This window comes from Astyanax mexicanus, chromosome 3, assembly GCF_023375975.1.
Source record: "Astyanax mexicanus isolate ESR-SI-001 chromosome 3, AstMex3_surface, whole genome shotgun sequence".
Classification (NCBI taxonomy): Eukaryota; Metazoa; Chordata; class Actinopteri; order Characiformes; family Acestrorhamphidae; genus Astyanax; species Astyanax mexicanus.
Window position 1 is genome coordinate 38245368 of NC_064410.1, and position 66037 is coordinate 38311404.

Sequence of the window (66037 nt, forward strand, 5' to 3'; positions counted from 1 at the left end):
AGTACATTTTCAAGAGCATAAGGAAGAACTACTGAGAAGAACCAAGACCCAATTTAAACATTCTTTAAAAGAATGAGGAAGAACCAGTGAGAGAAACAAAGGGTCATAAGAAAAACTTGCTAATAGCATGGACAAGAAATATTGAGTAGAACCAAGCCTCAAATTCAAAAGACAAAATGTATAAGAGCATGAAGAAAAAACTTCTGAGTAACATCTGAGTAAAACTTCAACTCAAATTAAGTACATTTTCAAGAGCATGAGGAAGAACTTCTGAGAAGAACCAAGACTTAGAGAGAAACTTTCTAGGAGCAACAAAGACTCAAACTTAAAAAGAAAAAACTCTTTAAGAGTAGAGTAAAGAACCACCTATTAAAAACAAAACTCAAGTTGAATCTATATTTAAGCGCAAGACAAGAAGAAGAAGTGAGAGAACCCAATGGTGAAGGTCTAGTGAGCAGAACCAAGACTCAAACTCAAAGGAGAATTTATCTATAAGAAAATATGAGAAAGAACCACTCAGTTAAACCACAACTCAAATATAATATTTTTTTAAGCATGAGAAAGAACCAAGACTCAATGAGAATCTCTTTTAGACAGTAAGAAATAATCAGTGATTAGTACCAAAACTCTCTAAGAGTACAAAGAAGCAACTGAAAGAACTAGTGAACAACACCTAAACTCAAATGGATAACTCTCTAAGAACATGAGAATGAACCACTGAGGAGAACCACAACTCAACTTGAATATTATTGAAGATCATGTGAGAGAAACCAATGAAACCAAGGGAACACTTTATAATTGAATGAAAAAGGAACACTAAAGGGAATCAAGGCTTCTTCTTTAAAGGAAAAAAATAAGAGCACAATGAAATTCTACTAACTAAAACTAAGTACATATTTAAGAGCATAAGGAACAACTACTAACAAGATATAAAGAAAGACATAAATAAAAATATGAAAAAGAACTCTCTAAGAACTTGAGGAAATACATTTTGAGAAAAACCAAGACTTGTAAAGAAAAGGTTCATAAAAAGGTCAAAATGGCAAGTATTTTATAAGGGAATGGTTCTATGTACAACTGTGAAAACATACAGAACCATTTAAATACATTTGAACTTGTTTGTTGTGTGGTTAAATGGTTTATGGTTCATTGATAAAACTTCTATATTGTTACTGACACACAAAATGCAAGCTTTATATGAGCAGTAGTAAAAAACCTTGGCAACTTTCAATGGAAGTCAATGAAAAAATATACAATACTTATACCATTAATGAAGTGTTTTTGGATCATTTCTTTTGGTCCATTCATCATAAAGTTTGGACACAAAATATACAACCAACTCCTGACAACAAAGATTTCTTCACAAAATTTATAAAAATGTAAAAAAAAAAAATAAATAGTGGTATTTTAAACAGGGATTTTTTTTGTCAGACAACAATTATATGCTTCCTTATACACTTTTAAAAATGTTTCTACACAGCACCAAAAGGGGTTTCTGCCACTGCTTTGAGCCAAAGAACCCTTTTTCACTACTTTACGGAACCCTTGTACTATTTCAGTGTATCTCTTCTCAAAACGGCCCCTGAAACGCTCACATTTTTGATAACGCTCTCTAATTTCCACATGACTCAATGCCTTAAGTCTGCTTTATTCATTTGAATTGCTCTCTAATAATAAGCATCTCCACTTCGTAATTGATCTGCCGTTTTGTGACAATGGCGCGATGATGCGGAAAGCGCTCAGGTAGCTCGTGGGCTGTAACTAAGCGCCTGCTCTCAACATGAATGCCATTTTTGGTGTGCCAAAGCTAATAGAGGGTGCTACAGTAGTGTTAAAATCAAACCTCCCTCGGTACACTCCCCTGCACCCTGCACACACACATAAGGCCTGGCTACAAACGCACACACTCCTTTGTTCTTCCGTTTGAAAAAGAAAAAATGCAGTGAGAAAAAGGGGAAATATTTATAAGGGCCCGGAAAGAGTATGTGTGTGTGTGTGTGCGCGTGTGTATGTGTCGGCGGGTATATAGGCCTATGTGAATGTGTGTGTGTATGTGTGTGTGTGCGCACTCTACGGCTTGTCCCTGAAGATCGCCACAGAGATGGGGGTGATTAGAGGAAATAAAAACAGCAGCAGCGGCCTCATTAGCATAATGATTTCCCCTCACGCTCCGATGAGCCACAGAGAAAGAGAGAGAGAGATACTGAGAGGAAGAGAGAGGGAGACTGAAAGAGAGAAAGCGAGAGAGAGAGAGAGAGAGAGAGAGAGACTGAGAGAAAAAGAGAGAGAGAGAGAGAGAGAGAGAGAGAGAGAGAGAGAGAGAGACTCCCAGGGCTCCTTAAGCATTTGAAGCATGTTAATAATCATTAAGGGTCTAAGAGTGGAGAGGAGGGGGAGCATGTGTGAGCCTATGTGTGTGTGTGTGTGTGTGTGTGTGTGTGTTAAAGGGCTGAGTGACTGGTTCACCTGGGCAGGGCCAAATTAACCTCTCATCTCCTCCTGCCTCCCCACTGCCACACTGCCTCCATAAGGGACCTATTAGAGAAGGCTTTGAAACGGAAAAGTGCCTGCACTCCCTCTGCTTTTGGCTCTGTCCATCAAGTCCAGGCTACTGCTTTTAATATAGAGCTCTCTCTCTCTCTCTCCCCTCTCTCTTTGGAGATGCTAATGGCCTATCCTGGGAGATTAGATAAAACAGTGCAGAAATCAGCTCATTAGCAGACACAGATGCCGCGGAGGATGGAGTGGCATATCAACACAGTGGCTCTCTCTCTTTTCTCTCCAACCAGCCGTTCAGCTCACCGCCCGCCTTTTACTTACCATAACACACACAAGGCACCCTCACTGGGCCATGCTGTTTGAATTACAGGCCGCTACGTGACAGGACGACGCCCGCCGACGTATAGAGAGGATGCAGGCCTGAAGAGGAGTCAGTCAGTGCACAGCCATAGGTTAATGGGAGCCATTGAAAATTATAAATACACTGCAATAGATGATAAAACATAGGTTTATGAACTTGTGTGTACATGGATGTGATAGATAGATAGATAGATAGATAGATAGATAGATAGATAGATAGATAGATAGATAGATAGATAGATAGATAGATAGATAGATAGATAGATAGATAGATAGATAGATCATATTCATTTAGATTTTTTTATATTTTTAATATGCACTCCACTAGTCTTTTACAATGCTTTTGGTAGATGTAATGTCACTCCTAGTGCAAAGGTTTAGCTTGGTTTGATGGCTTGTTAGCATCTATCTTCTTCTTGATTAAATTCCAGATGTTTTCAACTGTTGTTTCTAAATGAATATGAATTTGTTGTCTTTGCACTGCATCTTTTTGCTTATTTTGGCCTAATTTTCTGCAAATAAATGATCTAAATGACAATATTTCTGTGTAAGATTTGGGATACATTTTGTCAGAAGTTTATAAAATAAAACAATGATATTCAGTTTATACAAACATATACCTAAAATAGTAAAATCAGAGATGTGTATCTATACAATTTCTATAAAAATAGACATTAAAAAATGGCAACAAGTGTTCTTAGTGTAGTGCCTTAAAATAACCATATTTAGCTCCCAACTCTCTATAAATTGTTCTAGACAGATATTAATTTGTTGATGACTTATGTAAAAAAATCTAAATAATTGTTTAACTTAATCTAAAAGTTCTAGAAACTAAAAGAGATAAGACTCTTTTTAAGATATACTGGCTTTTTAATGAACTAAGCTTGGTTAATTTAAGAATAATTTTAGAGAACCTTTTTTGGCACTATATACTATATGTATAGTCATTTTTGAGCATTGGTATTGTTAAAGTTGTTGCATTTATATGTACAGTATTTGTATAATATGTTTATAATATGTATAATATGTTTATAATATGTTTAATATAGTGGTTATGCACATTTATAATGGTTTTCATAGGAAATATTGTTAATATAAAAAGTTTAAGATAGATAGTTCAAAAGGTTTGATGCAAAATCACTTAGAATTATTGATTTTATTCTTATCTTGCTCCAAAATGACAATTTTATAGGAGAAGGAAAAAGCCATTCTAAGTTTCACTGGTGTAAAAATGTATATACATAATTTAGCATTGATCATTTCTCTGGAGCAATAGACACAATGGATAAAAATGGTTTAAAATTAAATATAGGGTCACTGGGATATACAGGCATACAGAACACGAAATATAAGGAGCATGCAGGCCTGCGGAGTGGACAGTCATAGGTTAATAGAAATGATTAAAAAGATTAATAAAATAAATAAAAATATGGAGTGGTGTTGGGATGTAATTCAGTAACGCAGGGTGATATGTGTGACAGAGTATCAAAATCAATTAGCTTTCAATCATCAAAAGACATTTCTCATTCATATCAATTATGCAGGGTCTCGCCTTGCCGTGCGAGGCGCCAGCTGTTCATAATCGCCATGGCGACGACCCTGCCTGTTAGCATTTGACCTTCGTGTCTGTAGGCCAGATTTAATTGGCTCCCACATCAGCTTAAGAGGCTGTGGCGAACTGTCCATGACCAGATAAATGAGTACAAGATATGAGACGTTTATGATAACCCGTGAAAACTGAGCGCAGGTCATTCGGTGTTTGTGTTTATGTGTGGCTGTGAGTGGAAGAGAGAAAAAAGTGTGTGTGTGTGTGTGTGTATGTGTGTGTATGTGTGTGTGTATAATGCACTGCTTCAGAAGCTAAAGGTTCAAGGGGAAACACATCTCAGAAGTAAAAGAAATAAGCAGAAATCCCCATACCTAATGTGCTTTTATTCCGAGTGCATAGGCAATCATATTCTAATGAGATCAGAAGCCCATGCCCAGGTTCACTTCAACAGCAATGCACAATCTCAGCTTCATTTCCAAGTCAAACGAGTCCTCTGTCACCGTCCTCACCGAGACTTCACACTATTCTTCTGCTTTCTGCTCTATATGGTAAATATACGCATTGTGAGATGATTTATTTACTCTGTGAAAAGGAAATGGTCAGTTCTTGGCCTTTAGCAGACAATACGCTCAGGCTCACACAATCAGAGATGCCCTATCAGCTGTTTGTGGTCTATTTTTAGTCAAAAAAAAGTCAAATGCCATTGTCATTTAGAGACTATATATTTAGAGACAGTCTTCTCTAGATCTTTTTTTAGATTATCATCTTATTTAACCTACAGTACCAGTCAAAAGCTGGGAGACACCTACTCACTTATGTTATTTTCTAAATAGATTATTATAGATTAATATGAAAAACATTAAAACCATTAGAGGACACATATGGAATTAAATAGTGTACATAAAAAAATGTTTGTCCTCTACAATCCTCTGACCTGAACCTGATCAACTGAGATGGTGATTTGAGGTGATTTGGGATGAGCTGAAGCTTCACAGCATGAAGGAAAAGCAGAAACTCTCGTTCAGCACCTCCAGGAACTCCTCATCTTAAAGAAGCTCAGAAAACTATTCCAGATGAGTCTACCTCATGAAGACACTGAGAAATAAATAGCAAGAGTGTTCAAATCTGTCCTCAAAGCTAAATATGGCTATTTAAAAGAATCCAAAATTTTAAAAAAGGTTCTGGTTTGTTTAAGACTTAAGACACTATTCACAAAATAATTCTGCATTCCTTTATAGCTTCAATATTAATTTCACTTCAGTATTAAATCATAAAATAAAAGAAAACATGCTGAATGATCTAACATCGGTTAATAAACTTTTTCCAAATACAATTTCAACTCAGTCCTAACACTAAACCTGATACTTAATGTTTTAATTTGTTTAACATACTGATAATCAATGCATGATCACATCAGCACTGATGTTGACTTTGACTCAGTGCCACACAAATGCACACGCACATATATAGTACCAGTTAAACGTTTAGACATACCTTAAATGTAGTGTTTTTTCATTACTTAAAAAATCGCTGTGTCCTATGCTCCCTCTCTCGCTCTTTACATATACTTAATAGCAGCGTAGCATGTGTATGCAGCACTATGTGTGCGTATGAGTACGCATGCTGGTGTTTAGTTTTGCGTACCATTTTGTACACATGAGAAATGAGACTGGGTTGAAAATCGAAATCATATATTAATACTAAAATCATCCAAACTATGAAAAACAAATGTAAACAAGAATATGTTGTATATTTTAGATTATTCAAAATATCTATTGCTTTGATAGCAGTGTTGCACATCTCGGCTGAATTTTCTCAATCAGACATATGAGTTAGAGTAATCTGGAATGGCGTTCAGTTAACAGCTGTGCTGAACGTTCTTGCCCTTCTTAATGTGTTGTAAAGTTGTAAATCAGTTGTTAAGTTGGGAAGAGGTAGAGTTTGTATACGGTGAATAATTCTATTCGAGTAATGATCTAATCCAAATTATTGCAAAACTACTCAACTAAGTAAAGAAAAACAAATACCTTAAAACATTTGGATTAGTCAATCTGAAAAATGTCAAGAACTTTGAAAGTATCCTCAAGTGCAGTCGCAAAGACCATCAAAAAATGATGATGAAACTGGTTCTCATCAGGACCGCCCCAGGAAAGAAAGTTTAAGTGTTTTTTTTTTTCTGTTGCACAGGATAAGTTCATCAGAGTTACCAGCCTCAGAAACCACAAGTTGACAGCCCCCAGATAAGATCCCATTTTGGTTTGTTTAACACATTTAAACTATATAATTCCTTATGTGTTCCTTCATAGCCTGAACAGCTATTAATTCACAATGTCGGAAAAAAAAAAACATTAAATGAGAAAGTGTGTTGAACTTTTGACAGATACTGTATATACAGCTCTGGAAAAAATAAGAGACCACTTAAAATTTAGTTTCTTTGATTTTACGAAATTGAAAAACATCTGAAAAATAATAAAGAGGACAATGGATGATCACAAGCCATCAAACCAAGCTGAACTGCTTGTATTTTTGCACCAGGAGTGCCATAAAGTTATCCAAAAGCAGTATGTAAGACTAGTGGAGGAGAACATTCCAAGATGCACGAAAACTGTGAATAAAAAACAGGGTTATTCCACCAAATATTGATTTCTGAACTCAATAAATGAATATGAATGTCTTTGTCTTTGCATTATTTGAGGTCTAAAAGCTCTGCATCTTTTTTTTTTGTTATTTCAGCCCTTTCCCATTTTCTGCAAATAAATGCTCTAAAAGACAATATTGTTTTTTTAGAATTTGGGAGAAAAAATGTATGTAGTTTATAGAATAAATAAAACAACGGTGTGTATCTATATATACACAAATCTATGGGCCTTGATTAGCAGAAATAAAGTTTTTTTCTTTTTATTTTGTTAAAAAAACTGTAGGAAACACACACACACACACACACACACACAGGCACACACACATATATTTACAGTCCTGGTTCAGAAGAATGGAGCAGGCTTTGCATTCATTCACATTCATGTCTCCTCCAACCTGGGGGCCTGACATTCCTCCTCCTGGGAGTGCTTAAGCATCTCTCTCTCTCTCTTTCTTAGTCTCTCTCTCTCTCTCTCTCTCTCTCTCTCATTCTCTCTCTCTCTCTCTCTCTCTCTCTCTCAGCCAGGCCGAGGGGGCCGAGATTAGTCTAACCAGATTAGAGGACCCTAATGCAATATGCCTCTCCACTCCCCTCCTCAGCAAATACACCCATGTGAAAGTAACACACGTCCCCGCGTCACTCATTCAGCCTGCGTTCCACTGGGAGCGGCTCTGTGTAAAGCAGGCCATGCTGTGAGTGTATAGAGTAACAAATAAGCCCTGTAGAACACACTACTGTAAACAACCGGACAACCTGATCAGATTCCAGTGGATGATAGTAATCAGTGCAGGACTGTGGGGGTGTATTTAGACAACACATAGTCTACAGCAGCATGGCACAGTGATTTTGAGATGCTCTTATCTGATAGCAGAAGAAAACACTGGCTCAGATATTTCCACAGAAAAAAAGGAAATACTGCATAGTACATACACTTATATGCTAAAAGTCATGGGATGTAAATTAGTTGTAGGTACTGTAGTATGAAAATTTATGTCACCTCCGGGCACACCAGGCTTGGGAATGCCTACACCTGTACAGTATATGTTGGTGAGGTGTGTTCTTGTGAGAGGGTTTAAGCACTAGACATTGTGCTCATGGCAAGGCAGCATGAATTATATGAATTATCATGAATATCATAAAAAGTTCAAGTGAGACCGGATAGTAGATGCCAGTTGGGTTGGATACTTTGCTTTTAGCATTTCGTATCTACAGTGTCATGTATACTGTAAATACATAATGATCATGACTAGCAACATCTGTCTAGAACCATCAATGTGAACAGACACACAAGCGTCACGACTACCAGAAATCACATCAACATCCACGTTTAATAACAGTTCTTGGCATATATGGGCTACAAGTGTAAGTGACACAAAACCCCTTTTCTCTGCAGTAAAATATGTTATTTCCATTCTGAAATACTTAATAATTTTAGATCAGTAAGAGGAATCAGCCTTAAATATTGCATGTTTTAAAATAGATATAACAACTAGACAACTGTAGTGAAATGCAAAGTTTAAAGGACATAAAAAGTAAACAGACAAGCAAGCGATTCTGTCAGAAATCACATCCACATTAAACACAGGTCTTGGCCTGTATACGGGCTAAGTATAGCTGATAGAAAACCCTTTTTCTCTGTTTTAGAGCTGCCAGTAAACTCTCTACTCCACTTAATAACTTCATATCAGTAAGAGGAATCAACCCTAAATATTATATGTTTGAAAATAGACTGTAGACTTTAAAATAGACTAGACAATTACTTTTATTAAAGGAAAGGTTTGGAGAACATGAAATGTTTGATTGGTATTCACCTTAATTCTGCACAACATCTACATTGTCATGTGTACTTGAAACACATAACGATCATGACCAGCAGCATCTGTCTCGAACTGCCCATGTGAACAGACAAGCAAGTATATAGTACAATTGTAGTATGTAGAAAAATGATCATAAAGTGATACCTCAGGAAAAAAACCTTACCTAAGTTTTGAGGTGCTATCTTGTGAGTGAGTGAGGCTGAACACTGAACAGCATACTCATGGCAAGGCAATGTGAATTATCATGCATTAATGCAAGGCCTGATAATGAGTGCCACAGTGTCACGTGTGCAGGAGCAATATCTTGCATCATAGATAACATTACCACCATAGTGTTCTATAGCTTCCATGGTAATACTAATACTAATGTCTGTGTACTAGACAAAGATTATACTGTATTTACTTTTTAATATATAGTTTTTTAAATGATACATTGTAGAAAATTAGGCATCTTAAAGCAATTAATTTTAAACAGTTTTAGCCCAAACGAATCATAGTGATGTATGTGTCACAGACCCTTTAAAAGATGCATTTTAATTTGATTTTACCAAATTAAAAACCTCTGGAATGTAAACAAGAGGAAGATGGATGATCACAAGCCATCAAACCAAGCTGAACTGCTTGAACTTTTGCTCCAGGAATGGCATAAAGTTATCCAAAAGCAGTGTGTAAGACTGGTGAAGGAGGACATGCCAAGAAGCATGAAATAAATGCTCTAAATGACAATATTTTTATTTGGAATTTGGGAGAAATGTTGGCCGTAGTTTATAAAATAAAACAAAAATGTTAATTTTACTCAAACATAAATCTATAAATAGCAAAATCAGAGAAACTGATTCAGAAACTGAAGTGGTCTCTTGATTTTTTTTTTCAGAGCTGTATATTGAACATCTAGAGAGCATCACAGGACAATGTATGAATGTGTGTTTACTTATCTGACCTTATATACAGAGGTGTGCTGGGTTAATGCTGTAGATAAAACTAGCTCATTTTAAATATGTAGGATTTTTTGCTTCTATGGCTCTGTTCTATTCTATTCCATTCATTTTATCCATTCAACTGCTTCATTAAATGTTTTACATTTTATAGAACTACTTCTGACCTGATTTCCACACCAGAATGTTACAATACAAGTTAAACATGCTATTGTCTCATTTATGTTACATCAGGATTTTAACCTTAAAATATTTAGTCATGTGGCCACAATAAGAAAAACATGACTGAGATGCTCATTGAATTTATCTGATTTAATTTAGAATTTAGCATCAATATTCAGAACTGGGTCTGGGCTCTTATGAGTTAGAAATCAGTTATCAGAGTCTGCTGCAGGTACTCGAGGTCCCAGTATCACCACTGGAACAGAAAAAGTGCTATCATGGCATCTCTAATCCACGCAACAGGGCTTAAAAACCCTGGCCAAACAGCCAGGAGCCGAGCAGCTCTCCCGAAGCTGCTGTTTCCATGGCAATTAAGTGATGCCATATTTTGACATGATAATGTCGCGGAGCGGCCACTGGCTGACTTTGTGGGGTTGGGAGCGGGGGATAATCTATTCCTTCCCTTTGTGGGGCAAGCCCGTGGGGTGAGGAGAGGAAAGTACCGGGAGACTCCTCTGTCTTCAATCATATCAAAGGAAAGCTTCTCCATTAGAAACACAAAGACATCTGAAGTAGGAGAAAGAGAGCTGAGGTCTATTTCCTGTCTAAATGTATTCTGGGAAATCATCTGGATTTATTCCTCTTGGTAGACTGTGGATATGGGAGTGACTGTCTGTGTGTTTTCAGGACAAAAATGTTCAGGGACTTTTTGGGGGGGGGGTTATCTTTTAAAACTTGAAAACTGAAAATGCAAAACTTTTTTTTTTTAGTTTCCGAGGCTTATATTTTATCCATGTATACATTTTATTCATATACTATTGAATTAAATACCAATGCAATTTTTCGAAATGATAATTTAACAGGAAAAAAAAAAAACACATTTGGATATGCTTCTGTGGCATTTTTCTATTGGTCATCTTCTCATCATAAGGTTTAGATGTAATATAAGGGGAAAAAAAACTGGTGACACCTTCTATGTCTATAAGACACTATTAACACATTCATAACACAGCATTATCAATTTATAAAGGCATTATTGATACAGCTTATATTGCATTATGATCACAATTTGTAGTGCTAATAAATGTGGATACAAGATGTGAATATTTATAGCCATGTTTATTATGCATTTAGAATTGTGATCAATCGTTGTTTAAATATGTTACATGGCTACAGTTAAAAATGTCATATATGTATCATTAATAATACATCCCCATGATAAAAAAAAAAAAAAACTGAGACAGATTTTTTTTTTTTATGTTGAGATAACATACCTAAAAACTACTGTATATGATAATATGTACAGACAGATAGAGAGCCAGAGAGGCAGACAGACAGACAGACAGACAAGATAGATAAATAAATAAGCCATAATTTTCTCCCAAATTATGAATAATTATAATTATAATTTAGAGCATTTATTTGCAGACAATGAGAAACGGACAAAATGATAAAAAATAATGCAGTGCTTTAAGACAACAACAATACTAATGTTTTAAGAGATCAGCAATCAATATTACGGTGGAATAATCCTGAGCTTTCATGCATCTTGGCATGCACTCCACCAGTCTTTCACAATGCTTTTGGGTGACCTTATGTCACTCCTAGTGCAAAGAGATAGCATCCATCTTCCTCTTGATTCCATTCCAGATGTTTTCAATTCTTGTTTCTAAATTAATATGAATTTGTTGTATTAGCATTATTTGAGGTCTGAAAGCACTGCATCTTTTTTTGCCTATTTTGACCTCATTTTCTGCAAATAAATGCTCTAAATAACAATATTTCTATTTAGAATTTGGGATACATGTTGTCAGTAGTTTATAGAATAAAACAACACTGTTCAGTTTATTCAAACATATACCTATAAATAGTGAATTTTCTAAAATTTTACATGCATACATACATAGGTACCTAGATATATATATATATATATATATATATATATATATATATGTATGTACATACTCGTACATACTGTACATAAATATATAATGTGAGGGTCTCTATGAGCCATGCAGTCGACTCAGTCCTAAATATGTCTATAGTGATGTTCTGAAGCATGCAGTGTCTTCACCTGTATGGACTGTCAGTCCAACCACTGTGTGAATCTATTAATTATGGATAGAGAGAAGATTAAAGATTCATGCTCGGCTGATAAACGGTTTGCCGATCATGTCTGCTCTGGGGATTTCACAAAATGGAGGCTTGACTGGCTGTCAGGACAGGGCAGAGGGAGAGGTGGTCATACGTGACAGAATCCAGCTTATATTTCCTGCTCTGTGCTTCATAAAGGAGTAAAGAATGGAAGCATTAAAACAGCAGATCCAGCAACTGGTGCTTTTTATCAATTAGGGTATATCGATTGATCTATGCTTCCTGGACTTTGAAATGTAAAGATTTCGTCAAACGTTGAAAGGAGAGATAGCATAATAGCAATAATATGGTTTCATTGTGTATTAACACACTTACCTAACTGTTGTTGGGTACACAGTGTTTCCATTTGTGCACCCACAACTCAACTACCACAAACTGTAATAATTAATGCGTCCAAGGTAGTTACATGGTAATTATTGGACCTGTCATTGTTATTACTCTAAACTATATCTTAATAACTCATCAATGGGACAGAACTGTAAGGAGTTAATCCATTTTATTCATTAAAATCAATTTTAAGTCTGTATATAAGAGTCTATATTACACTTCCTTACAGTTTAAGAACTTCATTACACATTAAAAGTAGATATGGCATCCTTGTTTAGTAATGCACTTACCCAACCAATAGAAATGCAGTTAAAGCTGATTTTTATTGTTTGTTTTATATTCTGTGTTAATTGTAAATTTAGTTCTGCATTTGAATTAACATTTCCTTATTCATGTATCCACACCTGGATTAAACATCCTTATATAATAATACGCATATTACAAAAGTTCCAAAATCCATCACTTGGTGGAAGTGGTAATTTCATGGTAATTACAGGATATGTTATTGTTGTTAACTGACAGTACAGATTAATATCTCATAAATATGCTAGGAATGTTAGGGATCATTGGTTTTAAACCTTTTTAAATCAATTTTAAAACTATGTATGAGGGTTTAATCTACATTTCCATTATGTTTGTTATCTTAAAATGCATCTTAATTGCCTATCAATAGGTAAAAATGGAAGGGTTAATCAGTTCTATCCATTTAAAATCAATTTTAAGAGAGTTTAAATTAAATGTATGACTTAGGTGGTAGTTTTATCATTAAATATGTTAATGTTTTTTATCTTAAAATAAATCTTAATGGTCTATCAATAAGTAATAATACAAGGGTTAATCAGTTTTATCTATTTAAAATCAATTTTAAGACTCTGTATGAGGGATTAACCTACAGTTTTTTTAGGATTTCGTCTGTTATAAATAAAATCCATGACTTAGGTGGTAGTTACATGATAATAACTGAATAATATTAATTTGTAATAACCTATGGGTTAATCAGTTTTAGTCATTTAAAATTTTAAGACTCTGTATGAGGGTTTAAACTATAATTCCTTAGAATTTCGACTGTTATAATTAAAACGTATGACTAAGGTGGTAGTTACATTATTGAATATGTTAATGTTGTTATCTTAAAATACTTCCTAATTGCCTATCAATAGGTAAAATGTGAGGGTTAATCAGTCTTATCTATTTAAAATCAATTTTAAGAGGGTTTTTAAAAGGGTTCCATATAATTTAAACTGTTATAATTAAATCATCAATGTAAAAATCATTTTTACAGATTTATACTTCAGTTTAGGAAAAAGAAAAATATATGGTATGTGATGATATGGTGTCCTTGTGTATTAATACAGAAATGTTTGGTCCATGTGTTTTGCATCCTGTATAAAAAATGTGCTTCTGATTTGTGTAGCGCACCCTCTGAACCTCACCGCTCAACACTGAAACCCATCATCTGGCCGCCAGTCATCAACCGCAGCGTTTCCTTTTCTGCTCTCTGAAGTTACTCACTCTTATATGTGTCAGTTGTGATATTTAGATGTGTTTATGGCAGTGGATCATTAAGCTGTTCAGACATTAGCAGTGTGGTCAGTCAGTAAGTAACTGGCGCATGCGTCTCGTGCTTTTTTAGGTGTGGTGTAAGAAACGATCAGTTTTTTTTTTATTTCTTGTGTGTGTGTTTATCATTTGAATGTTCTTTCTCTCTGTGTACTTTAGCTGAGAGCTGAATGCCTTTCTGTGGTGGGCTTTGCTCAATAGGCTTTCACCCAAGCTGAAAACGGCTTTCACCCTCCTCCTTCACATGCGCTCAAAGGCCGTCGCTGAAGGGCTCTCTGAAGTCTTCACGCGTTAGATTATAAAAAGCTCTTTATTTACCTTACTATTTGTGAAATCAGAGACTTCTTCAACCCTACACTTCACTAAGTGTCACTTATTGTTTCAATTTCAAGAGCCCACACTTTACACCCAACTATTAGAAAGACACTGAAAAATAATATTTTATAATATTTAAAGTTTTCCATTAAACACTTAATTAATTAAAATCCATAGCTAAGTGTTAGTCACATGAGAATTGCTATATATGCTTTGGTTATTACTTTACAATACATCTTAATAACGTATTAATAGGATTGTAATCTAAGAAGTTAATCAGTTTTATCCACAGGGTTTATATGAAGCAATAGTATTACTTGTATCATTATTATACTGTAATTACATAGTAATTACTGGATATTGGTTATAAATGTACTGAACAGTGGTATGGTTGTCATCAAAACAAATGTTAAGCACCTATGTGAGGGTTTATGACTTCAGTTCATTACAATTCCTGTATATAAATATGTAATATGGTGCATTATATAGTAATTACTATGTAGTAGTAACATAAATTTCATGATAACAGATGTATAGTAATGCTTTTAATGGTCTACATAAGGGTCTACAGCTCTATTTTATTACAATCACAGTACATAAGTAGTTTTAAAATGTTTTAATAGTAATTACTATGTAATATTTTTATTTTTTATTATAGCTCAGAATAATCTGTCTCATAGGTCTATTGGGAGGTTCATAGATTTAGTTCATTACAGTTTAATCACTATACATAACTTACATGTATTAAATAATAACTGATCAATGGTAAAGGCCTGTGTAAGAGTTTTAACATCAGACTATTTTAATTCTTAAAAATAAATGTGTATTAGGGCATATTATATAGTAAGTACTATGTAGTAACATATATTTGATTAAGATTAAAGTATAATCCAGCCAATGATTTTAATGGTTTATACAAAGGGTCCAGTTTATGACAAACCCACTACATCAATAGTTTTTAAGATGTATTTTATAGTAATTACTATGTTATAATAGGACTATTTATTATAGCCCTCTTATGGAGCTATATAAGGGTTCATAGTTTCAGTTTATCCCATTTTTTTTTTAAATATACAGTTTTGTATATTAACTTACATGTATTAAACAATAACTGATCAATGGTAACATAATCAAGTGATAAAAACAAAATTTAAATGCCTGTGTAAGTTTAGTATTAGGTTAGTATTACAGTTAAATCCCTGTACATAAACTTGCATTAAACATGTATTAAATAATATCTGATCAATGGTATGGTAGTCTTCTACATCAGGTTTAACACTCTATGTGAGGGTCTACACTGTAGTACTCCACATTAAAATCTATATAACTTCCAGATTAGCTTCATAGCAGCTACTAAATAACTATTAGCTGAATATTAAGCCTGTACTTTTAAATAAAGGTAAAATGTTGAATTACACAAAAGCCACAAATATTATCCCTTTAGCAAAAAAAAAAAAAAATCCCACAAAAATGCTAAACGCACCATATCAGTGTTTATAATCTGCAGGCCGTCCTGTTGAAAACGATCTGATTAGCTGGTAATCCTGACCTAAAGGTGACTGGGTTTGGAGGATCAGGCTAAAGGAAGCTAATGTGAGCAGACACAGGTTACGTTCTCTTCAGGACAAACATCTGTACAGGGGCTCACTTGTTCCTGATGAAATCAGAACATTTAGACCTTTATTGAAAAAGTGATTAAATGAAAATAGTCCCTAATCCAGGCCATCGTCTGCTGTGTCGCTTCGCCCACACGCCTCTGTTGAACATCTGTAACTTAATTCTGTTTAGTTTCAGCAGCAAGCTTAGCGCAGAAGTGTGTCCGCCAGGTTAAAGCAACATGACGTAGTGTCAGTTAAAGCTTCAGTATAAGCTGCAGAAGGCGGCTGATTTTCTTAACTTCGACTTAATGAAGTGGCTGCTTAACCATGCTTCCTCTCAAACGTTTATGAGTACAGAGTATAATATCTCATTGGACCTTTCTGAATTCATTTCAAAACAATAGCAAACATTTTTTGTTAGATTTCTTTTATAAGGAAACAACATTAAAAGATACAGTACTGTGCAAAAGTTTTAGGCAGCAAAGCAAATAATGCTATTTCATTTATTTCAGCAATATGAGTGTTTTTACCTGAAGAATGCACCATACATAATTTGAATTGATGCAAATAAACATACGTACGATAAAATGTAACAAGGAATTCTCATTATTAACTACGGTACGCCCTCAGCCAGCATGTGCATACGTTTAGTTCCGTCAGCAGCTCACCTGATTTATCAATTTACCAAACCAGGTGTTGATATGATAAGAACTAGAAATAACTCTATTAAACTCAGATAAGGAGAGATTAGGAAATGTTTTAAGGAAGGAAAACTGTTGTTTATATTCATTGTAATGCTGATAATGTTTTAATAAGCTAATAAACACTTACTGCACAGATAAGAGGCTTTTTTTCTCTATTGAAATTCATACAGGTGTCTAAAACATTTGCACAATACTATATAATTTTACTATATTAACAGAATCTACAACAATAATTCACACTGCTTCACAGGAACTATTTATTAAGGTATGTTAAGTATGTTGAGAAAACTTTTTTTAATACATTGTTAGAGACGCACAACCAAAATTGCACAGGTCAGATATTTCAATTTGATTAATTTTTCAAATCAATATTAGGCTTTAGATTTTTCTTTTTTACATTTCCAGAAGTGCAGAACCCTTATGTGATGTTAATTTCTTTTACTGCATTTCTAACCCTCAGCAAAATGCTATAATAATCCATTAATTAATTTAAATCATTTAATCCAATGTATATTAATCAGAATTGATAGATAATGTATTAACATAAAAAAAACACTGGATCAGCATCAGCCTAGACTTCCCACATCACTGCATCCCTGCTGCTATTGTTTTATTATTTATTCTAATAGTACTCCCACGTTTATCCTGCTCTCTTCACTGTAAAGTGGACGTTAGTGATGAGATGATGGAGATGGAGGTGGAGGTGAAGTTAGAGTAGATGTGTGTGTAGCAGCAGCATCAGCAGCAGAGATGCTGGGAGACATCTAAAAGACTTTCACAGGCTCATGTGGAGCACCACGGCAAATGCTATTCCTCAATTATTCACACAGTTTAAATGGCAGCTGCTGCAGGCAGTGTGTGTGTGTGTGTGTGTGTGTGTCTCTCTGTGAGGGTGTGTATGTTTGTGCTTATGTGGGTGAATGACAGATTAATGTGTATTATTTTTGATTGTTCATCTGTTTTTTTTTATTCTATTATTGATTTTTGCTTAATTATTTTAAATTCAATAATATACTGTTTTAATTCGTATCCATAACGTGTGTGTTAGTTACTTATGGAGTAATTAATGGCTATAATTCATATTACAGTGTAATAAATCTGTAATGCCTTAAAATAAGCATGCATTACAAAGCAGTACTTATGACAGGATGTCTCAAGTAATTATTAATTAGTTAACGAGTTAGTACATTATTAATCAGTACAATATATTTTTAAACTAACGTTTTAAGCATTAAAATGTAGTTAAGTTTAATAATGTCTTAACTAGTGGAATTTATAATATTATAGTAAAGGTTGAGACATTACTTAAACATTTAACAACGTTTATTGATGTGGTAAGTACTGTTAATTGTGACCCTCTTTAAAAAGTGTTACCAATAAATCTTAATTAACTGATTAATAGTTCTGTAATCTAAGATTTAAATTAGTTTTGTCCATTTAAAATGATTATCAAGGGTGACTAAAATTGCATTAACAATTATAGAGATGTATAATACAGTAATTACGTAATAATTACAATATAATTAAGATTGGCTTATTTACTTTAATTTTTTGCTACATTTTAAATTGTTTCTCAGTTATTTTCACTAATAAACGAAGATGAATGGATTACATTTCCATTTTTAATGCAATTTCCCACAATATCATTATTTAAGCTTTCTTTTATTCTTAATGTTGCATAGGAACAATTTATTCAAATCATGTATAATTAGATATAAGCTGTTGATATATCCTTTATGACATATTAAAAAAATATTTTGTCAGAACTCTTGAATGGATGTTTCCCTATGTTTATATCTGTAAAGATTCAAGACCACAGGCAATTAGATTAGATGTTTAATCTATTATCATAAATGAATTATTAATGGCTTAATAGCTTATTAATTGTTGAATGCTAATTGTACTCATGTGGATTGGTCCCTGTCATAACAGTGTGGTTATTTTTGTACTGTAAAAGGCTGTTACTGTCACAAGGCTGCCCTCTATCTGCCAGCACGAGGAAATTCACAGTGCAGGAGTACATACCCAGTTTTGAGTACATACTGTATCATATCTTGAGATATTGTGAAATACATATTTTTAGCAGGAAAGCAGGTTGTTCTGTAATCATGTTACACATGCTATATGTTCTAAAGTCTGTATATAGACCTGTTCATCTCAAATTCCATAAATCAAAGGTATTGAAGGGAATTGTTAACTCTTAATGCTGCATTAAAAACATCTACTTATTTAATAATAATAATAATAATCTTGAAATTTGGAACAAAACGGGTGATTGATGGACATTCAGTTCAGGATTACAATCAACAGGCCAGCTTATCTCACAGGAGGCACTGGATGGAGCTTCATCACTCCAGAGAACATACAGCTCTGGAAAAAAAATAAGAGACCACTTAATGATGATGAGTTTCTTTGATTTTACCAAATTGAAAACCTCTGGAATATAATCAAGAGGAAGATGGATGATTACAAGCCATCAAACCAAGCTGAACTGCTTAAATTATTGCACCTGGAGTGGCATAAAGTTATCCAAAAGCAGTGTGTAAGACTGGTGGAGGAGAACATGTCAAGATGCATGAAAACTGTGATTAAAAACAGGGTTATTCCACCAAATATTGATTTCTGAACTCTAAAAACTTTATGAAGATGAATTTGTTTTCTTTGCATTATCTGCATCTTTTTTTTTGCTATTTCAGCCATTTCTCATTTTCTCTGCTCTAAATGCTCTAAATGACAATATTTTCATTTGGAATTTAGAATAAATGTTGTCTGTAGTTTATAGAATAAAACAACAATGTTCATTTTACTCAAACATATATCTATAAATAGCAAAATCAGAGAAACTGATTCAGAAACTAAAGTGGTCTCTTAATTTTTTTTCCAGAACTGTAGTTCTACTCCAGAACCCAGAGTACTCAAGAGTACTTCAGAGTACTTTTGAAAGTTTTGAAAGTTGTGAGGTGTTATCTTGTGAATGAGATTTAATACTGAGCAGCATGTTCATGGCATGGTTAAATGAAATATCTATCACTGATAGTTGGTCTGATAGTGGGTGCCAGATGGATAGAACAGTCTAATTAACATTTCTTAATCCACAGTGTAACTTGTGTACCAGGAGTATGTGTAATGATATGTAGCACATCAGTGTAGAAACTGTGTATCTATTGAATTGGATACAGCGTAGTCCAAGACTAGGCTTAGTCACTGTTTCAAAAACTGCCCCTTAGCTTATAGGCTGTGTTCATAACAAATACAATACATTTACCTAGTAAATGTTTCTCAATTTACAGAGACCATTAGATTATTGAGAATAATTCAGCAGAGAGAAAAAAAACAGACACTGTGGCCTTCCTGACCAATTTTAATTGAGTATATCAAGGTTTAACCACACGGTGGAGATCTGGTGCCTAGATCAACTGTACACTCTCAATACCTCTCAATACACACTCTGTGAGTGTGCTAAAGCTGCCATACACACATAACACATAATAGTAAAACACATAAAATAAATAGAGGCATATATATAGGTACTGTTGATATTAAAACAATACATATATTGAAAAAGAAGCATGCCTTTTTATTGTTTCAAAATTGCTTGATAAATGCAAGAAAACAAGATAAAGCACAATTATTTCTATCCAATAATGCATGATGTTCCAGTTAAAGTTGCATTGTAGTATTTAGTATTTTTGTTAAACCTATTTTGTTTCACCTACAACATAAAGTAATAGATATGAATTGCTATTATTGTATTAGTGTTCTTTATATTTTGTATATATATATATATATATATATATATATATATATATATATATATATATATATATATATATATATATATATATATATACAATCAAATACCAAATTGCACTCGCAATTTTATGGCTTCTTTATGTCTAAAACTAATTCAAGTGCATTGCTGCTAACTTTGTGCTAACACGCTACTAGAATCCAGGCCTTGGAGATACTAAATAAATCATACAATTGATTTTTATGACAAAGTTTTGAGATTTTAAGCCTAAATTTAAAACCTAGGTCTACTAGTTCGCCTCCATCTGTGTCCATAACATAGAGCTGAATAAAGTAATGCATGTATGTAATTGTTATTTAGATTTAGTTAAGTAAACTTAAACTTGCAGTTATTATGCATAAATTGTATATTTCTGATTTAGTTTTGTGTTTTTATTGGAATTGCTTTGCACAACAATTCTACTTGCATAATGTTATGATCAGGACATTACAATATATTTGTATATAGTTTTATTTTTAATTATTTTAGCTAAAATATAGATTTGAAATACTGATAGATCACTTGATGGAGGAAAAAATGCTACAGAATAAACAATACAGCACACAGTTAGCAGCAATTTTGAGCTACCAGTTCAGTAACTGATGCTTTCTCTTATATGCTACAACATCAAGGACAGGAAAATATGAAATAGAACCTGCCAATGGCAACTGACTAAACTCAATTATGATGATTTAGATGTTTAAACTGAAAGATTCCATTTGAATGTATAGTATATGTGTCTAAAAATTCTCACCTAACCCAAAGTAGTTGAAGAACAGTCCCACCTGTTTAAACTGGGAGGTGTTTTCTTGTGAGTGAGGCTGCACAGTGGCCAGTGTGCTCATGGCAAGGCAACATGAGTTATTAGTTTAAGCAAGTTGTGTGGGCACTTAATATTCCTCCACTCACAGTGTTATAGTCATTGGTGGTCACTGGGTAAGGGTCTACACACTACGTTGACCTACCTTTGTTGTATGTAAATGAAAATTTACAAGGAATATGTTTGAAGCACCGATTGTGTTGTATTTAGAAATATCAAAGTTTACTCAAAAACAGATTTAATGTGTTTGAGTTCAAATTAATTCTAAAACTCTCCCTGTATTATTCTGAGGTGTTTTTGCTGTCAGTGATTAATTAATGATCTGTTGAGAGCACCTACAGATGGAGTTAAGAATACACACACACACGCACACACATATACACACACTGTCAGCTGTCCATCACTACTGTAATTGATGATCTGGCCAATCCTGTGTCTGTGCGACCCCCTGCCAAGGAAACTTGTACTGTATCCACTCAGCACAGCCGCCTGTCAATCAAAGCTTAAGGCTCGTATAAGCACACTGTCAGTCAGGGCCTCGGTCAGTGTTCTTTCCTGGCCAGGAAGAACCAAATCAATCCCAGTTTGGTGCAAATGAGTTCTTAAGACATGGCTCCGCATTGAAGATGTCTGTTTGATTGAACCTTTAGTTCAGTCTTTCTCTCTGAAACAGAAGTCTTTCTCTGAGTCACACAACTGAACAAAATTAGGGTGGATTGCTGGAATGATCAAAATCTTATCAGTATTTTGAGAATAATAAAATATATAGTGCACAGGATTTACTCTATTTAAAAATATGTACTACAATACTACTGTCCTTTACTGTATATACTGAATTAAAACTGTAAAGAACGTCTTAAAATGTATTTTGTTTGGACTTAATAAGTACATGGCTTGATGTATGTGGATTGATCATGAAGTGTTACCTCAGGGGGCAGTTGAAGAACAACCATGCCTGTTTAAAATGGGAGGTGTTATCTATCAGTGAGTGAGGCTGAACACTGGCCAGTGTGCTCATGGCAAGGCAATGTAAATTATTGGTTCAAGCAAGGCCTGATTGTGGTGAAAGTTAGATGGCACATTCCATTTCCAGTTCAAGTTGTGTGGGCATTTAATATTCCTCCATTCACAGTGTAAGAGTTTACATGGTTGGTGTGACACAGTGGATAACACCACTACCTGTCAGTGAGCTACCACATCAAGTGGGAGACTAGGGTTCAATTCCTGATCTGGGTGACTATGCTGTGCTACATCAATAAGAGTCGTTGGTGGTCATTGGGTGAGGGTCTATGTACTTCATTGGCTCACCTTTGTAATATGTAAATTAAAATGTACTAGTAGTATGTGGATATCACAGAGGGTAATAATAGTATATGATTGAGATCGTGGGTCTCCATTCAAACAGACAAGGAACTCTAGCAAAATATCACATAGACATTCAGTAAATTCAAGATAAATATCCCACAGGTCAGTGTTGCATTCTTTAGCTTTCATGATACATGGGGCAAAACATCAGTATTTAACTCATATACCCTAAAGATAGTCTATAAGAGTTAAAATGTTAAAAAAAAACAATACTCTCATCACCATTAGAGTTAGGGTTAAGATCTGGACCAGGGTCTGTAGGAAAATTGGGAAAAAAGGATGAATTTAAAACATACAGCTCTGGACAAAATCAACAGACCATTTCAGTTTTTTTTTCAGATTTTGCTATTTATAGGTATATGTTTGAGTAAAATGAGCATTGTGTTTTTTTCTATAAACTACAGACAACATTTCTTTTAAATTCCAAATATAATATTGTCATTCAGAGCATTTATTTGCAGAAAATTAGAAATGTCTGAAATAACAAAAAGGATGCAGAGCTTTTAGACCTCAAATAATGCATAGAAAACAAGTCCATATTCATAAAGTTTTAAGAGTTCAAAAATCAATATTTGGTGGAATAACCCTGTTTTTTAATTACAGTTTTCATGCATCTTGACATGTTCTCCTCCAGTAGTCTTACACACTTTTTTTGGATAATTTATGCCAATCCTGGTGGAAAAATTCAAGCAGTTCAGCTTGGTTTGATGGCTTGTGATCATCCATCTTACTCTCATCATCCTTATCATTTTTAAGTGGTCTATTATTTTTTCCAGAGTTGTAGTTAGTACAATGAAAGCTACAGCTATTTACGATGCATCTCATTTGTCTTATCCAAATAAAGTGTTACCAAAGGCAGCAATAATAAATAGCTATCAGGCTTTAAAACAGCATGAATTTTGTTGTTTTTATACCATCAATATATCATTAAAAGCAAAGCCCATCTTATCTCTTGTCAGGTCTGTTGTGTTGAAACTCGATGCAAACTCTGAATAAAGACGTTGTCCCTTGGGTGACCTGAGTTTGTAATTAAGATGGAGAGTAGTTGTTAGTGTGTGCAGTGTAGCCTAAGGCGCTGAGCCCCTGAGGTTAGCCCTGAAGAACACAGAGGCAGCGACTGATCTGGAATCGCTCTGTGCTTCAGCCAAAGACTAGAAGTTCAGATTAGGCTTTTGACGCAGAATATGAATGAGCTGATTTGATTACGGTGTTATGTAACTACAGCGAAGTGAAACTGGGAAAGGGTCGCCTGTGGAAGAAAAAGGGAAGTCCTCTGAAATGATGAAGGAGCCCTATTCATCTTAATCAGCATTGTGTTCTCAAACACTTAGGGTCACCATGTCGGCAATATAACCTTTTTAATCACATTATCACAGTGCCATTGTGTTCCGGCCAGTTTTGAGATTAAGATTCTGTAATAACTGATCAGGCTGTTTGAGCTCGTGTGAATGGCAGCCTAAATATCCAATCTGGATACATTCATCTCTGCGACTAATCGCTGCACGGATAATACTGTAATATCGCCAGCCCTGCAAATAGCTCCAAATTAAAGCAGATTAGCCAGGGCTTTATCAGAGACGTTGCTCTCCTGTTGCTCTTTTCAAGCCTGGATCTCCTCCTACCCCTCTGGTGTGGCTGCAGATTTCAGGGCTGATCTTTAGGAACCTTTCTTTCGGGAGTTTAGCGAAGTGTGGGGTTGTTGAGGTACCTGGAGAAGAGCATGCTTTCATTGCTCCACCTGAACAATAGCCAGTGGCCTGCAACCCCCAGGTTCTTCTGAGCCACAAAAGCTGTGAGAATCGGCCTCACTCGTCTGAATAGATTTGTTAAAGGCCCCCGGTGGATGGGAGAGGGCAAGGCCCGACAGCCTGGGCCTCGTGTTCAACGCTAGCCCAATTGGAGGCGCCCGGCATGGGTCTAGGAGGTTCCCCACCCTCCCCCTCTCCTCGGCCTCCGTCACGCTGAGATAATCAGGTTTGTGTGAGGAGTTTGTGCTCTTTTGACAGTCATCATCCCCTCATTGATCCCATTACACCCAAGCCTCCATTGTTCTCCCAAAGTGTTTGAAATGCCTAGTGGAGAAGAGGGGAGGGGCAGGCTTTTCTCAATCCTGTCAATCAACCGGGACATTTTTCTCACTGTTGCCATAGTCTGGGGTGAGGGGTCAGGAAAACAGTGAATGAGAGCTGACGAAGCGATAATAATGGTATATTTGAGACGGCTTTTTCAGCGGGGGAAATTCCCCAGGCGCACTAACACACAGTGAGTAAATGAAGACATGTTTGGATACCACGGCCACGCTGAGAGGGTGAGGGGGAAAAAGGGGGGAAGATACTGCCGTTTGAAAACTTAAATAGGCTTAGGAAAATTTTACCCATGAGTCTCGAGGAGAAACCCCCACTGAATTCGTGGCCCTTCGGAGGCCCTTTGTTCCGCTGCCCATAAGCTCTGCAGAGGAGCTGGAGTGACCCGCCTGGATTGACACGGGCCTCGAAGGGTTTGTTTTCTTAGCTGTGATTCGACCGATCAATTGTATAGTAGTCTTTCTGTTGTGGAATGAAAGTCGCCTGTGATGATTTCAGGGGGGACCTAACTTGTCTACCTTTGACATGAGATACTAAGTCACAGTATGAGTCATTTATGGTAGTGAGGTAAGGAAAATAAATAATAATCTTCAAAGAGCTGTAGGTTTTGGGTCATTGCAGAGCCAGCGTTTTAACATCGCCTAATTCCTTATTTAAAGAGTCCGTATACTTTTATATTTTTACATTTTCTTCCAGTTTATCTCTTTCTCTGATATCCATTTATGGTTTTTGATTGGTTTTATGCATCACAACCATTCACTGTCACGGAGGCTTTATTTTTGTATATTAGCTCTGTTCTGATTGGAAGCCTTCTAACCTCAACTATATTTAAATAAAGTTAAACAACAAAACTGTGTTAAAAACTTTAATGTAAATGAATAAAGTAAGCTAAACTATTGTAGGCTGAATATGTGAAAATATGTAATTAAATACACCAAATTCATAATGGATTGTTTGAGCACCTTAGATTTGATATTGTCACTGTCAGAGCCCAAAACATCTTCAAAATAAAATGTTATAGTTGAAGGAAAATCCTTTAAAAAAACTTTCAATGGAAGTCAAATTAAAAATATTTTGTTCCAAGTATTTTAAGCATTTCTACTGCTACATTTATCATGAACCTCTGAAGCAATAACTGTCAGATTCACAAAATGTCAAAAGTGAAAAACAGCAAAAATGAAAAAATCAAGGTTCTTGAGTGATACGCACAATATATAGAAACTACACTGCAAAAACGTGTGTTTTTTTATAACCCATATTCACCTGTTCAGCCTACAGCAGTTAAATTTATTATTAATCATAATTCTATTGGTTTCAGCCTGAAACCTCCTTTTATTTTATGGCAAAAGTCAATGCATCACTTATTCAATATATACAGTATAATTAGTTTATATAAAGTAGTATAGTTTTTTTTCATACAGTAACTCTCTTAGTTATGCAGGCCATATAGAATACATCATAATATCATCCTAATATAGAGCAGTTTCAGTGTACAATTAAACAAAACCATGCTACTTCCAACCACCATGTGACCCTCTATGCATTTGAAATCCTAAAGCCCTCGAGTCAATCTCTGATTTCGATTATTTAGATTATTTTGACATCATTTAAAGAAAGAAAATCAAACCCAGTTTACAAACAATATTGTGAGCTGTCACAGCCATGCAAAATATATATCACAATTTCATCAATATCATCATCACTTGAGTTAGGTGTTAAAGTTTTTAATTAGCTTGAATTAGCTGTTTGTCAGTGGTTTGTAAAGCCTGTCCAATCTCTGAACAGTAGTAATAAAAGGATGCATTTGTGGGCGGAGCATGCATAGGTCAATTAGCTCAGAGTTCAGTCTGATGTATCATGCCATGTCGTACCGTAGCCCTCTTGGACGGTTGGAGATAGGGGGCCATAGCTTAAAAGCTTCATGGAGGTTAAGAAAGACATCCACGCTAATAGTCTAATGACCCTCTTAACCTAGGACCACTTTGAGACCAGCTGGTGATCTTCCCACTGAATTATGAGGAAAAGAAAGATAGGACATCCTTAAGTATCTTTGGCACAACACAACAGAAGGTGGCACTAGTCCTCCTGTCTACCAGTGACAAGAGTGCAAGTGATATATATAGTATATAGTGTTCAGACATATTGTGTACATCCCATGTCAACATATTTGACTAAATATCAACTGATTTACTAAATGAAAATAAATACATGCCCTTTGCAGCATTTGTTTGTTGGGTTATTTTGTTGGGTGATGGAATTGATGGATGGTTTTGGTTTTAATGTTTCTTGTCTAAATGTTAATTCATTAAATAAAGAGAAAGCATGCTCCAATATATTTGTTGTATATGTGAAATTAACATACTGCCTATATAAGTAGTGGAAAATAAAAGGTTCTTGAGTGACTGCACCAATATAAATGTTTGTATTAATTTTTGACATGAGGATGAGAATGTCTGTAGGATGTCTGTAGTTCTTTAAATTGTGTATAAATACCTTTAAAAAATGACCCAAAGCAATAATTAAAAAATATTAGGAAATAAATCACTTTGTATTGACCCTTCACTGAAAGTGGTTTTAAAGGATCTCTACATTTGTCACGTGGTCCCTGTCTGTTCTCGTGTTTCTGTGTTTATTTACCTTTTCTGTGCCTGTCTCTGCTTGTGACTGTTAGTGTGTCTCCCACGTGATCCGTGTTCCTCAGTGTTTCTTGCCCTCACCTGTGTTCATTTGTAACTCCGCCCCTTAGCCCCAGGTGTTTTCTGTTTCCCGTGTGTGTGTTACACTATTTATAGTCCGTGCTCCCTTTCCCTCGTGTCGGTTCTTGTGCTTTGTTAGCCTGTTATGGTTGCGTCTTTGTTCCCCATAATTCTTGTTTTCAGTTTAGTTTCAGTTTATTTGTTTATTTTTGTCTTTTGTTATCTGTGTAATAAATTCACTCGCATTTGCATCCGCTCTCCTCGTCCTTCCTGCCCGCATCCTGACAGAAGAACCGACCGAACAATGGATGCAGCGAGTGGCTTCTACCTGGGTTCCAGATTGGCGATCCGCCGCACCTCCCTTTCTCGCGGCGTGCTGGAGGAGCAGCCTTCTCTTAACTCCTCAGCTAACCGGCGCCGGAGGAGGAAAAGACGGCAGCGGCGTTCTCAGCGCTCCCGCTCGCCAGAGGAGGATCCTCTCAAGGGGGGAGCACTTTTTGGGGGGGCGCACCGTGTTGGCAGGGACGCAGGTTGTGAGGAGTCTTATTTCTGGGATTATATAGACTTCCTCACACCTGCGTCCAGCTCGGAGGAGGAGGAGGGAGATTACCTCCCTACACCAGCCCGTCGGCCGTTGCCTCCAGGGGCAGTTCTGCCTCCCGCATGCCTTTGTCCGCCCTGGTTCCTGAACGGCTCCGAGCCGATCTTCACCGGCGACCCAGCGCCCTCTGAGCCGATCTTCACCGGCGACCCAGCGCCCTCTGAGCCGATCTTCACCGGCGATCCAGCGCCCTCTGAGCCGATCTTCACCGGCGATCCAGCGCCCTCTGAGCCGGTCTTCGGCGACGACCCAGCGCTCTCCGAGCCAGACTTCAGCGGCGACCCAGCGCTCTCCGAGCCAGACTTCAGCGGCGACCCAGCGCTCTCTGAGCCGGACTTCAGCGGCGACCCAGCGCTCTCCGAGCCGATCTTCACCGGCGACCCAGCGCCCTCTGAGCCGATCTTCACCGGCGACCCAGCGCCCTCTGAGCCGATCTTCACCGGCGATCCAGCGCCCTCTGAGCCGATCTTCACCGGCGATCCAGCGCCCTCTGAGCCGGTCTTCGGCGACGACCCAGCGCTCTCCGAGCCAGACTTCAGCGGCGACCCAGCGCTCTCTGAGCCGGACTTCAGCGGCGACCCAGCGCTCTCCGAGCCGGACTTCAGCGGCGATCCAGCGCTCTCCGAGCCGGACTTCACCGGCAGACCTACGGTCAACGCACCTACTCCTGTGACCGTGGCTCCCGTTACCACGCCCACTCCCAGGCCCCGCCTTTCCAGGCCTGCTCCGAGGCCACCTGAACTATTTTCTGGAGCTGTGCCCAGGCTGGTCCCACAGACATTTCCACAGACTTTTGCCAGTCCTGGGCACGCATCTATGTTTTTCGTGCCCCTGTCTCTTCCTGTTATGGTTCCTGTCTCTGTCTATGTTCCAGTTCCTGTCCCTGGTGGTTTTTCTGTTCCAGTCCCTGTCACGATGTTTGTTTCTGTCCCCATTACTGTTTTCATTCCGGTCCCTTTGCCCAGTAATGTCCAGTAATGTCTCCTCTCAGGTGTCCTCTGTTCTAGTCTTGTGTTTTGTTTCTTTTTTGGTTTCCGCCCTCTCCTGACCGGCTCCTGGGGGTTTGTTTTTTCGCGCCCCAGGAGTTGCGCGTTAAGGGGAGGGTTCTGTCACGTGGTCCCTGTCTGTTCTCGTGTTTCTGTGTTTATTTACCTTTTCTGTGCCTGTCTCTGCTTGTGACTGTTAGTGTGTCTCCCACGTGATCCGTGTTCCTCAGTGTTTCTTGCCCTCACCTGTGTTCATTTGTAACTCCGCCCCTTAGCCCCAGGTGTTTTCTGTTTCCCGTGTGTGTGTTACACTATTTATAGTCCGTGCTCCCTTTCCCTCGTGTCGGTTCTTGTGCTTTGTTAGCCTGTTATGGTTGCGTCTTTGTTCCCCATAATTCTTGTTTTCAGTTTAGTTTCAGTTTATTTGTTTATTTTTGTCTTTTGTTATCTGTGTAATAAATTCACTCGCATTTGCATCCGCTCTCCTCGTCCTTCCTGCCCGCATCCTGACAACATTACTCTCATTCTAGATTTAATGAAGGACTGAGACACATCTTTCAAACCACCTTTAAAATGGTTTGGATCCAATGCAGTGGCAATTTAATCTGCTAAAAGTTGTATTTGTTCTGCAAGTCACCAGAACAGCCTCTGTGTTTAGAGAATCCAGTTGTAATTTGGAAGGATTGGAGGATACAATGGCCACAAATGGTTACTCAAATGATTAGTCTGCACTTTACTGTACCATGCCAGTGGGGACCTGTTAGCCGGAGCTGATGTTAAATATGTCCAGACTCATTCCTGCATGCTAATATGTAAGACAGAGCATACTAATACTAGCTAACTAATTGCAAAAAGCACAACCTCATCTCACATTACCACAGGAACTGTCCAACACCAGACATTACTGTGGCTTCAAGTATGGTTAGCTAACCATACTAATAAAACCGGGCCCATCCTGACGCGCTAATATTTCATTGGGCTTAGTCTTTACCTTTGATTGATTTACTGTGGCGTTGTTTCGATAAGCTTCTGCAGTGTCACAAGATTTATGTCAATCCAGTGCTGCACTAATTTTTCACCAAGATCTTGCAGCGTTGATGATGGTACATGGATGAACAATCCATGTGTGAAAACGATGATCTCACGCTTTCTAAACCACTTTTTCACAATTCCAGCCCTCATGAATCCTGGCATTGAATATCTTGGAATATGGCAGTGTCATCAGGGAAGAAAAAAATCCATTGATGGAAAAACCTGGTCTATATTCAGTATATTCAGGTAGTCAGCTGACCTCATTCTTTCAGCACACACTGTTGTTGAACCTAAACCTGACCAACTGCAGCATCCCCAGATCATTTACTTAGTTAAATACAGGTGGCGACCTTTTTTTTGGCCAGGCAGTGTTAGTGTACCATGCCAAACTATGTCTGTGTGAAAAAGTCACCAGAACTGTGTACCAGTAAGTGTTTTGACATTTACTAAGCATTAAGGATTGGCCTCAAGACTTGACTGAGCTTTTTTGTGGATATTTGAAAATGAAATTCATGCGATTCATGACTTTAATTAGATTAACAACTACATACAAAGTGGCAGCAACAATAATAGTCATAGACAATAGCGTGAGATGCCATTCATACTTTTCCAAGATAAAGACTGTGTATTGACTGGACAGACAGGATAGACACGAGCTTCAGATTCTGGTGTCAGTATGAGGCCACGGGTTGATTTATGACCTCTTAATGTGACCATGAGCTTCGGTAAAGGGGACCACACAATTACTCCAAAAAGGCTTGTTATTTTCAGCTCAGTGTTCTGCTCTGTGTGGCCTGTTGTCTCCCTGCAGCATCTGAAAGCGCATTCATCACGGCCCTCTTTATAAATCAGCCGGGACGCTCCCACGGCAGCCCCGAGCTCCCGCCAGTCCCAGCGAGCACATCTGATTTCACTCTGGACGGTTGTTTTCTTTTATTAAGGTGAGCCATCCGTCTTTGTTGTAGCGCAGAGGGATATTTTATAAAGAGTAAAAACGTATAGAACAGAAGAACAGGCTCAGACCCTAAAGATAACAATACCATTCAGACATCTATTTAAATCCACAGTGGCCCTCCTGTGGCCACTCTGGGACAGGCAGACCCTTTTAATGGTCCAGAAATAAACTTTCACTTAGCGCTGTGCTCAGCAAATATGTGCTTTGGTGTCTACAATGTACTGTACGCTTCTCAGGGTTACATTTATTTTTATGAACATCTTTTTAAAGTATTATTTAAGGATTGTAAGAAAAAAAAACCTAAAGAGGATTTTGCTAGCTTTTTAAATCTACATAATTTAGTTCATTTAGTTTATATGGTTGATAAGAATTTGTGCAAAAAAAAACAAGATCTCAAGTGAGTTAAATTATATTAACAACTACATTATATATAACAAATTATATTACACAAAGCAGCAGAAACAAAAAAAAGAAGTGTGCTATAAAAAAGGTAAATCTAAAGAAACTGCAGAAGATAAAGGGTACTTTTTCCTAATGTTTTAAAAACAAAAACCTATAGTGTAATTTTTATGATGTTTTACATTTATACACCATTCAGTTGATTAGACAAAAACAAAAACCTACAAAGTGGTTTATATCAATGGCCCATTAGAGAAAAAATACTTTCACTTTTTTTGCAATGGTTGTGATATAAACCAGGGGTCACAATGCCTACATCACAAATATTGCCATTTTATTTGCTATGCAAAACAAGCAGTGCACCAACACATATCTACCTCTTTTTTTACATATGTTCTTTATGGAATTTTTTACAGGTGATATGTCAGGTTTTTAGGTCTGTTTGCTTACTATCACAGTGTTTAAGCTAATTTCTTTAAAACATCTCACACAAAACAACTCTAAGCTCTGGATTTTTAGCTTTCTAAGCTTTAAATTTTAGCTTTCTAAATTAGGTAAATAAACTAGATTCAAACATAAAAATGGATGAGACTTTTTATATTGCCATGTTTCTGTCTGGACTAGCTAGAGAAACTTTTGACTGGGATTCTCGCCATCTTACTTTCAACCAATTGAGTTTAATGCTGCCATGTGGAAACTAGCGTGTACAGGCAGTGTCTCTACAAAAGGCTAAATGGGCAACAAGTTAAGTATCAGAAGCAGGAATGCAATGTCCACATATGAGGACACAGGGTCTCAAAAAGCTAAAGGATTATTTCATTTAAAAAATGAATATGATTATGAAATTCAAAATTCAAAATTTCCTTTTGAATGTTGTTTATCATGATAAGCCTTAATGGAGTCTATGGTACCCTTCCAATTTGATTTTAGAGAAATGAATCCAAAAATATATTTCACATTGTCAAACCAGTGCAACCAGTGACCAGTGCCTTTAATGGCTTTGCTACAAGACCCAAAAAGACCCAAAGCAAAGCTGATTTTTTTTTTCAAATAGACACCATGTTTGTTTAGTAAATATAATAATGCAATAGTAAAGGTGCAGATTGGGATTTTATCGCAAAACAAATAAAAATTCTTGGTTGCTTTGTTTGCCTCTGAAACAAAAAAGCTACTTAAATCAAGTTTAACCCCTGAGCAGTATGCATAAGTGACAGTTAATAGAAGAAAAAAAAATGTTAACTTATATTTTGACTCGACAGCACATCTATATATTAGCACAAAGAAAGTAAACTGTTGGACACTGGGAATGGAAGAGAAAATAAAATTGAGAATGGTTTGTTTTGTCACTGAAACACATAGGGATGAGACGAGCTACAAATCAAACTGCAAACAGCCAGCATTGTACAACGTATGTACAAGGTTCTTGTACGTTTAGCCTGAAGCCTTTTAGTATTAGCTTTAGCATTAGCATGTAGTAACCATAATCAAAAGCTGAGAGTGCTAAATGCTAACAATAGCAATGTAGACTCTACTTTCAAAATCAGATTCATTTAAACATAGGCTAGAACCTTTAACAGTTAAAAGCCCATTTTCCACCAGAGACAGACTAAATACTGAAGCTGTGCACATGACAAAAAGGGGCAAATTGCTGACCTACTGCTGCACTGTATCAGAGCACTCACCTGAAGAGAAGAGCATTCATGCAGCATTGGCTTTCTGTGGATCACTGTTAAGCAGACTAATTGTCTAAGTGCACTGAGCTAATAAAACAAGGATAATAGAAAATAATAGTGGAATGAACTGATTTCACAGGTCCCAGAAGAAGCTTTATATATAAAAAGGCTCATGTCTGATGAGCGGTAAATAATTAATGGAATAATGTGGATTTTACTCTAAAACAGCATTAAAGGTTTCAGTTTTTGGTGAGCGCAGTTGCGAGTGGTGGTAAGTTTCTTTGGATGATTTAATGTATAAGTGTGTTTCTTTACGTGTGTTTTTTATGCTTCCTTAGGCAAGGAGAATATTAACTACTTACAAATTATCTGTTATGTCTTCTTACCTATCAGGTTCTGTCCTCCTCTAGAACCAATTAATATCATATGCTGTGAATAGGTAGCATTTAATATTCAAACATTTTATAAATAATCATGTTTATTAGTGCTGTTAAATTGACACATTAATCAAAGAAAGAAAATAACGCTTTTAAAAAATGAATGCTCTTTGTAACGGCCCTACAGTTCCGGTCACTGTCACTGTAATGTGATTGAGGTGAATAAATCGGCCCATAGTAACTGAAGACCAGAATAACAATACAATAACATTATTCTGATATCTAAAATCAGTGATTAATTGATGTTGGATTGGGGCTAACTTCTCTGTCCTCCTATTACATTTCTGTAAAGCTGCTTTGTGACAACATAATTTGTAAAAAGGACTGTAAAAAATACATTTGATCTGTCTGTAACTAAACACTTGAGTGAACTATAGCCATAATTCATATATCATGAGATGACATCTATCTGTTATCAAAAATTACCGATTAATTCAGCTCGGAAAAACAGTAGGCCATAACATAACATAAATTTGCCATTTTGAGCTTCATAATAAAACTCCCCAAGGCCAGATCATATTGATAAAAGAATAATATAGTACAGAAAATTAAAAACATATTTATTTTATAACTTCTGGCATATGTGACCATCTTCTATATATACACATGTATGTATTCCAAAATTGATAAATATTCCTTAAATAATAATAAAATAGAGATAAAAGGTTTTTGCTTGACATAGACATTGTCTTCTTCAGACTCCAGACTCCAGATCTAAAATTAATAAACTACAGTATTAAAACCTATTTATTTATTTAGTGTTTAGCCTTTTTAGTACAGCACCAGTGCAATGTTTGGACACACCTCTTCTTCTTATCTAATATGTTGTCTTTCTTTTTATGATTATTTTCATTTATTCATTAAAATTTACTAAAGACTGTAAAGCTGTACAGTAACGCATGCCAAATAATTTCGTAAACAAAAAGTGTTAAACAAACCAGAATATGATTTATATTTTAGATTCTTCTAAGTAGCCACATTTAGTTTTGAGGACAGATCTGCACACTCTTGGTATTTTAGTCTCAGTGGTTTCATGAGGTAAAGTCACCTGGAATAGTTTTCTCAGCGTCTTGAAGGAGTTCTTGAAGGTGCTGAACCATAGTTGCACACTGTGGAGCTCCAGCTCATCCCAAATCACCTCAAATCCCTCATCTTAATTGGGTTTAGGACAGGGGATTGTGGAGGCCAGACACTTTTTTAGTTTACTACATAATTCCATATATGTCCCTTAATTGGTTTTATGTATTTTATACTAATCTACAATGAAGAAAATAAATTAAAGAGAGAAAAACATTGAATCAGAAGTTTTTTTTCTAAAGTTTTGATTGGTACTGTGCGTTTTCCATAATCTAGTGAACTCACAGACTAATAGGATCCATGTAAATAAAATAAATTAGTGGTATCCTTATTTTTAAGATTGGGTACTAAATCATACAGTATGTAGGTACACTACATACTGTATAATAAGTATAATACATACCCTTATATTAACCTCAGTTTATTTTTTTATTAACACACACACACATTTCATCATGACATCATATTGGCCTGCATTAGATCCCATTACTACCTTGACTGCAAAATGATTACAGCTGATAATGGGATAGACACACAAGCACCTCTTAAACATGTTGACGCACACACTCCCAGTCTGGTGGGGGTCTCGGTAATGGAGTCATTACAGGCTTCAGTGGTTTGAGGACTTATCACAGGATACAGGAGGCCTATGGGGAGAAAAAAAAAATCAAATGAGTTCACCCAAGCGCACAAAAGACTGTTTCATTAAGCCGAGCCCATATCAGCCGGGGACAAGCATACAGCAGCCTTCGCTCTTCAGCCGGGATCAGCTCATTTATTAAAGAGGAACTAATGGGATTGAGCTTAATGTAAACTGCACTCGTCTGTTTGAGTACTGTGTTTAAAGCGGCCATTATTCTGCTTGTCACAAAGAGACTACAGGGATGATCTAAGAGCTGCCGGTGTCCATTTTTCTTCGGCCCTGGGGATGCCTTCTGACCGCGGGACCACTGCTTATCACATGTCTGTCAGCATATGTGTATATATGTGTGTGTGTGTGTGTCTGTTGTGTGTCTTCATCAGTAAAACATCTCCACGCCACTCATGTCAGCTTATCTGTTTTATGACAGCTAGCATTTATTGACAAGATCATAGCCTCTTTATTCTGCTGTCCGGGGATGAGAGACGCCTTTCTTTTATTACCTCAATCTCTACATACAGAAGCACATAGAGAGGATCCATACTACGACTACGTCTTATGGGGACTCTGAAGCTATGATATATTTCCTAAATGTGTTATTGTGGCCACAAGCTCTCATAATACTTGTAAGAAGACAGTATTGTATACAAACAGTAAACCACATCCAGGAACCAACCAATTATAGCTACTTTTTTTGAATAAAATGTTTGTCCATTCATTTTTAATTAAATTAAAATGTTATCACTTTCTTTGTGCCTTGATTTGACTTCCTCTACTTCTCTATTTCTGATATTAACTAGACCTCTAAATGGGACAGTTTATATTTTGGTCCATATGAACATTTCCAGAAAATGAATACCTCAAGAAAAATCTCACAAAGTATCCCAAAACAGCAAATTTACATAAGAGAGATAAACCCATTTTAAATTTCAAGTCAGATGTAAAAAAAAAAAAAAAAAAGGAAAAGTCGATGTAAAAAAAATATATTTTAGATACTTTAGCAGAATTTCCACTGGTCTATTCAGCAAGAAATTCTGGCACAGTGTAAGGGACAGTCTGTGTGTTTAAATTATGTAGTAGACTAAAAATTGACAAAAATGGAGATACTGTTTTTTCATTGGTCAGCAAATTCTCTCTGAAGTTTTAGACACCTCTAAAAGTGTCTAAAAGAACTAAAAAATACCATATATTGGCAATAATTGCTTGTAATAATTGTTTATTATAGTGGCAATAATCATTTCCTCAGTAAAACCATAACTTTATAATAAATACAAATAAGCAAATACAGCAATAAACAAAGTAGAGTAGAATTTATGCCACTGCCAATATATTAGGTGAGTAGTGATGGAAGAATCCACTATTTTCTACAAAACTAGGTATGTTATGTTTACCTGGACCTATTGTGATATACAATGTGGCATTATATACTCTTATTGCATAGATAAATAGTTTAAAATGTTGTGTCTATATCTGTTTTTTTTTTACTAGAACACCAACATTTTTCATTTCCCCTTTGGGAACAATATCTATCAATTACCATCATTTCTCTTCATGTCCATATGCTTCTATATATGTCTATCTTTCTGGACAGGCAGAATGCAGAAAGTCAAATTGGCTAAAGGAAGACAAGAAGGACGGGGTAAGAGTGTCATTCGATCCCTAACGCTCCCCCCTCTTCCCCAGTCAGTGCTTTATGTAATTGAGTCAAATGGGCCATATTAACCCTAGCCAGCTTGTGATGGGCCATGCCATTGATCACATAAACAGTTGGCAGGTATCCTGTTTCTCCATCACGTCTTCCCCTCCCCTCCTGCGGCTGAAGTGGACACAGAAGCTGAGGGAAGAACGATCCCCAGGAATTATGGAGTGGCAGCCCCCGTGGGACCGCAGGAAGTGGAGCTTTATTGACTGCTGTCAGTCTCTCAGGGGGAGGTCAATGGCCAAGCACCAGGCAATTTACTGGACCAGACCAAACGTCAATGGCTCAATATCGCCCAGATTCGGCTCAGACAATGAAGCTTTGAGAAACACTCTATTCATCAGCAGCGGGGTATACGGTGCAGTACAGCATCGCTGGGGCTTATCTCCCAATAACAGCTGTAGGACAGCACAGGCTAAAAGCTACACTCGGCTCAAATGGTGTGGTGACAAGCTGTCCACCGGTTGTCCAAATCATTTGAGAGTCATCAGTGTCATGATGTATCCCGTGGTGTATCCTCTTACTAAAGACGGGGATGTCTAAATGGGGTTTGAAATATAAAGAGGGTGTATGTCATAGTCTGGCATGGCTTGTTCAGCCTTGGTGGTCAGTGTCTTGGGGGGTCCTGACCATGCCTGTTCATGTCCGTGTGTGTCTACACATGGTTGAACAGTAAAATTGAAAACGGAATTCATTCTGGATCATTTTTACTACATGTTTTATTACATGGTATAACATGTTTTTTCAGGCAATCACATACAGTAAGTTTACAGTATTGCTAAAAAGTATTTAAGTACTTGACTTTAAGTAAAAAATTAAGTTAAGCTTTGTACAAGTTGATGTTAATCAAAGACAAACTGTCCAGTTGTGGGAAGTCCTGGTTCCTCTCAGCAGTTCACCCACACCCTCTTTAGGGGCTAGTGTTGGATCCTTCAGTGCATTTTCTTCCTGTTTTTTTCAGAGTTTCTGTAGTGTTTTCCTCACATTCTATGTTCTTATAAAGGATATTTTCTACAATAGAGTTTCTCTATTGAGTCCTGGTTCCTCTTAGCAGTTCATTCACACCCTCCAATGGAGATTCGCCTTTTGCGTCGTGGTTAGTTTTTTAAGTAGTTGTATTCATGTTCATATTGGTCTTAGATGCTTTTCAGGTATTTCTGTACTTGAGTCTTGAACCTTCGTTTTCTTCAACAGTTTCTCTCTATATAAGTCATCTTAGTGTTTTTCCTTACACCTAAGTTCTTATAAAGGACTTTTTCACATGTTCTTAGGAAGTCATTTTTGTCCTGCTCTTACAGAGTTTCTTTATCGAGTCCTTTCAGCAGGTCATCCACACCATCTAATAGAAATTCACCTTTTGCGTTGTGGTTACTTTCAGTAATTCTCCTTTATGCTCTTTAGCTCTTGAGAGCTTCCTCACCTAAGTCAAGGGTCTCTCAGTGGTTCTTATTCTTATTTTTAAGAGTGTTTCTGTACTTAAGTCTTGCTTTTAGGGAGTTTACTTTTAGGTCCCTGTTAATAGTGATTTTTTTGTGTTTTTTAAAAAACTTGTTTTGAATTTTGGTTGATTTCTGTGTTTTTGTATCCATGCTCTTATAGAATGTTTCTTTTGAGTCCTGGTTCTTCTCAATGGTCTACACTATGTATTGAAGTTTTGCCTTTTGTGTACTGGTTCCTCTCAGCTTTTCTTCTTTTTGTTCATAGAGAGTTTTTATACTTAAGTCTTGTTTCACTGTAGTGTTTTTTATCTTGTGCACAGTTAGCGCTTTTCCACTTACATGGAACTTGCAACGTTTTGGGTCGCGAACCTAATTTTAAACTGGTTTGGCATGTTTCCACCAACAAAAGTAGGTTTCACATTCAGGAATGTTTTTTTGCAGCAAGAACCAAAGAATACTAGGTACTTCAGCATGAACCGTTACAACATCTGTGGGCATATCTCTTTGTACAGGAGCACCGCCACTGTGCAACACCCTCTGTTGAAGACGTATGTGATGTTTTGATGGTTCCACTAAAACTGGTTGAAACGCTGTGTGGTTCACTGACAAGCACCACAGCTTTCATTAACCCGAACATAATTGGTTCAAGAACCAGAGTTATTTTGGTGGAAAGCTTAAAGAGTGTCTCTTTTTGATATTTGGTTCATCTCAATGTTTTTTCTTCAAGTTTTTAGGACGTGTCTCTTGATTTAGAAAGTTGAAAAGTGCAAAGTCTAATGAAATCAATGCATTTATTACACATAATTAGTGTATATCTCATAACATTGGTTGCTTGTGTTATTGCTTAAAACATTTGTCCTTTTAATCCAGGTAAAACTGACAGATGGGGAAGTGTGTGAGAGAGAGAGATGGATGGAAAGAGAGAGAGAGAGAGAGAGAGAGAGAGAGAGAGAGAGAGTCACTGGTGGTGGGAAAAAAAATTACAGTAGGCCTCCAAAGATCTCGTCCCCTAAAAGCCTATTGATTGCACTTTGACCCATCGTTATGGTTGAAGTCTTTTAGAAACTGGCAGTGTTCTCCTCTGCCTGACTGGAGCTGTCATTACACATTTCCCTTAGAATAGGCTGTTCGTTCTGAGCAGCCTAAGCTGTCCAGACCTTATTCACACTCCTACACACAGCCACAAGCCATTTCAGTGTCACCATTTAAACCCTTTCTGTTGTCTTTCATAAGCACATCATTTTTGAAAAACAAAAAAAAAGCTTCAGCTGATGTTATAGTGCCTACATACTTTTGTACACCTATAAACACGCATTATATTAAATAAAAACTCAACAAGATGTTTATATGAAGTTACATGAATCCACCAGACGGTGGCGCCTCCATTCAGGGAGAGCAACTGAAGGAAAACAGCAGACACAGCAGACACTTTTTTTATTTATCTCATTTGTAGAAGTCAGTAGTAGAGTCATGTTTATATAAAGCATATAAGCATATGTACAGATGCTTTATGAAAGTGAAGATGCACTCACTATTTTGTCATATTTCAAATAAAAAGAAAAAAGTGAGTGCCCCATCAAAGCAAAAATATGAGTCTTATTACTATTATATGCTCAAAGATTTATTAGAATTCAATATTTCAATTGAGATATCTTTTTTAACTTATTTTGTAGTTTTTTTTTTTTTGCAGACAGACAGAGATAAAAGAAGATAGAGATAGACAAAGATAGACAGAGGGATAGATAGATATGTAGAGAGTACTTTATATAGTAAAAGAGGCTAAAACGTTTTTCCAGCAGCATCGGTCCCAGCGGAGGCAGGATTGAATGTGGGTGAATAATACATGTCTGGTGAGGGAGTAATGAAGCGGCAGTGATGGGGAGGAATACGCCGGCTCTCAGCGGGACGGGGAAATGCATACTTTAAAGAGTGGCTTCTCTCTCTGTGGCACTGGCCTGGAAAACAAGCCAAGCAGACGCACAAACCCACCGCCAGACCGGTGCAACTTCACACAACTGCTGCTTGGAGTGGATATTCAAGGAGGCTGAAGCTGCTTCCCTGTGTTTCTCTAACCATGATACTGGATCCAGAGCTCCCTTGTAAAAGAAAAGTGTATTAAGTATATATTTTAGATGTGTACTTAACATGGAAAAGTACATGCTTTAAAAAAATCTATCTATCTATCTATCTATCTATCTATCTATCTATCTATCTATCTATCTATCTATCTATCTATCTATCTATCTATCTATCTATCTATCTATCTATCTATCTACTTTGTATATGTACTACTTATGGCAACTTAAGTATATTTCAGTTGTAATTAAGCTATATTTAAATACGACATAAAAGCATTAAATTGTGCTTTTGATTGTTTTGTTTTTTCGTGCAACTTCTGCAAACTTAAGTAGATTTAAGCATGTATTTAGTATGTAATTATGTATTTAATCACACTACATATATTCTCAGTATCAACACAACATATAATTTAAAGCATTGCTTAAAAATACATTTGATGAAAATACAGAGAAATACATAGTATTTTTAATCTAATTTACTTCTAATTTAACTTACTTTTAATGCTCTTAAGTATATTAGTTTGCTATAACTAGATTTGAACAATATAATGAAGTTTATAGTTATTATGGTACGCACTATTTTGTTATCTGATTTAGAATATATTAATATTTTGCTCTCTTCTTCTTGTTATTATTTTTCTGAAAGAGTTTTTAAAATATATTGACTCACTCTCTTTTAGCACACAGGACTGAAATGGCTCTATTCCTATAAGCAATATTTCCTTCTTTATACCAAAAAACACTATAAACTCTCTAATTCAGTAACTGCTGTGATTATATATGTTCTATATGTTACAGTATATTACACATCTCTGCACTTTATCCTTTCCACTTTTCTTTATACCGTATCGGTACTGCACTGTCCTGTCTGTTAAACTGTCTCTTGTCTGCTGTATTGATTGTATTTATTGTAGCGTCATAGATTTATGTTGTACTAACATCACACCTTTCATTTTACATTTGTCTATTGTTTTGTTTTGTGTTGCAGCATGGTTCCGGAGGAACGTAATTTTGTTACACTGTGTACCTGTACTCTGCCTCTTGACTCGACTCGACTTGACTGAGGGGATCTTTTAATTAAGTAAAGAGTCATTTTGTAACGAAATACAGTTTGACATTTCTAAAGTAACCGTCCCCGCTCTGCAGACCTCTCCAACCTGAAACTCTGAGCTTTTTCTGCCTGTGTCTGTCAGAGAGGGTTCCTGTGTAAAAGGGGAATGAAGTGTCAGAGATCACTTGACACAGGGTCCCCTCGGTGCTCCTCTTCAGAGCCGGAGTGTGTGAGAAAAGAGCCAACTCCCTCCCCGACTCCTGTCCTTCCTCTTTTTCCTTCCATTTTCTGCCTGGATGAACAAATCGTCTGCCTGAGAGCATTCTCTTCATCCCCCTGGACTCCATCCACTCCAGGCCGCAGGAGCAGGACAGACAGACATGGAGGGGTATGGAGGGAAGAAAAGAGAAAGAAAGGACTTCAGGAAAGGAAAGCTGAGACTCCAGAGGGTAGAAAAATTGAGAGATGGGTAAATGGTGGGCAGAAGCCAGGGGTTGAGGGTCAACCATGTGGAGATTTAGCTGTGTTTTCTGTTTTTTAGGATGCACTTCTAAAACTGGAAAGGACGCTATAAAAGAACCAGCTTTAGATTTCTGATAAACCCTTTAACAGATGATTCTTTTAATGAACAGCATTTGAAGAAGCATATAACACATGGTACATCTATTTTGTGAAATAAAATAACATTTAACTTTCCACTGAAGGAGCTTCCATTTAAAAAGTCATTGTCAATTGACATTTTTACACATCATTTAGATGATCCATAAAATGAGCATCTTATCTAATTGTAGCATCAAATTGGGCAGTTCATGTTTATAGTTTAACAGAAAACCCTATTTCCTGAAAATGGCACGCTTTGGTACTGGCATTGAAGGACCCTTTTCTACTGGAATAACAGAATAATGATAGATGATAGATAAATACTCCATAATACTCCATACATATTATCATTTTTTTCTAGTGGGTGCATCATTCTCATTTATACCAAGAAATTGCACCCTCTTGCTCCCCTGTATCCCCTTTAAGTCTGCAATTGGCCACAATGACCCCATGCTGATCCAGAATTTCTTTTGATTACTTCGAAAGATTACTTTGAAAACATGTTGAAAAAAATAGTTTTTAGTTTAAAGAAGGAAAGGAACCTTAACATCATGTAAAGAATCAATATCAGTTCCAATAGCATGAGTTATTTGTAAGACCTCATATAGATGTTATTTAACTTTACAACAATTGAACTTTTACACAAAAGCAATCATCCTCTGAACAAAGAAAAACTAAACAAAAGGGTGATCCTTCTGTAGGATTGAGAAATGAATGCAGATCCAAGGATTACTGGTTAGAATCACAGGTACCATGCAGATTTCCATCAGCAGCCAGAGTCTGAGAGAGCACAACTGGCCTCGTTCTCTCAGAGGTGGGTAGGTGGCACTCTTCCCCTCATCACTCCCAGCGTGTTGTTGCTCAGCACTGGCATCTGTTAGCTGATGTATTGAAGCTGGGTTGCTGCACTTTCCCCTGAGTGTACTGGCTAAGCAGTATTGCTACATTAGTGATAGTTTGAAAAGCGGTAGTTTGGGGGCTGAGTTCATATGTATCAGAGAAGGTTGTTTTGTGATAGGTGGAGTTCTAATGAGTGGGTTTAGTGATTGGTCTTCAAAATTGGAGAGAAAATAGGATAATATTAATAAGTAGAGAAAAAAGAGAGTATCTATTTAGAGGTTTTACACATGGTGTGAAGAACCCTTTTTTAGAACTTCATCCTTAAGAGTATAAATGGAGGTTCTTTACACTTCGTAGGCACAACTCTTTTAAAAAGATAAATGAACGAGCAATCTTGGTTCTTCTCTGGCATTGCTCTCTGGCAGGAACCCCATTTCAGAACGTCTATTGTTAAAAGTGCCCCGCTATTGTATGTAAGTGTTGCACTAAGTGAAATTAAGCCCATTTCCAGACAGAGGATCCTCCCCAGGGGGAAACGTGAAAAGAGAACCTCCCCTCAAATGAATGACATTTAATTTGTCTCATGATAAGAGGCCTCATATATTGAACAAGCTCTGTTGTCTGTGTTTTGAACAGGAGTGGAAATAAATCTTTCACTCAGACGGGGCGCTTCTCTCACGTCCAACAAAAAAACCTGTCACTCAAAGTTGCTGGCAATTTGTATTTGCCTGTAACAATGAAGGATGGTATTCTCATCTGAGCGCGGAGCGCCAGCTTCAAAACATTTACCTTGGAGCGTCTCAATCAGCCGAGAGGAAAACACTGCAGCAGGTTATGATGCGCGGCTGCCAGACGTAGCAGTCAGGCTGGAGAAGACTCAATCGAAGAGCTGCCACTCCCAGTCAATGGCTTAAAGGGTTGGAAGTCTCTCAGTGATGTCTTTTTTCTAATGTGCACAACCACAAAACTCACGAGGAGCTATCAAATCCCAGCTGCCCAGAAAATCACTTTAGTAACACTTTCTAAGAATCAGGTATCTATAAAGCATTATAAATGCATTCATACTGCTTTATAACACTTGACATAAGCCTTACTAACTAAACATAATTGTTTATAATCTCAAACATAAAACATTATAAAACCACAGTGTAAATCTTTATATCACAAAGCGATATAATGCATTATAATTTATTCATAGTTGCTGTTCTTAACATTATTGTCAGACTGGTTTCATAAAGCTTAATAGACTCACATTATGCTTTATCAAGATCCACAGTGATGCCTTCCCTCTAACTGCTATATGCAATATTTATATGAAAATTGTTCTGTAAATGCACATAACATCTAATGAACGCTTATAAGCACTTTTCACAGACTTTAGGTAAAGTGATGAGTTATTCCACATCACCAAATGTATATAGCAAATTATAAAGCTTCATAAGCGCTTTTCACAGACTTTTTATAATTTGTCATATGCCTTTGGTAATGTGGAATAACTCATTACTTTATCTAAAGTCTGTTAAAAGTGCTTATAAAGCTTTATAATTTGTTATATGCCTATGGTGATGTGGAATAACATGACTTTTTTACACACAAGCCTGTGAAAAGCACTTATAAATGTATATTAGACGTTATGTGCATTTACAGAACAATTCAGTTAGAGGGAAGGCATCGCTGTGCATCTTGATGAAGCCTTATGTAAGTTAACACAACATCTATTAAGCTTTATGAAACAGGTCTCAACAATAATGTTAAGAACAGCAACTACACATATAATATAATGCATCATATCGCTTTGTGCTATAAAGCTTTATACTGTGGTGTTATAACGTTTTATGTTTGAGATTATAAACATTTAGGTATGGTCAGAAATGCTTATGTCAAGGGTCATAAAGCATTATGAATGGTTTATGAAGCTTTACAAATGCATTTATAATGCTTTATAGATACCTGATTCATAGAAAGTGTTACCATCACTTTTTCTCTACATTCACACTTTACTTTACAACCACATTGCTTCTAGCACTAATAATAGATTGACTATAGCTGCTTGGGCACAAAAAATGAGATTTGAGCTGTTTGTGCTGTCATATGTAATATTTTCTATTGATAAACTAATTTCATCGTGCCATTATTAAAAAAATGATTATGTAATGCATGTGTAATGCTAAATGCCAGACTTAGAATGCTCAGCATAAAGCTGTAGAGGTTCCTAATGGCGTCCAGCAATGACCCATCTCATACAGCATGGCTATTCTCACACAATCCCTGCAGATTTTGCAGTGTTTATTGCACCTTAGATATCCCACACATTTTCAAATGGGGATGAGATTGGTGATGCAGCTTTTGATATGTAAGACATGTGACCAAACAGTCAGAAATTCAGCAATTGTACTGGGTTTGTGAGACAATACTTTAACTGTAGCATCTTTCAAGCATCAGTTGAAAGATACTCTTATTTAAAGCACATTGTTCAGCATCACACTGAATGACCGGGGAGGAAATGAGCCATATTTACCATCCAGAGACATTTTTAATCTTGGATTTTATTGCATTTTAAAGCTTTATCTTTAGCACTTTTGGTTTATTTAGCTGGACAGTGCCATGCTTCATTTCCCCTCGAGAGACTCCACTGTAATAAGAATCCACAAGCTGTATGAATAAGAGCGAGAGGAGCTGAACTATTGATTGAATGTATGATTTAGAGGAAATTGAACAGATACTGGGAGCAACATACAGCCACTGTTGCTCTTGCTGGACATCGGTGATGAAACTTAGAAGCTGCTTTTACTCTAGTTTTCGTGTTCAAATATGTTGTGAAGCTAGTGTTCATCCCATGGAATTATTTTTTTTATTATTGAAAGTACTAAAGATATTTACAGCTCTGGAAAAAATTAAGAGACCACTTCAGTTTCTGAATCAGTTTCTCTGATTTTGCTATATATAGTTAAAATGAACATTGTTATTTTATTCTATAAACTACTGACAACATTTATCCCAAATTCCAAATAAAAATATTGTCATTTAGAGCTAAGAAAACAAGTTCATATTCATAAAGAGTTCAGAAATCAATATTTGGTGGAATAACCCTGGTTTTAATCACAGTTTTCATGCATCTTGGCATGTTCTCCTCCACCAGTCTTACACACTGCTTTTGGGTAACTTCATGGCACTCCTGATGCAAACATTGAAGCAGTTCAGCTTGGTTTGATGGCTTGTGATCATCCATCTTCCTCTGGATTATATTCCAGAGGTTTTCAATTTGGTAAAATCAAATAAACTCATCATTTTAAGTTGTTCCTTTTTTCCAGAGCTGTGTTGTTATTTTGTCCACTCATATTCCATGAATACAATAATAACATTTTTTATTGGAATTTGTTTGATATTCATACTTTCATACTGTCATTCATTTAATGACATATTTGTGGAGTATGAAATATGATTAGCTTTGAAACCTGAAAAAGCACTTATACTATGCATCAGTTATTAATTTTAATGCACCCATTACTCTTTCTTTCCAAATGAATATCTACCCAGTGTCTCAGAAGTGACAAAGTGACATAAAAAATTTAGGTCATTGGTGAATTTTGAAGAAAGTGATATAAATTTATTAAAATGGAAAAAAAACTAATTCTGCCTGTTACCTGCTTCAGTCCAAGATAGCACCTCTTTTTAAAGTCTGTCAACCAGGCAAAGATTTTAGGAGTGCATTTTAGAGGCATGATTAGCAGTTAATTTCTCACCAAGAGGTACACTACTTAATACTATACCACACTTAGGTCTGACCCTGCGTGATTGGCTGAAAGGTGTTCTGTGAGTGCCATTATCAGCTAGTAATGCATTGTACCTAAAGCTCTCCATGTATTACTCTACCACATACAGGTAACCTAGCAACAATGCAGCGCTTATAAGCCAAACAGTGCAGCTACAAACAGAGCAGCAATGAAACTCTTTTAACTCGCAGAGTTTTTCGTATTTTTTAGTCCTTTTTAACTCAAAATCATTCAGTAAACAGTGAAAATGGAACTGTGGTATAATGGCAATAATACAATGTGTAATATTGGCACTGCTGTGCTGATCTACGGCACTCGGCCTGCTCGTGTATCATTGCTTAAATATCCTCTGGGATCCTTTATAAAGCAGCAGGTGAAACATGTGCCTTCTTATAGGAAGACCCAGTATCTAATCAGACCACACCCCAAATCATTTACATATCTACCTGAGACATACTGTAACTGCATTCTGAGCTTTGCAGCAATTCTGTAACTACTGTATATTATTGACTAATATGTAGTAAATGTTTTATTTGGTGGTCAAATCACTGAATACAGTGAGAAGATAAAATGAGTAAGGAGGAGGACATGTGTAAATCTGTTTTCGTGCTGATCTATGAAGCTGAAAACTGCTTTAAACGCAAAATCTGGAGCATACACAAGTCATAGCAAGTGCAAAAGTGATCCAGTGGGGAAAACACAAGGATCTAGCACTTAGAAGACCGGATGTGTGTTATACACGTTAGAATCTGAACAAACAAGAGTGAAAACATAGGGTTAGAGGTTATAGCTTGCAGCGCGGGGCACGTTTATATGTGTTTCCATCTCTAATGAAGAGTCTGGAGGAGCTCCTGGACCTCAAGAACTAAGTGTTGAGTAAATGCACCGAAACCTCTTCATCAATTATGGATATTAAGTGAACTGGAACATGCCAAACCTCTTAGCCGCAACGGTGAGAAAGCGCTGTGAGCTGCAAAGATGTCAGCTGGCATCTCAGGTACTGTATATCTCCATCCTGAGAGACCAACTTAGGACACTTTGAGTGTGAGAGATAAAGGATTTATTTGGTGGAAAATGGGCCTAAAATACCCTTTAGGAATATTGACTTATTTAAAAAAAAAACAGTGAACAGTAAATTATAGAGCTATAATAATATTATTTGTTCCCCAGATAATTATTATCAGGGGTTTAGAGACATTTTAGGAATAAAGTCATTCATGTTTGTGTTTGTCTTTATTTCTGTTCATTTTAACCTTAAGAAAAAATAATTTCTTCTAAAAGATAAAATGAGTTTACTGCATCTTTCCTCATAAGTATAGAATATTCTGTCCCATATGTATGCTGTGTATGTTTTGTGTGATGAGTATACTATATTTTGTTTGAAGAGTATACTATACTATCAGACATATGTCTGATGAGTGCCATATGTATACTGTATTTTGTCCCATATGTATACTGTATTTTGTCCCATATATACGCTGTGTATGTTTTGTTTGATGAGTATACTATATTTTGTTTGAATAGTTTACTATACTATCAGACATATGACTGATGAGTACCATATGTATACTGTATTTTGTCCAATATGTATACTGTTTTTTGTCCCATAAGTATACTGTATTTTGTCCCATATGTATACTGTATTTTGTCCAATATGTATACTGTTTTTGTCCCATATGTATACTGTATTTTGTCCCATATGTATACTGTATTTTGTCCAATATGTATACTGTATTTTGTCCCATATGTATACTGTATTTTGTCCCATATGTATACTGTATTTTGTCCCATATGTATACTGTATTTTGTCCCATATGTATACTGTATTTTGTCCGATATGTATACTGTATTTTGTCCAATATGTATACTGTATTTTGTCCCATATGTATACTGTATTTTGTCCCATATGTATACTGTATTTTGTCCCATATGTATACTGTATTTTGTCCGATATGTATACTGTATTTTGTCCAATATGTATACTGTATTTTGTCCCATATGTATACTGTATTTTGTCCCATATGTATACTGTATTTTGTCCAATATGTATACTGTATTTTGTCCCATATGTATACTGTATTTTGTCCCATATGTATACTGTATTTTGTCCAATATGTATACTGTATTTTGTCCCATATGTATACTGTATTTTGTCCCATATGTATACTGTATTTTGTCCCATATGTGTACTGTGTTTTGTCCCATATGTGGACTGTATTTTGCCTCATATATATTATGTGTTTTCTGTTATAAATATAATGCATTTAATTTCATGAGTATAGTGTATTTTTCCATATATGTATACTTTATTTTGTCTTATGAGTATAGTATACTCTGCCTAATATTCATTAGTGTATTTTGTCTCATATTTATACTTTATTTTATCTCATGAGTATTGTGCGTTTCCTGTCATAAATATAAAGTATCTTGTCTCATGAGTATAATGTATTTTACCTCATATGTATACTTTATTTTGTCTTATAAGTATAAAGTATTTTCTGTCATAAATATAATGCATCTTGTCTCATGAGTATAATGTATTTTGCCTCATATGTATACTTTATTTTGTCTCATAAGTATAATGTATTTTCTGTCATAAATATAATGCATTTTGTCTCATGAGCATATCTTTTTGTCTGTCATTAATATAGTGTATTTTGCTAAGCATGCTGTATCTTATTGCATAAGTTAATTGTATTTTGCCTCATTACTATACAAAATATTGTCTCATAAGTGTTTTATGTTTTGCCCCTGACATATACTGTGTTTTGATTTATTTCAGTAGTTGTTGTTAGTTATAAAGGAAGCTGCTGAATTTGTATCTGTCCTGATTCAGAATCTGAGCTACAGTGCGAGTCATTCATCAGTATTTACCTGAGGTGTGTTTGTTAAGAACTGCTCATCTAAGTAAATGTGTAATGAAGTCTTTTCTTTTGTCCCCTGCCCCGCCCTCATAACGCTGTTTAATTGTAGCCAAGTGTCTGAAAGTACAGAGCAAAGCAATTATGCTAATCGTCTCTCAGTGGTCATCAATCATGTGCAGGCGGGCTGTGTGTGAAGTGTGGGCTAGCAGGCAGGTGTTGAAGTGAACACGTCCTCATTAATGAGAGGAAGCCTGAGGCTCTGCTACAGGACTCTCCAAAGCAAAAGAGCATTTGGAGGAACAGGACAAGCCTGCTTTCTCCTGTGTTCACTTTGAATATATTAAACTAACTTAAAATATGCACTTTTTTATTTTTACTATAATTATCTCGATAATGTTCTGTTGAATTATTGATTTGGAATTGAAGAGAAAAGTTAATCATAATATAACAGGATATACAAATTAAAATCTAATATTAATACATAATAAAAACTTATTTTATGAAACAAACATTACTTAGAATTATATAAGAAACTTGAAAACATTAGAATAAGTCCATGGTCTACATGCATTTTTAGTTAGTAAACATATGTATATGTTGGTTAGAACACAGTTAGAAAAAAAAACAATTGAAAAAATAGAGATAGAATAATAATACATTTGAAGAACACATTAGAAAATGGTAGAACATTGTAACAGAACTATACAGTTAAAAGAACAGAATTAGGTCAAAATAAGACAGGAAATACTGTTGAGTTAAAATGATGCAGCTTAAAGAACAAAACAAAAACATTAGAATATAAAGAAGAACTAGGTAGAAGAACAAGGAAGAAATACTTGAGAAATATAGAAAAACACAGAAGAACACAGAAAAAACACAGAATTGCAAAAATGGAAGAGCACAATTAGAAGATCAGAGTTAGAAAAACACAGTTAGAAGCAAAACTAGAAGAGCACAACTAGAAGAACACAGAAGAACACAGTTACAGGCAGTCACTGTATGGATTTGTTCAGTTCCACCAGCTGCTGACTTGTTTAACTGAAATAAAGAAAAACCCAGAAGAGCTAAAGTTAGAAGAACACATTTGGAAGTACACAATTTTAGGAACAAGTTAGAAGATCACATTTTGAAGAGCACAGTTAGAAGAACACAGTTAGAAGAACACAATTTGAAGAGCACAATTTGAAGAGCACAATTTGAAGAGCACAATTTGAAGAGCACAATTCGAAAAATTAGAAGAGCACAGTTAGAAGAAAACAGAAGAGCAAAACTAGAAGAGAAATATTAGAACACAGTTAGAAGAACACAGTTAGAAGAACACAGAAGAGCAAAAGTAGAAGAGACCAATTAGAAGAACACAATTTAAAGAGCACAGTTAGAAGAATTAGAAGAGCACAGTTAGAAAAACACAGAAGAGCAAAACTAGAAGAGAACAATTAGAAGAACAATTACACTCTAAGAAATATAAGTACAGATTTGTACTTAAAAGAGTACAAAGCTTGTCGCTGGGGCTGTACCTTATATTGAGGCACAAAAAAGTACTTTTCAGTGAAAGTCCTTTTTTGTACCCATGTTTTTTGTGGCAGTAAAGATCATAAAGATTATAAACGTTATCATCAACTAAATATGGCTCAAAAACTTGATGATACAAAATTGTCTGGCTTTCAAATAAAAAAATGTGCAATTTAAATATATATTGTTTATTAGTGCAGTGATGCAGAATACTGAATGTACCCTTTGGCTGGTAAAATGGTACAAATCTGTACTTATTGCTGTTAGAAATGACTTTGTACTTCAGAGGGAACAAACCTGACCCTGTAAAGACCAATATTGTACCTTTGAGGGTACAATTATAAAGAGTGTACCTTCGAGTACAAAAAAGTACTCATGTCGTACCTCTGTTTTTTAGAGTGTAGAAGAACACAGGCAGTCACTGTATGGATTTTTTTTTTCAGTTTCACCAGCTGCTCACTTATTTTAATGAAAGGAAGGACTAAAAAGATAAAAATAGGTGTAAGATGGGAACTAGGCATATAGCAAACAATAATGTATTTTTAATTTTTTTTGTTTTTGTTTCGGTATTTTAATATTTTTTTATCTATTTGACTTTATCTGCCAGCCAGACAATGCAAGGTGCCACAGCACTTATTAAGTGATGGATGTGGCAGAGGAGTTTCTTTGTTGTTATTTTCTTTTAGTTCTGTTTTTATTATTATTTTACATTGAACTGAATGAAGTGCGCTTTTTATTAATACTCCACCTGTATTCGGGGGAAACCACGCCCATTCCCGTCAGATTTCGTCAGTACTCCATATTAAATGAACTAATCTGAGTGGGAACTACTAGCCAATCCCGCCGCAGAAGCTCGGCGGTTATAGCCAATCGTAGCGTGGTGGGCGTGGTCTTCCTGATTACGGGCGGAAAAACAAACGGCGCGCTGCTGGAGCAGATTCACCTGCATTAGTAAGAAGATCGCTGCAGATGAACTGATGACCCTCAGCTCCACTTTCTGCATTGAGATGCGCTTCCTCCTGCCTGCTGGACTTTCATCTTAGCCATGTCATACACTCAGTTTGGCTATTCCTATTCAGCAGCTCCACAGGTAAGAACAAGGGAAAATGTGAATTTAAGAGTTTTGTTATTGAATTTTTATTTTGTACTTTTGATTTGAGCTTTGATTCTTCATGTGAGGTTCAGATCATCTGTGATGATTTTTTATTATCTTATAATCTGTTTTAATATATGGTTCAGTAATTACTGGAGTTGTAATGTTTTTAACAAGTTACAAATTCAGCTTATTCACTTGCATATTAGGTTTATATTTAATTTGTATTTTCATTTTGATATAACTCACTTCTTGTATTGGTCTGTAATGTTAAATTTGTATCTATACATTATTTGTTATATTTGTAACACATTTGACTCACATTTTACTGATATGATTTTAAAAGGTATTTAAACAACTACTAAACAAAAGCTTGCCATCTGAAACAGACTGTATTAGTCTGTATAGATTAATTTAATATATTTAATGCATAAACCAGTTTTTGTATGTATATAATTACTTAATTCTGCCTCTGACAATGTTAGTAAATCTTGATCTCTCTGAAGTCTGCATATTTTTACATTTTTATTTAAAACTCTATTTTAACATTTATTAGTGCACCGACCGAAAGTTTAGTAAAATATATAGAGCATGAAAAATCCACACCTCCTTAAATCTAGGTTCCTAAATGGTTCCTGGTTTGGAGGATTAGTTTAGAGGAAGCTATAAAAAGCCTTAATTGGTAGTGAACCTCAACACTGTTAAACTGTATCATAATATCATAAAAAGTCTCCAAATTAACATCTATTAAAAGTAGGTACTTAATATAAACCTGATATAAACCTTATCTATCCATCCATCCATTCATCCTCCCTTTTCCAACAGCTTCTATGGTCCTCCAATGCTCTGGGTGCGTGCTATGAGTCTGGTAGCGGTTCTCCATTAGAAGCTGGAGTAGTGGCCTCTCCGCAGAGCTCTCTCTGCTGCCCGGTGTACGACAGCAGGCTGGTGGCCTCTACCAGACATGACCTGAACTCCACTTATGGGAAAAACCACAGCTATGGGACTTACAGTTCATATGGGACTGACTCGACCTCTCTCTATTCTCTGGTATGCATTTTACTTTGACCTTTATTTAGGATGATAATTGTTAGATATGTTAGATAAGTTATAACAAGACTGGAACCATTTTTACTTTGGAAAAAAAATCACTCTATAGTGTTTATATAGTTCTTTGTATATAATTTTTGTACAGAATATAAATTTTGTACAGAATTTTTTGTACAAAAGAAGGGAATACATTCAGAATTCTTGTTTTTTTTTTCTTAGTCAAAGAACCATTTGAATGTATAGATTGACCTTTACACATTTATGTCAGACAACTTGTTTTATTAGGTCACTTTAATGGATTTAAATGCTTAAAATGCTTTGGTACTGTATGACATAAAAACACATATACTTGTTTTTTAAAGCTAAAGAGCTGTTCAATAGTCCAGCTCATCAGATAATCATTTAGGAGTTCAATCAAGGATTCAGAAACTTTAGAACAGGGCTGTGGGGTCTCAGGACTGAAGAGGAGAAGATCTTTATGATGCTTAATAACATACAGTAACAATAGAAAATATGATGCATAATAAATAAAGGCAGTGCAATATTTGAGCTCTTCTAGAATACCCTAACATGACAAATTCTACCTTTTCTATACTATTAAAAGTGTTTTTTGTTTACTATAATTTTTCTATCATGAAGTGCCTTCATATTTCAAGAAATACACGTGTTAAAAAAGCTATTTTTTTAGCTTTTTTATATAAAAAAGACAGAATACGAAAAAGGTTATTCATTAAAAGTGCTCATTTGACTAAAAAGCAGATTCAAATGTAAATTATTTTAATCGAACTCATGTTTAATGTGGTGTTTTTGTTGATAGGGCAAGCTTGGTGAGAAAGATGGAACAGCATCAGCACAGTCGAGGGTCACCCAGGGGCCAGGGTATTACCCATGTGATCATCCATTCGGACAATATCAATATGAAGGATATGGGTAAGATATTCAGTATCATTTTTATATTGAAAAGGTTGTGCCTTTGTGTTAATAAATACATCTCTTTTAAGCATGAGTCTTCAAAGAATTAAAAGCCAACCTAGTTTAAGTTCTATAGAACTGTAAAAAAAAAAAAAAACTAGAAGACTAACTAGAAGACTGTAAACCCCTTTTAGATACAGCTCTATGGATGTTAGTACGAGAAGGAAGAACGCCACCAGGGAGACCACCAGCACTCTGAAGGCGTGGCTGCAGGAGCACAAGAGGAACCCGTACCCCACCAAGGGCGAGAAGATCATGCTGGCCATCATCACCAAGATGACCCTCACGCAGGTGTCCACCTGGTTCGCCAACGCCAGGAGAAGACTCAAGAAGGAGAACAAAATGACCTGGTCCCCTCGCAACAAAGCTTCAGATGAGAAGGGCTGCGATGAGGACAGTGATGATGTGGAGGGGTCTCAAGAGGAGACCATGAAATCTGAGAAGGAATCTGACGGTAAGTGTGTCTGTTTCTTTATGTTTTATGAGCTATATTTTACTGATTTATTTAATTGCCAATAGGCATGCCATGATAGCTAAATTTGTCTGGACACTTGTGATGAACAAAATTACTGTCATGTCATTTTAAGACAACTTTAATCACTGGTGCAATGATATTTAATTTAATAGCATAATAATGTATTGAATGAATAAAATAGAACTACTGTTTTTAAACTGACCTGCATAATGGCTCATTATGCCTTCACTTTAGAAGGCTCACCTCACTTAGGGAAACATTGTGTTTTTTATAATGAGACAAAAATAACATAATTATCACAAAAGGCCTACTTGTAGAGGCCTGCTTAGTAGCTTTATTAGGTAGACCATGTACCTGTACAGTGGCCCAAATAATATTTATATAACCAAACTATTTCAAAACTGATATTTTGGCAATGTAGTCTTTTTCATTAAAAGTGGTAGACGAGTATGTTTCATAATACAGCATTTTTTCCAGGTTTGCATCCAAAATGTTCAGAATCCCATCAATAGACACCAATCCAATGACTCTACTATTGAAATAAAAGCTCAAAACCTCTGCTCTTCTGCTTCTATGCTTATTCTACATTAGTTATGTTTTATAATATAGCCTAAAGAACTTTAATGACACTTACCAATGGCTAAAATGCCCAAATACAAGGCTCTGAGTGGAGTAAAGCACTGTTGCTATGATTCGAGGATTGCTACAATCTGGTTTAAATCCTGGATACTAGGCCTTCCAAACATCTATATTGTCACTGTCCAATAAAAACTTGTATTTCCAAAACAGAAAATTCACAGGAGAGAAATTAATCCTTTTTAACTATCATTTGAGTCCATTTTGTGTCATTTTGGAGAATTTCTATTAGTTCATTCATCAAGAAATTGTGACAAAGTGTAAGGAAGTGTTTGTTTGTTCAAATTATGTAGTAAACTTAAACTAAACAAAAATCTTGCCTTTCATTGGACAGCATCGATATCTCCTTGGGCATTTTATGAAGAACACTTAGCCTCTACCCTCTCCATCAATGTGAAAAGGCCACTGTAGAAACTCTACTTACTCATAAATATCCGTGTCTCTTTCTTTCAGACAACCCAAGAGCAGATGATACAGATTTGCCACAAAGCGATTTGGAGGACTTGGACCTGACCGAGTCAGACAGCTCCGAGTGTGAACCCAAAGCATCGTTCAGCAGGAGCACTCGCTCAAGCTCACATGACTGCGTAGATCAGCGCTTCAGAGAGCCTCTCTTACACATCTCTCTTCCAGAGACTTCGGTGAAGTACGACGGTTTCAGCAAAGCCTGCTTAGGATCGACGGCCGAAAGCAGCCAATCCTCAAAGACTTTCTACCCTCATCAGGAAGCACAGACGCCCGAGACCAAGCCCAAAATCTGGTCACTCGCACAGACTGCCACCTCGCTAAACCACGCCGACTACCCGTCATGCATGCACAAAGGTCAGAGCATGAGGTCGTCCTCGGCAGAATGCCATTTAGACTCAGACCTGGCAGAAAGCCAACAAGACTCTCCGGTGTCCAGTCTGAGGAACTGGATCGACGGCGTCTTCCACGATCCCTTGTATTCACAGAGCAACTTGAACCAGACGTTCTCCGGAGCTTCTGGATTATGGACGGGCTCCCCCAGCTGCCCGACGTCAGAGAACACTTTCCACGGACTGCAAGAGCCTGTTACACCCAGCCAGCTTACATAATCAACAGTGGAATAGGCTTAAAAGACAGACTCCTTAATGTAAACGAAAAAAGGGAGCGATTCTTTGGAGCGACACCATATAAGAGAACCACCTATGGACTGTTTTCTAGAAAACGGTGGTAAAGAAAGTGTGAAGAACCTTTTTAAATTGGCCATATCACGGAATCACAGAAATGTAAAATATAAAATGAAATGTAAACACCTTTTTTTTATTATTTTAATATATTTAATGTAGTATGTAAACCTTATCAGATTATTATTTATTGCCCAGCCTGTACAGTCTATGGATGGAAATAGGCAGCAAGGAAAAAGGCCATGGTTTATGTGAAGTCACAAAAAACACTGTACTGGCATATAGTTATCTCTTTTTCTTAGCATACACCAATTTAGTCCTGCCTTTTTATGACCATATACAAATTATAAGGAGTGGTTTTTTTTTTCAAACTAGGCCAAATAAAGGGCACTCATGTAAGAATAAGAAATACAAGATTGGTGTCCTAGACAGAAATTAAACCTAGCCCTAGATTAAATATCCATTTGAAAGTCGGTGTAGTCCAAGACTAGACTTAATCCCTGTCTGGGAAACTGTTCTAAAGTGTTTAATTACAAGAAATATGGAGAAGCAGGGGATTGGTTGGTCACATAAACATGATTATTGGTTGTTGTACAAACAGCTTAAGTTGATGGACTAAAGGAATATTGAGGATATAGGTATAAAAACTCTATAGGCAAATTGACAGACAGGGATTCAGCCTAGTCTTTGGATACACAACATTTTGAAAGGAGATTTACCATCGAAGGTAAAAATATGTAAAGTCTATGACTATGCTTAATCCTTGTCTGAGAAACCCTAAATTACCAATTTAACGTAAACACTAGGAACTGTTAAGCATTATTATTCCCAAGGCACTGTTTTATGTTTTATTTTATATAGATCTTCCAGATAAATCTGAAACACCACTATGCTAAAATACCAGAACTGGGGCTTTTGTTGTCTGCAGTGCCATCTATTTACTTTTACTACAGTAATTGTAACTGATTTTGCTGCAGGTGTTTATTTAACATTGAGGTGTTTGCTGTGGTACTTTTTGGGGTAAATCTGGGGTAACAGCACAGTGGAAATGCAGGTTTTAACCCCACAAAATGTCTTGCCAGTGTTCACTACTGTATGATAGCACACCACACAGATATGCCAAACTAATTTATTATTTATCACACCAAAATAAAGGGTTGCTTTGTGAAGAAAGCATGGAATTGTTGTTCACTGTCCGTAGTGCTGAAAGAATCGCTCTGGGCCCAGTTTCCCCAAAGCACTGTAGCATTAAGAACATCTTAACATGTAGAGAGAGAGAGAGAGAGATTGCTCAGTGTGATGCTCACTCGACCATCTAAGCATTTGGGAAACCCACCCCTGATTTTATAAGGAAATTTCTCTTTATCTTTTTACAGAAAAAGGTAAACACAAAAAAGCTCTTCCAAAGAATAACCATTTACTGTATCAGTTCTTCTTTACTTCATTTGTTTGTATTTTCCTTATTATAGCAAATTACATTGCCTAGCCCACAAAAAAGTGGTTGGACCACCTTTAGCTTTGATTGTGGCAATCATTCACTGTGGCATTGTTTCAATAAGCTTCTACAATGTAACAAGATTTATTTTAATCCAGTGTTTCATTAATTTTTCACCAAGATCTTGCAGCATTGATGATGGTACAGTCTGACCAACCGCTGCACAAAGCCTTCTCCAGCACATCCCAAAGATTCTCAATGGGGTTAAGGTCTGGACTCTGTTGTGAACAATCCATGTGTGAAAATTATGATCTCATGCTCCCTGAATCACTCTTTCAAAATTCCAGACCCATAAATCCTGACATTGTCATCTTGGAATATTCCTGGCCATTTGGGAAGAAAGATCCATTGATGGAATAACCTGGTCTATATTCAGTATATTCATGTAGTCAGCTGACCTCATTCTTTCAGCACATACTGTTGCTGAACCTAGATCTGACCAACTGCAGCATCAATCCCAGATCATTTCCTCAGTTAAATCTAGGTGCCGCATTTGTTTTGTTTTTTTGGTCAGGCAGTGGATTACGGTATGTTTCGCACTGTAAGGTACACTTAAATGCTTTACTTTAATTTTCCCAAAAACTCAACAGGTTGCCTTTTAAACCAGTGCATCTTGTGTATGAATTTTACCAGTCAGTTTGTAAGGAGCAGTAAAGCCACTCCAGCGTTATACAGGAGTTTCAGTTTAACACCAGGGCTGGAGTAGCATTAGCATTAGCTGCTAACCGCGCTCGCTGTTTCCCCGTTCAGAGGGGAGTATTATCGGCCTGTAGCCTGCTACTAACCCCAGCTAGCACTGCTGGAGCAGTTAGCCGCTAATGCTAATGCTCCAGCCTTAGTGTTGGAGAAATTCGGGAATCTAAGCTTACTGCGCCTTATAATCCAGTGCGCCTTATGCATGAAAATAGGCCCAAAAATAGATATTGCGCCTTATGTGAGCCTCATAGTGCGAAAAATACGGTATATTGTTCTAAAAAAAGCACATTTTAGTTTTTAATGTAACAATGTTGCTATTTATGGTTAGTATTTGGAAGGACTTATTAATACATATTTAAAGATCATTTCATTCTGCATCTCTAGCAAAAAAACTGAAATAAAGAACAGTCAATCCATTAAAAAAATAATAATTACACAACTAACACACATCCAATAAAACCCTCCTCAGGAAGTGTTGCTTCCATTAATTGGCCCTGTTTCCTATATTATAATAATGTCAGTAGAGGATTGCGGAGTCAGAAAACTGCTTCGTCAGCACCATTAGCTGCTACATGTACACAGACACAGTTCTATTGATAAGAGACGACCGCTGGCACTGAAAGTAATCGGTTTGTTCACTGATAGAACAAGTTACCACCCCCAGGGAGAGAGAAACAGCCCAGCTGAAGTAATGTATGTTGACTCATGAAGAAGTGGAAGTTAAACAGATAATTTTCTGCTGTCACTGGAGCTTTAATAGCTTCATGCAATACAGAGATCCGTTCAGAAGATAATAGACTGTTTTTGTTAAAAGTGATATAAACTCTGCTGTGGATCCCACTTTATAATATGTGTCTATAATAACTGTGTAGTTACACATTAACAATATATGTATTTACAGTGTAACTACTGGTGAAATATGCATGGTTACAGATTTATTACAGTTGTACAGGTTATATATTTGCAGGTGTCAGGGTACCACTTTAAAATGAGGCTTCTTTATAAAGGGTTTGTAAGTAATTTATAAATGAGTGTATTAATGTTTATTAATCTGGTTGTAAATACTATAAAAAAACATTAATAAGCAGTTAAAATACATGCTGTAAATAGAAAGGGTAAATAAAACCTGTTGTTTACCAAATAGTGATTCCACATTCCAATTTATACTGTTTATCCTACTTGCTCCTTTCCATCAGTCAGCATTAACATACTGTATCTAATAAAATCAGTTTTAATTTAATACATCTTGTTAATATACACCACATTATGATTACTGGATTATTAATTCATCTGTATAGTTAAGCAAGTACAAATTTTAACAGAAATGTCAAGGCAAAGTTAAGCATCCAGAAAGACCTGAATATTTACAGTATAAATTAATGTGGACTCACATATTTATATGTTTTAGCTGCTTATTAATGACTTTTAAAGTATTTACAACATGTGGTACCAGAACAAGTTTATAAGTGTGTGTGTATAAATTAATTAATTTCTTCAACAGCTTCTGTGTGGTACTAAAAATCATTATTCAGGTTTCTCTATGTGAAGATGGACAAAATATTCTGATATATCAAACTGACCTTTATACACACATTTAATTGCATAATCTGTACAACTGTAATTAATATGTAGCAATGCATTCTTCACCAGTAGTTACACTGTTATAACATCGATTGTTAATGTGTAACGACACAGTTATTAGAGACAGCCTTATTATAAAGTGGGATCCTGCTGTGTTTAACAGAACACATAAATGTATTTAAGGGTCCGTATCATGAAGAACACTTTCATTGTTTAATTATTATTTAATTATTTACACATTCATTTTAAAATCGCTTTTAAAGACCTTTAAAGATCTGACTAACTTTTTGGTAGATATAATTCTGAGCCACTACTCTATAGAAGAATCTATAGAACTTAGCTTATCCTCATTGTGTTATCTCCACCAATTGGTATGTTATGCTAAATATATATATAGCTCTGATCCATACATTTCTCCACATGTTGTTTTGGTGTCATTTTAGAAGGCTAGCATACTACTTTCTACATTATTTAAGGATATTATAGTTTCAGAGGTCTTGAATGGATACAAATTTTGTTTTACAGAATATACTTTTATATCTTTGCCATTCGTGTTGATTTTATTATGAGATGACACCTCAAACATTTGATAAATGATAAAAAATATTTTAAAAAATCTTTGGTAGGGAAATTAAAATTTTTCTCTGACCAATAGTTCTTTAAACCTTTAAATGTTTAAATGATCTTCATGTAATGGACAAGTTTTCAGAACTGTTTTACAAATATGTCTTCTTAAAGGAACTGAAAGTGGTTCCTCTAGAACATTGCTCCAAAAACTCATCCTTGAACTATCAAACTCAACTCAGCACATTTAGCTCCTACACTATATTACCAAAAGTATTCACTCACCCATCCAAATAATTGAACTCAGGTTCCAATTACTTCTATGACCACAAGTGTATAAACCCAGGCACCTAGACATGCAGACTGCTTCTACAAGCACTAGTGAAAATCCATTTTTTTTATTATTTACTCAATACTAAATATTCCACAGTCAACTGTCAATAATATAATAACAGTCAATCACTACATACCTCCAACTTCATGTAGCTTCAGATTAACTCAAGAACAGTAGAGAGAAGAAGAGAGTTGAGAGCTTCATTAAATGGGTTTCCATGGCAGAGCAGCTTAAGCCTTAGCCTTACATCACCAAACACAAGCCAGGAGAGATTTTTTTTTTCCTCTATACAGTGTAATTTTATTGTTTGGGGTTATTTTTTCTTATGCTCTTTTGGATCAGCTCCCAAACTTCTTGGTAATGTTCTATAGATCTCACTTAAATGTTGGCTTACCCTTGTAAATCAAGTATAAGCCAAAAATGACAGCTCAGTACTGGGCTGTCAAAATACTAATACTCAAAAATACTACACAATTAATATAGAAATTAAAAAAACTTTTGCAGCAATTTGGTACTAAGTAATTTTAAAGCAGTTTTAAGTGGTTGGAAATGTGTATTTATTTGTATTCGTAAAGCAGTATTCAAAGCTAAAACACAAGATAAACTTACATCAAATAAGCAGTAGAGTATCACTCACTGTAGCCTATTGTGATAGCAGTTTGCTCTTGCTTATTTTGCAGGTTTGAAGCTGGGGATGATGATGATAAAGTATTCATTAGAACAGAGGAGAAATCCGCCGCAGCCTTGTGTGGAATTAACGATTTCAGGTTAAATAATTCAGGATGAATTCACCCGAGAATTCCATTCTTTTTCAGCGTTATAAATAAATTACGTTTAAGGTAATAAATAAAGACATCCGGATTCTTCGCCAAGTTGACTTATTTCTAAGTCGAGTTAAAGAGAAAAGCGGCTGAACTGCAAGGATAGGACAGCTTGCAGAGGATGCATAAAAGCTTCTACTGCCAGCAAAATTTAAAACAGATAAAATACTTAAATTTGTGCACATTTTAGAATATTGAACAGCAGTAGATCTCAAACCCAAAAATGCATAAAAGAGACTTGAGAAAATCACTACAATTAGATTTCATGTGGGCCTAGTGATATAAGATAGCAATATAAGATATTCAACAACTAATCCACTACATGTGAAAATTGTGATAATATTGCGGATGATTTGTGACCCATTCCTTCTTAAACTAATTGCGGTAACACTTTCTATGAATGTCATCTCTATTAGACTGTATAACCACATTCATGACATATTATAATGCATTCATAAGGCATTATAAACATGGCTATAAATATTTATAAAAACGCATAACCCATTGCTTATTAAGCATTATAACTTGTGATCATAATACATTATAAGCTGTGCTTAATAATCTAGTCCCACATTGCAAGCCTGGCACTTTACTTAGAGGGCACAAAGACCTGTTATAATACATTATAATTGACTATAATTAATATTATATTTAAGACAATAATAATTTATGAGTGGTTAAATATATATTTATAGGATTATTTAGGGTGTGTTTAAAAGTTGGAAGCTTTTTTAGTCATGATACAGTCTGTAAACTGGGACTGAGTTTCTTGGTATTGATGTATAACAAGTTATAAACAGTTATTAATGAATTATAATCACAGTTCATGATGCATAATAAACACGGCTATGATGAATTATACATTTTTATAAATATGTATAGCCAGGTTCACAGGTGGTTATTTTAGATTTTTTTGTAAACCTGTCTTAAAATGTAAGGGATACTGAACCTTCGTTGGGCTGGTGGGACGACTTTAAGCGGACAGAGGAAAATAGCCCTTATTTTTAAATCTAAAACTTGACAGGTATGGTATAGAAATCTTTTAATAGCAAGAAGTGTAGTGTATTCCAGCACAACATGTTGCTTTTGCTGTTACTGTGGAGGCTTATACAGGTTACTTTGAATAAAAGAAGACAAAAATCTGGTAAATAAACAATGAGCCAAAAAAAAAAAACGTTTACCCTCCATTCATTTCCTTATTATTTATACTGCTTTTACTGTCTACTGTGGTTCTCGTGTAACCAGACTGTCACCCATAGCAGGTACATTTAGCAGAAGCTCTTGTCCTGGAACACTAACATGATATTTACAGCGCCGCTAACACAACACTCTGTTCCTCCAGCCATGTAATGCCATTATGTCCAGTTTGTTACTCAAGATGTGGTTTGTGGAGTGAGGATGTGTTTGGTTTCTGTGTTTCTCACTGAAAGACGAAGTAAAACATGCGACCTCACAAAGCCTCTGTGCTGTAAACACACCCCCAGCGACCCGTCTATGGCAATCCCACACACATACAACAGCTGTTTTATATTACATCTGAAAAATACAGGTTTTGGGGTCAAAGTTGCCAAATTGTCTCTGACATTCTAGAAATGGGGTGTTCAGGGTTTCTATACAAAAGCTATTGGTTCTATATAGAATTTGGGGTCAATTTGACCTCATTCAATGTTTAATGTTTTAAATAAGTGATTGAAATGATCATGTTTTACTTCATATTTATTGACTTTTCCTAATTTAATGGGAACAATTGGGTAAAAAAAAAATAACATGATGATTTGTTTTCAGTGTCCTGTACACCTGTGGGATGCATCAGTGTTTTTTTAGGGTCAAATGGACCCCAGGGTGTTTTAGCTGTATAAAACATAATAAAAAAAATCAGCATTTTACTCACATTAGTTTTTAATTATGTGAATGTCAATAAACATGCAATTTTATAATCTTTAAAAAAACTTTAGAGCCCTAACCTAGCATAACTATAACTGTATTACTGCAAGAACCAAAAATAGTTCACATGACAGTATGACAACTTTGAGATTTAAACCATGCTGTGGAACAAAATATGGTTCCTACAAAGATATCAACAGTTGACACAACAGCAGCTTCTAAACCAGTCCTAAACCAGCACTTGAGAACAAACTAAGCACTTGAGAACATTCTGCCATGCCCAGATCTTCTAGTTAAAGCCAATTTTAGACCTCATACCATAGAATGGTATATTTCAGCTTGTGGTTTATATTTTTGAATAAAAAAAAAGGTTTGTCTACATTAAAGAGTTTACGCACACAATTAATTTAGAATTAGTAACGCATTATTTTTTTTTCTTAGATTTTTTTTAAATACAAATAATTCCGCCATAAAATTTGACCCCAGGATAAACTTGCACAGTAGCAAATTTTCAGTGTTCAGTGTTAAAGCAGCTTTACACTGCACAGATATTTGCGCTCGCTGTAACACGGAATCTTTTTGCTATATTTACTTTCTTGCTCCCACGCCAGTCAGCTCTGACCAATCAGAGGAGACAATGTGCTCACGTGGTTTATTAGTGCGCACTGTGGTGCATTTAAGTTTATTCCTGTGTGAAACCAAACCAAACAAGAAAACAAGCAAGAAAGTATTCCACTGATCTGGACCATAGAAACCAACTACAGGTGTAAAAAATGCCCTTTTATACTCAGAAAAAAGCAAATTATCATGCATTCTTTATTCCAGATCTCCACGTTGACTTTATCTCACCTTACACATAAAAGTATCTACTAGTATTTTAATATAAATATAATTGCATTTTTAATTTTTTTACAATATTTTTTTTATTACATTTAAATATCTACTATTAAAAACCTAGAAAGAGCAAGTGCGATTAGTCGCAGTTAATCACAGAATAGTGTTGTGACAAACTGTGTTATTGTTTTAACGATTATCGCCACTATGAAAATGCATAAATGAATACACTTATGCATACACATCAAAGAAATGCACACAGAGCACACAAGTAAGTGTTAGATTCCAGTATTATTCATAATATAGATAAAGATTCTCAGGAACTATCTTTGACAGCCCAACATTACATTACAACATTACAACATTATCTAAGGTCCTGCATAAATTGGCCATAGCTTTTCTTAATGCACACTCCAGGGTGTTTTTGCAACAGGACAATGCTTGTCCACACACTGCTGCCATCTGAAGAGATTACACACTAAGAAAAGTAAGTACAGATTTGTACTTAAAAAGGTACAAAGCGTGTCGCTGGGGCTGTACCTTATATTGAGGTACAAAAAAAGTACCTTTCAGTGAAAGTCCTTTTTTGTACCCATGGTTATTGTGCCAGTAAAGATTATAAACATTATAAACATTATCATCTAAATATCATCTAAACTAAATATGGCTCAAAAACTTGATGGTCGAAAATTGTGTGGCTTTCAAATAAAAAATGTGCAATTAAAATAAATATTGTTTATTAGTACAGTGATACAGAATACTGAATGTACCTTTTGGCCGAATAAATGGTACAATTCTGTACTTATTGCTGTTAGGAATGACTTTGTACATCAGAGGGAACAAATCTGATCCTGTAAAGACCAATATTGTTCCTTTGTGGGTACAATTATAAAGAGTGTACCTTTGAGTACAAAAAAGTACTCATATCGTACCTCTGTTTTTTAGAGTGTAGATTATAGACATCAGACATAATTTTATAACACAGCCAGCTGTATTGCTATACATATCTCTGATACATATCTTTGTGGGAAATATCTCTTTCAATTAGCGTTGCAATCCAGCACTTCCTTCTGGGTGCATTTTTCTGATGATCACTGGTCAGTATAAACGTTAATATTCTGCCCTTCTACACCCACCTATGGACTTACCTTCAAGCTGGTTTTGCTTAGGCCTGTGGATCTGAAACACTCATTTCTCAGTTCAATAGAGTCTTGGATTGACCATTAACCCCCAAGCTATGCGCATACACACGCACACACACACGCACACACACACATGCACTGAGGTATATGTCATCATACAGTCTGTGCCTGCACTGAGAAACATGACACCGCCTCATAAGTAAAGGTCATGACTTTAGTTCATATGGCACAAGCGAGTTAATAATGACAGTTAGTTAAAGTGAGCTGCAATAACAAGGTGAAT

At 36.0% G+C, this 66037-nt stretch overlaps 1 protein-coding gene across 1 annotated transcript; it reads left to right on the forward strand.

Annotated features, from left to right (window-relative positions):
• The first annotated feature begins 51916 nt into the window (after positions 1-51916).
• On the forward strand, positions 51917-57579 carry irx4b (iroquois homeobox 4b). The gene is made up of 5 exons (XM_007249436.4): positions 51917-52119; positions 52948-53172; positions 53990-54102; positions 54279-54598; positions 55709-57579. The coding sequence occupies exons 1-5, from the start codon at positions 52075-52077 to the stop codon at positions 56329-56331; spliced, it is 1326 nt and encodes a 441-aa protein (XP_007249498.3). The 5' UTR covers positions 51917-52074; the 3' UTR covers positions 56332-57579.
• Positions 57580-66037: the final 8458 nt, after the last annotated feature.

Excerpts from the sequence above, each read along its gene's own strand:
- irx4b (XM_007249436.4), top strand. The coding sequence starts at position 52,075 with ATGTCATACACTCAGTTTGGCTATTCCTATTCAGCAGCTCCACAG. Across the intron at positions 52,120-52,947 it reads CCTATTCAGCAGCTCCACAG|CTTCTATGGTCCTCCAATGC; the intron begins GTAAGAACAAGG and ends CTTTTCCAACAG. Across the intron at positions 54,103-54,278 it reads TATCAATATGAAGGATATGG|ATACAGCTCTATGGATGTTA; the intron begins GTAAGATATTCA and ends AACCCCTTTTAG.